The following is a 60,948-nucleotide window of genomic DNA, read 5'->3' as shown; positions in this document are numbered from 1 at the left end:
GATTTCAAAAAAGCCTTTGCGACGTTCTTCCACTAAAGCTTTCACATCTTAACCTTAGTCACACCCCCTAGTTTTTCTTAAGGCACCCCATTAATTCATGATGAATATGTATTGTTTTTACACACTGCAGGGAATTTCGCTCATAGTGCTGGAAGACGGGCAAGTATACACGAATGGGATACATCGCCCATAGCTGGCTTTCGGTGGAAAGTGCAAAGCTTGCTCAAATTAAGCCAATTCTTGTGTGTAGCAGCCATAAATTCATATCTAGACGTGTCAGTGTCATGCAACTTGTTGTGGCTGATATCAGAATTCAGAACTCCGATATACACCTTTCGCCCCTTTTTACAGTGTTGAACATGGATCAGAATCCCTGGTGTGTGTTCAATTATTGTGCTCTACAACATTTTCCATGTCCACGTCATGTGGACATGGAAAATGGAACAGCATGTTTATTTAGAAGGCTTATTGCTAGTAGCCTAAACTGCCGCATGGTTTCTCGACACATTTTAAGTGGTCATTGTTGTTTAGTTTTGTTTTTTTTCTGTTCATAAATATGGCCTTTACCCTTGTGTAAAGTGAAATAATTGTTTGCAACCTTTCTGATGAATGTTAGAGTCATAAATGTTGCTAGGCCTATGTGACACATCAACAACAGAAATAAAAATTTAAAAATGACTGCTGCTGCTTCAATTCATCCATGCCCCCCACCACTCCCTCCTCCAGAAATTAGACACTGCCCCTAATTTCAATTCCTAGGGAAACCCTTGACCTTACTCCCCCATAACAAATGGCTCTCCAACTTTTTGACTAAATCAGAGCAATTTGTCTATCCTGTCAAGTGTTCTATACCCTTAATTGTACCTTGGTTATCTCAGTGCTCCTTAAGCAACAGTACTTTATTTCACCATTGTTGTTTGTCATTCACAATAACGACGTTTCCACCAATACCTCCCCTACCATGAGATTATTTGCTGATGATTGTGCAATTTACCTGTCAATATCAAACAGCAGTGACGCCTGCATTCTTCAAGACCTTACTCTCTGACCTTACCCATACTGAAACTTACTGCGAACAATGGTTAATCTTCGTTGATATTACTGCTGTGCCCAAGGATGCTAGATCAAATCCCCGTCACGATGGCAGCTTTTCGATGGAGGTAAAAAGCTAGGCGCCCATGTGCTGTGCAATGTCAGTGCATGTTAAAGGACCCTAGGTAATAAAAATTTCCGGACATTCCACTATGGTGTCTCTCATAGCCTGAGTCACTTTGGGACATTAAACCCCATAAACTAAACCAAATTACTGATGCTACTGAAACATACGGTGGATTTCCTTCCACCGCAGGCAGTTGCAAATTGCTTCTAAATATTTTCTTTTTGATTCTGAAGTGTCGTTTGTTAAGTACTTGAATATATACTGTTTTAGCCCACAATATAACATTGTCGGCTAGAGCAGTATATTGCTGATGCAAATATGCATCAGCAATATGGGATCCTCATCAGTTTTACCTTTCTTCAGCCTTAGAAAGAATACAAAGTCATACCATCTACTTTATTTTTTTTATTACTCATGATACCAGTGTGTCTGCTTTAAAATGCAGAGGTAATTTCAGTTCAGTTCAACTGTTCAGTCGTGTTCGACTCTTCGTGACCCTATGGACCATATCATGCCATGCTTTCCGGTCTCTCACTATCGTCCTAACATCACATAATTTCATCTGTACTGCCTCGAGGATGCCATCTAACCATCGCGTTCACTGCCTACCCCTTCTCCGGTAACCCTCAACCTTTCTCAACATCAAAGCTATCTCCAGCGACTCCTTTCTTCTCATCAGACAACCAAAGTAGCTGAGCTTTAACTTTAGAATTTGACCCTCCAATGAGCAGTCAGGGTTTATGATCGACAATATCGACTGATTTGATCTTCTGACAGTCCAAGGAACTCTCAAGAGTCTCCGCCAGCACCACAATTCAAACGCGTCAATTCTTCGGCGGTCAGCCTTCTTCACTGTCCAACTCTCGCATCCATACATCACAACTGGAAATACCATAGCACGAGTTATACGGATCTTGGTTGCCAGTCTGATGTCTCTGCTCTTTACTAGGCGGTCAAGGCTAGCCATGGATCTCTTTTCCAGAAGCAGGTGTCTCCTAATTTCATGGCTGCAGTCACTTTCCGGGGTAATCTTGGAGCCCAAGAAGAGAAAATCTGTCACGGCTTCCACTTCTTGTCCCTTGATGCTCCAAGACTTGATAGGGCAAGACGCCATAATCTTTGTCTTTTTAATGTTCAGTTTAAGCCCAAACTTCTCACTCTCTTCTTGTATGCACATCAGAAGTCTCTTGAGTTTCACTTCACTTTCTGCCATTGAAGTGGTATCATCCGCATATCTAAGGTTGCTGATACGTTTTCCAGCAATCTTCACTCCAGTTGAAGACTCGTCCAGCCCGGCCTTCATGATGCACTCAGCATATAAGTTAAATAGGCAGGGCGACAGAATGCAGCCTTGTCTCACTCTTTTCTCAATCGGGAACCAATCAGTAAGACCATGCTCAGTTCCAACTGTCTCTTCTTGTCCTTCATACAGGTTCCTGAGGAGAGAAATGAGGTGAATTGGAACTCCCATCTCTTGGAGAGCTTGCCACAATCTGTTGTGATTTACGCAGTCAAATGCTTTCACATAATCAATAAAGCAGAAGTAGATGGATTTCTGGAACTCTTGCTTTTTCCATGATCCAGCTAAGGTTGCCAATCTGGTCTCTAGTTCCTCTTCTCTTGCAAAACCCAGCTTGCACGTCTGGAAGCTCCTGATCCACATACTGCTGCAGCCTACCTAGGAGGATTTTCAACATTACCTTGCTAGCGTGCAAAATAAGCGCGATCGTGCAGTAGTTAGAACAATCTTTGGCACTGTCTTTCTTTGGAATGGGGATGTAAACTGACCTCCTCTAATCCTGTGGCCACTGCAGGGTTGTCCAAATTTGCTGAAATAAGGTATACAGAACGTTAACAGCATCATCGTTAAGGTTTTGAAGAAACTCAGCTTTAATGCCATCAATTCCACTAGCTTTGTTCTTAGCAAGGCTGGCTAAGGCCCATTAAACTTCACTCTTCAGGATGCTTGGCTCGAGATCAGTGATTACAACTGTCTTATGTTGGGTTTGCACATCCGGGTCCTCCTTGTACAGTTCTTATGTGTATTCTTGCCACCTCTTTATCTCTGAGGCTTCAGTGAGGTCCCTGCCTTGTTTGTCCTTACCATGCCCAGCTTAGCATAGAAGCTTCCTTTGATATCTTTGATTGTCTTATACAGAGCTCTTGCGTTCCTCAATTGGCTGTTGTCCTCAACTGCTTGGCACTGTATGTTCAGGAAGGCATTCTTATCTCCTTGCTATTCTCTGAAAATCTGCATTGAGAACCTTGTATCTTTCTCTTTCATCCATAACTTTTGCCATCCTCCTTTCCTCAGCTATTTGCAAAGCCTCTTCAGACAACCAGTTTGCTTTCTTGCATTTCTTTTCCTTTGGAACTACCTTAGTAGCAACTTCTTGTATTATATCACGAACATCAGTCCATATCTCTTCAAGCTCTCTCTTTTCTAGATCTAATTCTTAAAATCGATTCCTCATTTCCACAGCATATTCTGATGGAATTTGATCCAGATCATACCTGAAAGACCTTCTAGTTTTCTGCGTTTTCCTCAATTGGAGCTTAAATTTGGCAACAAGAAGCTGATGATCGGTGCCACAATCAGCCCCAGGCTTTGTTTTTACTGCTTGTATAGCGCTTCTCCATCTCTGCCGGCAAAGAATATAATCAATCTGATTCCTGTACAGACCGTCCGGTGAAGTCCATGTGTACAGGCACCTCTTGTGCTGTTGAAAACGAGTATTCGCTATGGCCAGGTTGTTTTCTTGACGAAACTCTACTAGCCTCTGCCCAGCATCATTTGACTCACCAAGACCGAACTTGCCTGTAATTCCGGATACTTCTTCACTGCCCATTGCAATTTACCTAACCTTAAAACGCAACAGGAAATTTCTTGATTGTGCATCTTTCATATGTATGACTTATCTTTAGGAGCTCATCGCCTTCTCAGCTGAATCAGCCATAACAAGATCGTCTACCTTCCTGCCATGGAGGTAAAAAAACTAAGGAGAGAGGCTGTTTTTAGAGAACGCTTATGTTCTCTGAAAAACGGTCAGAATTTACATCTACCTGTCCATTGCCAATCGTGTGATCTCAAGACAAATTGTGAACCAAGTTCACAGAAATTAAGATTTTAGGCAGGAGCAGTGTTGCCCGTGAGCTACTTGAAGCCTCTTATATACGACTAGGTTCGAAATGTATCAGTGAATCATCTGTGCGTTATTTAGTAGTGAAAGTAGACTTTTGAATTTTGGTAAGGTAGGGTAGGCCTAAATTGCTATGCATATGTTGCAGTACGCTGTAGGAGCATTTGGTTGTTGAAGAAGTTTGTATGTGGTGTTGTTTCGAAAAAGAAGTTGGAGTGTCAGCGCCTGTCCTGTGTGCGTATTTGTGAGTGTCTATTTGTTAATTCTGTTAATCTTTCCTTTTAAGATAAATGCACCAACTAGCCCAGCAATTAGTTTTACTTCACTCATAAGAGAGGTAAGGCTTTCCAACTTACTAACCAATTCCCATTTAGAGTGCACCAAAGCACACACAAAAAAAAATGAAAACATCAAAATTACATCATTTAAATGCATAACATCTTTCCTGGGGTGTGTTCCCTTTAGGTTGCATTATTAATGTCGCTGCAACATTAATAATGCAACCTAGATGTAATTTAATTTAAAAGGGCGAATGGTAGGGCGGCGCCGCCGCCATTTTTCGACGGTCTTGAGGAATGAGCCGGATTCTAGAAAACAAAGAAAAAGCTTTTTGAATAACTATAAAAGAATAATGCAATACAATTGTGTAATAGCTAACCTTCTTACGATGCAGATGTCATAACCACTTTTTGCCCTTCACATACAAATATGGATGAGAGATGGAGCAGCAAAAAGATACTAATAATATAAAACTTTAACATCAAGAAAACACTCAAGTTCCTGAAAAATGCACTTCCTTTGCACCACTGTTGATAAGTGCAAAACCAATGCAATTACAAGTAACGTTTTCAGGCAACAAATAACTTTTGCAAATGAGACACCAATGCAACATATTACAAGAAGGTGAACCTTTTAAAAATGAGCTCCTGGATCTATTTACCAATAACCTGTTTGACAGTAAAATGGATGTCAAAGTGATAATTATACAAAGCACAATGGCTGCATAATCTGGAAATAGCTGATAGGATGCTTTGCCAAGACATCCAGGGAGGTACACTCAGATTTCAAAGCAGCCCTTTTTGCTCTGAAGCAAGTGAAGAGTTCAAGAGGCAATGCATAAACTATAGTCACTTGAATAGTGACAGGTTCAATATGGAACATTACCTTGGAACAGCTTACATTTAAGGTGAAAGCCTTTGTTGGCTCATGGGTGGTGTTGACAGAAATATTTGCAGGAAATGTTTGCGTGAACTGACAGTTAGGGGAAAAAAAAATGTCTCCACCGGGAATTGAACCGCTATCCCTCCGATCCCTAGTGAAGCATGCAAACTACTACTCCATGCCAGGCTCATGAGAAAGAGATTGTAATTCTCCTCGTCTATAGTGAAGATGACTATAGCGATGATAATGACTCTGCAGTGAGTGATAATGATAATTATGGTAGCAGCAATGACATTGATGAAGAGCAAAAAGTCCTGTAAAATGGCCTGCACCACTTCAACCCTTAAGTATACTTAAGCGCAGTCATGTAATTTTTACGGAATTCATCTCGAAGCTGGGCATTGTAGCATGATATGAAGGTAGAAGAAACAGGCATGTTCACATACAAATGGATTTGTACACTTCAACGTTTACGCACTTTAGCTTTGAAAAGGCCATCAAAAAGTTCACAGACTTGAATTGTGTGACTATTACATTCTCCAGGTTCATAGTATACCAAAATTATAATTTGCCCCTTCACAGCAACACATAAAAGAAAAGTGCTCTTGGAGGTGTTAACAGAGCTATATCACTGATTACAAGATGGCAGTTCAAGTACACCAACATTGAAAATCGGTTTGATGGTGACTGTTAAATCAGCATGAAGTACTAGATCAGGTACATGTAGGTATATGTGTCACATTACTGCAAAACCCTCTCTGAATGCTGGCATAACATGGCAAGACTTCATGGAGCAGACTTCCGGTGAAGTTTTAGTTTATGGCAGTTCAGGAACTCCCCACGTGTAACAGCGATTGGTATGTCACAACCATAGCATGCTGATTCCTGATAATACTTGTGACCTTGTACATGCTGATTCATGTGTGTATAGAAATCATGGGACACAGGTGGCATCTGTATAGTCTCTCACTAGTGCGAATGCGAAGGTGTGCTGCTAAATGACTGTTTGTTTAAAGCTCTTGCTGCAACATGTGCACTCGTGTGGTCTCCAGCCTGTGTGGGTGCAAAGGTGCAGCACCCGTTGCACCAAAAGAGGTGCTCTTCAGTGTGTGTCCTTTGGTGGTGTGCATAGCTGCCTCAGGGCACTGGAACCACTTGTTCCCTCCTGGCAAATTTTCTGAAGGATTAGTGGCTGCATCTGCAAATTAGGTATAAACACGAGTTAAATTACCATACAATGAAGAAATTCTTTACAACACTTATGTAACTAACATACGTGGTGTGAAACTTTGACACCTTGACAGATAACAGAATTGAAATAACGGATCATCCTATTAAAAGCTTACATCTTCCTTTCATCAGCATAGCTGAAGAAGAGCCTAAACGACAAAAAGAAAAAAATAAAGTTGACATTGGAAAGGACCATAAAGGACAAAAAACAAAAACTATAGCTGATATTGTAGCCCAGTAAAAGCCTAGACATCTTGACGCAATGTGCAACTTCTGATCTATTCAATTCGCAAAAGAAAGTGCATTAGCATGTGACAGAAACCAGAAAATCTTGAAGGATATCAAACAATCATTTATAGGCCAGGGTGCCAAATGCAGACCTCCAGTTAAATTCTCCAAAGCCAATCAATACCTGTAGTATTCTAGGTGGAGATATATAAACCCTATTGTGACCAATAAAAAACTACACATTTTTCAAAAATAGCAACTCTCCTGGCAACAAGTACAAAATTCTATTCCTTCCTTCATGTTATGGAACCAGGGTATGAAAATATGAATGGTTCTTTGTGTAGTTAGTAGTTTAACAAACGAGACTCCCAATTAACACAGCAAGCTAGCTGCTGGGACTAACAGGCAGCATTCAATATAGGTGCATTGAGAGGACACCGAGAACAGAGTTGCTTTCCCGAGCAAACCAAGCATCACAAATCATCTAATAATTCTTTGGATGCACAAAAACGCTAATTTCTTTTTACGTGGCACCGATAATTTCACTAGGTTTAAATGCCAAAGACACCCTAAGTCCCTCTAAAGAGTGACATAGCCCCCTAGGTATTTCGAACAAACTGCTGCCGTGAATCCCATGCGTTAATAACATTACAGGTTCTGTTAGTAGCCTCCCCGCTCCTCCCCCAGAATGAATAATATGGACCCGAGAAACATGGCTTTAATGTTGAGACACTCGGTCACATCATTCATGAATAAAATTAGCTAAATGTTGTGTGTTTCGCAATCATGCACAAAAAAATAACTGGTCACATGAGACCTGTGAGTTGACCTGCCTTTTCTGTTTAAGCATGGCTAAGTATGGTGCTGTAGGCCACAAAAACAAGAAGTCATAGTTAGAATGCCTTTAATGAGGTGAAGAATAAACCGGAAGTACAGCAATTACTTAGGCAAAGATAAGACAGAAATATAATTTAAAAAAAAAAATTAGAAGGGTTCAACGCTGCTGAACAGAATGTGGAGCGAAAGCATTAGCTGCGGGTGACCGAGCGTTCTTCTTCTTCGTTTTCCACGGTAACACAGTGTCATGCCAGCGGGTTGAAAACCTGGCGCCGTGTAGCTTTCGCTACAATAGAGAAACAGGAATAATAAAAGAGGTTGGTAACATAACATCATGTGCAACTGAGAGGAATGCCTTCCAGTGCATAAACTGCTGGCGCATCTGCCAAGAAAGTTAATGTGCAGCAATGATGCTTTCATTCAGGGTTTGCATATATCGCAGGCATTTGAGCTGGCTAATGCAGTAAGAGATACTCAACCCTGAAACCAAAAATTTCAGCAATAAAAATCGGGTGAAGTCATCTGGGCAAGTCACAAGCCGATTACAATAAAAAAGGCACCGAACGAGCCAGAAAACAATGTAGAGACATTTTTAGTCACTGCACGGCTTCACATTCGCTTTTCTCGGGAAACAAATTGCAAACTGTAGCATGCCATACATTGTTGTAACAGCTTCGTCTTTCCACAAGCCTCATTTCATACAAAAGTAACAACATCAAAAAGCGTATCTAGCAGAAGTATAGCTGCTACTGGCCGCTGCAATTCAGCAGCCAAGGCATTCATGAACAAGGAGCATTGCAGTGAGGAGAGCAGGCAAGCGACAATGCCTTGACTATGAGTAATCCACAGAATGGTGCAGAGGAGACTTGACATTTATTGAAAATGTAGACCTGAGAAAAAAAAAATCTCAGTCTTCATGAACAAGTTCCCTTCATGGCAACTTTTTTACAAGACACTTCCATTACATATACAGAAAAAGTTGTAATAAGTTATGAAAAGCCCAAAGGTAGTCTGAATGTTCGCCAAGGACTTTAGACAACAGTGGTGAGCTCCAGCCGAGAGAAAAACGTGGCTGATGGCAGTGCTTGCTCAATCGATTGGATAACAGTACCATGCCTTCAAGCTTCTGTGGTCTGTTCATTTGAAATCTGCCTGTTTTCTTGAAATGACTATTTTAGAAAGGATCCGCAATGGGAGCTGCTAACACTGTTATGTCGTACCCTTAAAGGCAGAGCTTAAGTTTCCCCCCAGATTTTTACCTCAACTGCCCTACTACATTCACCTCAAGCCATCAGGTCTCTGTTTCGTCCTTGGGATGTACAGGTGCTGACATAAGTAAACGAAGCATGCTTTTTCATTCAAAATAAAATCACGCCTTCTGCACTGGAGATATGAAAACAATATTTGTCCAAGTGAAAGTCCACTGGCATCTACTACTTGTTTGCACATACCACAACTGCCAGTTTCAATAATGCAACGCGTGAAAGATTTTAAAACCAAACAGCGTGCTCCGTTTACTTTTGTCCGCACCGGTACCTAATGGGTCAAGTTCCAGTTATCCTGAAAAAGAGTTACCGATAGCAATGCGACAAATATGGTACTTAGAAGTGGGAGTGCCTCCTGCTGGGAGGACTTCATCACAGAGCCCACCATTTTTGAATACTAAAACCACTAATTAAGTGACTTGGAATAGCACTACTACAAGCGACCACACCACCTGGCTACAGCAGGATAAAGAGAACATAGTTTCTGCATACAGTTCCTGCTAATTTTCAAACATGGTTCTATGCACATTTTTCTAGCCGTTTTCAGATAAATAAACAGAACATTAAAAACTGCACATTACCCTAGCTGTCTTCAGACAACCAAGCACAAGATTAAAAATTGGCTTCCTAAAGATCTCCCAAAGTACAATTGAATGAAAGTGCATGGGCAGAGAATTTGTCGAGCATTTGCCGTGGCAAGAGGAACCATGCTACTTAATGTTCTACAAAATGGTGCTCAAGGAGGAGATGTGCGCTCCACACAAAGGGCATTCCAAACTTCCACATGAACACCATCTTCTTCAATTCTACGACTTGATCAAAGAAAGCTATGCAAATTTTATTACTAGCACTTTTAAAGCACGATAAGGGCACAAATAATCGTGTGTGAATGTTTTGCCGCCTAAAGTTAGGCACGTGGCAGGTGATTGCTCTGCGATGATGTTATGCTTATTGTGTACATACTGAAGCCTAGTGCTTGAATTTTTCCTCAGTTTTTACAATTTTTCCAATTAGCTGCCTTGTTGCAACCCTTTGTGGCAGCATTTTGTTCTGTCTTTCTATGTATGAGTGAAAGCTTTGCATATTATGGGACACTGCAGAAAGCATTAACAAGATTACCTTCTGCCCCGCGGGCAGCAGCATGGAATGTTTACGGTCTGCCCCGCATGCACACCTATACGAAAGACAGGTGCATAAGCTACAGTAGCAACATGATACCTACTGTTACTGCACGGCATAGAAAGCTCATATCTTTTGTGCTGGCAACCTGTGCTCATTGCTAGCAGGAAGGAAAGAAGACTAGATAATTTATTTGTGGTTACCCAGTGTATAGAAACAGCAGCAACAAGTCAGAGACCATTATGGATGGCGTTTTTAGATATTAAAGGGGCATATGACAGTGTAGATCAGAAAAAACTGTGGGACCAGTTGAAGGAATATGGCCTGAATAAAAACCTGGCTCAGTTCATACAAGAAGTGTACGCAGATAATGAGGCAGTGATAGTATGGGAGACGGAAACAACAAAACCAGCAAAAATAGAAAGGGGGCTTAGGCAAGGGTGCCCGCTGTCACCGCTGCTTTTCATGATATACATGAGCCAAATGGAAAGGCGCCTGGAGGAAAGTAATATGGGATTCGATGCAAGCTATATGCAGGGAGGACAGAAGGTAACACAAGTTCTACCAGGATTGATGTATGCGGATGACATTGTACTGCTGGCAGATAAGAGGGATGGGTTGCAGAAGCTGCTTAAGATCTGTGGAGAAGAGGGCGAAAAGCTGGGACTGCAATTTAGCAGCGAAAAATCAAGAATAATGGTATTTAATGATGAAAGGGGGGATGTGCTGGAAATACGAGGCACCAAGGTTGAACTTGTGGAGAGCTATAAATACCTGGGCATATGGATCAATGAAGGAAAAAATTACCTAGAAAAGCATGAAAGAATTACGATAGACAAAGGTAAAAGGAGTTCGGATATTATGAAACACAGGGCCCTCTGGAATTATAACAGGTATGAGGTTGTTAGAGGTGTATGGAAGGGTGTTATATGGTACCAGGACTCACTTTTGGAAATGCAGTCCTGTGCATGAAATCAGAAGTACAGTCAGGCCTTGAAATCAGACAGAGAAAGGTAGGTAGATTGGCATTGGGAGCACATGGCAACACACCTAATGAAGGAGTCCAGGGAGATATGGGCTGGGCATCATTTGAGGTTAGAGAGACAATTAGCAAACTAAAATATGATCAGAGACTAACCGAAATGGAGGAATCAAGGTGGGCACGAAAAATGTACAAGCACCTCTTCATGAAAAGCCTGAATACGAAATGGACTAACAGAACCCGAAAGCTCAGATTTAAGTGCCTAGAGTTTGGAGATACACCGCAGCAAAACAGCAGCATTGAAAAGCAGGTAAAGGAGGCAGAAAGGAAAATGTGGGAGGAAAGAATGCACGGAAAATTAGCATTAAAGAAAGAAAGTTTATTCGACAACTCACGAGGGAGCTCATTGCTGTTTGAGGCTAGGACAGGGGCCCTCAGAACAAAAACGTACACGAAAAAATTTCAGGAAGTAGATATATTATGCGCGGCGTGCGGAACTGAGGCGGAAACAACGGAACATGTTGTTCTAAGGTGCCAAAAACTTCGTCCTGCCCTTCCCGCGGGAAAAGCGGCAGATCTGGAGAGATCGCTGGGATTTGCTGGGGAAGATAGATGGACGAATGGATGAGGAACGCGTTTTGATAACAAAAGAGAGGTTAGAGGATTGGTGGAAAAAGTCAAGAGAATAAAGAGAAGAAAAAAAAGGAGAGGGGCAAATACGGTCGAATTAGAAGCTAAAAATAGGGAAGAGATAAATATATTTCTTTTAATTTTTTGGCTAGGCGGCGCAAGCTGCCGTCCGATACAAAGGACAAAGCCACTATCATCCATCCATCCATCCGGAAACATAGCAATGGTGACTACTCTCAAACCAGCCCACTGAAAACAATGCATGCAACTTCAAATTGCTGCCACAGTTCAATGCCAAAAATGATGCAGTCCTTGTATATTGTTTGCACGAAATCCTACTTTTAAGGGAACAGTACTGAAGCTGATGCAAAGACAGCCCCTGTCATTTGTCCATTAGGCTCAAGAGAGACCGTGTTAAATGCCCACTGCAGATCACAGACCTCGCTTACGTCAAGGTTGTGCAGCTTTTCTTGGGAAACCTCACCACGGCCGCTCGATGGAAGCGCACTAGGCCAACCTGCTGCGTCGCCCGAAACTGGCAGGAGGCGCCTACTTCCCGGTGTCACCACCGCGGCGCCACTGTTCGGGGAGAGCCGCGCCAGAGTGAGGCATCGGCATGGTCAGAGCCTGCTGTTTTAAGGATTAAAGAGTTCCGTTTCACACAGTTTGGCAACACGAATTCGCGTATCTAGTGTGAGCATGTCAACACTTCTCGTTTGTTCGGCAAGGATGTATACGGGCGTATGCACCAGAAAACAATGCGATGGTAGTTCACGGCCACTAGACTGAAGTGCGTGTGCATTACCATGATGATGTGCATTCGGATCAAGTTGGTTGTCAGATGAAAATGTCACTCGGCTGTGAACAATTATAAGCTGTTCGGGAGCCATGGTAGCCTAATGCATAACCCTTTAAATAGAAATGTCACGAATTCCGTATGAATCACTTTCATACCATTTGCTAATTCCTGCATACAGACTGTATACACAAAATTGATGTCAACCTCTTTTAATCTGCCAGTGCTATCCAAGGAAAAAATGTGGCCCTATTGTGAGCAACCACTGTGAAAGTGAGACTTATAGCCGACCTTTTCTAGTCTCTCATTCTCTGACAAATTTACGGTGGAAATACGAAGGCGTTCTTACGTAAAATCTAGCTAGTAACCTGGGATCTTCAACTTAGTTTGAGACCTAAGACTTTGTACACCAGAACACAATTCGTGATGGCTGTCCGCGTTGTGTACGACCGGTGAATGCAAGTCGCTTCCATCATGCCAGTCTGCCTCAAAGTGATCTTTATTTGCTTCTCACAAACCTTCTCATTTCACTGGTTTGCAATAAACAACGGAAGAATGTGCATCAAGTGTTCCAGCTGTGAAACCTTCGCCAATATTCAGCACATTTCTGTGGAAAATCAATGATGTAAACTGTCATAAGTAAGAAAAAATACATTTAGTACAGCGAAGTTATGAAATGTTTCTAAAGGCAACCGCAGCCGTGAAAACCACAGCAAGCCGCTAGATGCATTTATTGCATGGTCACATAAAAAAATTACAAGGGTTCAACGCTGCTGAACCAAATATTGAGCGAAAGCATTAGCTGCGAGTGACCGAGAGTTCTTCTTCTTCTCTTTTTCTTCTTCCTCAGCCCACATATAAAGCCCCGCTTTAACCAACCCATATGAGCATGCCTTGGTAGCCTATAGGGGTAACGTGAATGCCAGGGTCCTAGCAGGCTAATTCTGACATAACCGTCCCATGTGAAACGAGAGACCCAAGTTGGCACCTCCTGCCAGCCCGTGTGTCACGTGGGTAAGATGTACGTGGCTACCGCCGCGCTACACTGAAGGCTCGAAACCTAGAGTAGTATTGCTTTCGCAGTAAAAGGAAGAAAACATTCACAGACAGAGAACTTTGCTTGAGAGAGGGTTATGCCATAGCTTTAAAAGTTAATAGCCATCTCATCGATGATGAGAGAGCAGTACACTTCCTGCTCCACACTTAATCCTTTGCGTTCAACAGGAAGCTGTTATTTTATTAATGCAGTCACTCCAACTTCCCCGGCTGACTGCCCTACATATTTCTGAAGCGTAGCACGACATGGAAAGGTCACTGCTTTGAATGTGGTCACATTTTTTGTTTGAGCAGACCTTCTACAAAACGCATTCTCGCAGGATGCCTTCACTGATAAAAAGCGCCGCTTTATTACCCTTTTCCGCTGATTTGAGTACCTGTACAAATGCCTGGAAATCTTTGTTGTTTTTGTGGCTATGCACTCTTTCATTTCATTACAATTGAGTTGCAATTTTCGGAGCTGAGGGGTGGCCCTCTGTGCGTGAATGCCTCTAGGGCCAAACAGGGCGTTGAAGTCTGGGGTACCGTCAGCATTTCGGAGGAGATGGCAGCAGGTGAAGGTAGTCAGTGCGTGGTTGGTGTGGTTTGGCCAGTCGTTACTGCGATTTCTTGCATGTGCTGCTTGAATACCCTTGTGTGGTGGCAGAAATGCTGTTGACGTCAAAGCAAAAAAATTAAGAGATGGTGTTTTGTTCCTGGGTACAATTCGGGCTACCACGTCGTGTTCGAAAAAAATGTCTCTGTTCCGTGCGCCATGTTGCCCAGATCTGTTCTAGAAGTGGTCAACAGTAGCGTAATTTAAGCTTTATATTGTTAAACTTCAAACATATTTCGTAAAGCGTGTTTCCACTACAGCTTTGTCCCTGCTCACGCAAGCAGACGTGCCACGCGTGCTGACGGCGCTCCTGACAGCAGCGCCGTCACATGGCATTCACGCAAAAAGAGCCAATTTTTCCTGGCCAGTTTTCACACCTCCCCTTCTAGCAACCCTAGTGCACATGCTGAATGACAGTGAGGGCGATGGCATGGGCACGGCTGTGTGCTGGCTCTACAGAAAGGGGGCCGGTTGCCTTGTTGGTCATTGAATATGCACAATATCTTTAGGTTAGTGCGCTGTTGCCGCAAAACAATTCGGACAAGCGAAAGCTATGAATGAACGCCGGCACTCCGGGTTATCTTGATGCTTTCACTTTGTGTTAAAATCTGGCTAACAGAAATTCTCTTGTGTGCCGCTTCTACTGTCACCATTTAAAATCTTGACCAGCAGATATACCAGACTTCAAAGAAACATGACTTTTCTGCAGAGCTGCTGTAAACACCGTGCGCATCAGAGGATTTTCAATTTCATTGCGTGGAAATAAAATGGAACAGAAAACAAAAACTTAAGGAATAGTTCCTCTGTTACCCTTTGGATGGCTCTAGCTGCCTAGGAAAGCTTGAAAGACAGGAAAATATGACTCTTCAGACACAATCTCTCTATGTCTGAAACCATCAACAGCAACCTATCATTGGGATAGCTGTAGGCACCAAATGTTCATTAAAATACGAGTGTCTGGTACATTATTTTTTTATAACCCTTTCCACAGATTGTGCAACTACATCATCACTGGGGAGCGCTTCATCGACTTGGGCAGGGTGAACAGCTTCACTGACCGGGCGGCATCTTGAGAGATGTACTGAGTCGATGGATCATATCCCAGAGGGTGTACAGGAACTCATCAGCTACCAGGATTGGACTGCAGAGGATGAAATAAAAATTTTTCCACAGAAATGTGCTGAATATTAGCGAAACATTAAGCAATTCTTGTGATTGCTGATAAAATGTGAAATTTGAGCACAGCTCATCAGATGTTTCAGCTTTTCGATAGATTGAGGTAAAGAATTCGAGCAAGACATGCATGTAGTTACATTTACAGACTTTATATTTTTCACACATTTTCCTGTCTCAAGAAACACGCCACTAACAGTTCTTAATTGTCATGAAGGAAGCTTTGTGGTTGGAGAACTAGATGGATATATGCTCGACTTACTGCACCAATGCCTGGTTCTGAAAGACGAGGTCTATGCAAGTATTTCGCGAGGTTGTCACAGCCGTGGGAGGCGTTATGAGCGAAAGGAACAGGATGTTCTCCTACATAAGTGGTAAGAAATAAGTAAGAAATGTTCTCGTAAGTGGCGAACGGTGGCGGCTATGCATTCTGGCTTGGGCGCGCGGGAGAAGCCGATGGCGACGACGCGGAACGCAGGAACGGGCGCTAAAGAGGTGTGCTTTAAAAAAAAAAAAAACACATGTTACTCTATGATGCGTGCACAGATGCATGTAAGTTTAGGTCTACCAGACATCCATGCCCCATGCAACTCCGACTCTGGACAACCTGCATACTAATTATGTTTCACTACATTACCTGATAAGCCATATTAAGAAGTGGTACACATTCAAAATTCACCACTGGGTCATATAGGAAGGGCGAGGACTGCAGCACGAGAGAATTTGCCACCAACACTGGTTTTGCCAACATGTCCTTGCTAGCACCATAACTTTATGGACCATCATATCACAGGTCGATGGAATCACTTATGAGTCGACTTGCTCACACTCACATTACTGTCACGATATTAGTCTTGAGTGAGTACGGATTCACAATCAGTTCATCACCTGAGTCATGATTGGTCCACACACATTCAGACCATCATCTGAGTCGCGAGACCGGCCTCAGGTTCAGATCATGATCTTTGTTTTCGTGACAACGGTGTGTGCCTTTCTTACTCATTTACTGGCACTAAAGGGGAGAAAAGATATATAGCCACAACAAAGAATATGCTTGCAAGCGCGGGGGCTTGGCAACGTCTCTTGGTGAAGAGAAGAATCTGTGGAATATCTTTCTGCATGCGCTTCCTGATGTACTTTGTGCATTTTGCACATGAATGAATATTGCCACTGACTTCAGTAGGATGTGTTGTCGAACTAGTTGGTGCAATACTTCAGATATGATATAGTTGCGCGAAAAAAGAAAAAAAGTTGCCACTGACATACTACATAATGTAGATAAGGCCAAGTCAAGCCCTTTCATACTTTTCCTTCATGCCTGCAGAGTGGTGACAACCTAAAACCTACAACATTGTTAGCTGATGAACACAGGAAAAAAGAAAAGACAGAAGGTGACCTATGACAATGAGATGATTTTAATGAATGCCGTCAGGCCTAGCGGGAGCGCACCTACCTGCGCCTCTTCCCGCTTCTTCCTCGTCCCCAACAATTGGTGGCCCCAATTGTGGCCATCGAGAGAGCGTCCCGATCTTGGACAAGGAAGAACATTCTGAGTGCCGCTGCCCCCTAAGCCCTCAGTTATTTTGCATGTATATAAATGCGCTATACCTAAACATAATAAAAAACGAGTCTGTTAAAGGCTTTAAGCTTACAGGCAACGGAAGTAAAGTTGCTCGCATATGCAGATGATTTGGCCATTTTCACAAAAAACTGCGAAAGTATAGTCAAAGCTGTGCATTGCGTCAGGGTCAGACAGCGAAGCCACCTGCAGTAAAGTGAACTGGACAAAGTGCATTGGTCTATGGTATGGAAGATGGCCTTCTACTCCTGAACATTTCGATAACTTTACCAGGGTGACGACACAGGGGAAGTATCTAGGGTTGCCGTTAGATATCGTCATCGTAATAGTGACCCATATTGGAAAAGGCAAGCACAAGAAATACGCGAAAAGGACGAAAGATGGAAAGCGGCATATTTGTCTGTATTCGCTAGAGCAGCAGTTTGCAACCTTGCTCATGATAAGCAAGCTATGGTATGTGATGCAAGTGCTGCAGTGTTTAAGAATAAATGTGCAAAAGTTTCACTGCATCTTTGTTGTGTTTGTATGGTCTTCAAATTGGGAGCAGTGTAGCCACACAAATTTGTTCAGGTATGTCACGGATGGTGGCCTTGGTTTAGGGCACTTGTTTCTACGTCAGCTAGGCAGCAGGTTTTTCTTTTTTCACGAGACCAGAGATATTTTTTTTCGTACACCGTATGCCAGTTAAGGTTGAGTCGCATGTTGCCCGAGTTCGCTGTGGGAATGGAAAGTATATCCCGAAGATTGTGCGATTTTGGAAAGATGTTGCCGACAGTATTAAATTTTTATTTGCGCGGTTCTTAAGGGAGCATTTGTATGAAGTGAAGAAGTGATTTGCAACAGTGCCTTTGTACAGGTCCTTGTACGATGGAAGCCCTGGAGATAATGTACTAAAAAGGGTTAAAAGAATGAAAGTATACAGCCTGCAGCAAAGACCATCTTTTTTAAGCTGCACACAGGAACTTTGTCGGTTAAAACATTTTTAGAGAAAGAGGGATTTCTAGTCCCATGGGGTTCATACTACCTCAATTGTAAGCTGCCTGAAACCACAGATCACATATTTATTCAATGTTGGGGGGCAGTTTATTTTTGGGAAGTCCTACAAAGGACTATTGAAAAAGATTCATTATTGCGCTGTTTTTATTTACTCCTATCATGCACTAACTAGCCCGCCAAAATGCCCTCTTGGAAGATTTACCTACTGACCCATACGGCATAAGGTATCTTTTCACAGAAAACGAGGATGGAGCACCTTTTGACTACATCAAGCTGATTGGCCTCTATTGTATATGGCGGTCGAGAATGGCTGGTTATTGCTGCGACCTCGATGCACGGCCTGCGTGCATGTATTTTCGGGAGCGTGCACAGAGGTTATTGGAGGAAATAGAAAATGCAGACATGCACATCAGAATGGGTTCAACGGCAGAAACCGTTGACAATGCTTTCCTTTGAATTTGTCGAGAACTGGAAATAAAGAAAATAAAAGAAGGATGGCAAAGACGAAGAGATGCATGGCGTTATGATGGGTGTGACTAGATGAGTAAAAACAGATAAGAATGAAGATAACAGCTTGTCACCACGATGATGACCGGATGAAACCTGGCAACCAGAAGATACCAGAAGATTTGTTTGTTAGCACTACTTTGTCTAGATTGTACTTGCAAAAAAAGAAAAATATTAGTAAATAAAAAGATAAATATTAATAAATATTAAAAAATATTGTTCTTTCATTGATTATTATTTCTATCACCTCAAAATTTTTCCAGGTTATTTTAGCAATGTTAATTCCAAATTAATAAGTTACATATCATACAGTCTAAGTAAACAAGACGGATTCAGTTCTTACACATGCACTGAACTCTGGCCAATCCCCCTACTGTCGGTATAGTGCCTCTGTCGGTATGTGTCATATGCATAGAGGTGAGAAGAAGAAATGTGATCCAGGAGGCTATCGGGCCACAGGTCACCGACATCAAATGGCTGAGGTTCAGAGGCAAGCACCGCATGGCATGGACAGAAGTGATGTCTGATGTGTGACGGCGTCTTGAGTCTGTGGGATGTTTTGGTCTTCATCTCAGTCAGTGAGGTCATCTGTCGAGACTCTTGCCATGTCTTGTGGTCGTGTCGGTGACAAGCTGGGTCAATAGGGTCATTTGGCTGTGTCCCTTCGTTGCGTTTTGTGGCCGGGGCGGGGAACGAGGTAGTGGAATGGCGAGGTCGCGTCCAGTCTGACAGGCTGGGGAACAGCCAGGTGATGAACCTGCTGCCGATGGTGCAAGAAGACGCAGGGCGCTGAAGTTCTGGGCCAGGATGAGGAGAGATGGTGAACATACTTCGCACCTCCAACCAAAATTTTATGGGGCGGCAAGCTAATAAACACAAGAAAAGAGAACAGACAGAAGATGACCGATGACGATGAGATGATTTTAATGAATGCCGGCGGGCCTAGCGCGAGCGTTCCTACCTGCGCCACTTCCTGCTTCTTCCTCGTTTGTAACAATATAAACTACTTTGATTAAGTTTGATAAAGTAAGAATCACAAGTGGTGCTTCACATAAAAAACAACCAACAAAATCAAAGTAGAAAAAATGAAGCCTCCTACATAGAGATAATTGTCTTCGTCAGAACCCCTTGGTCTTACGAAATTTCTTATATCAGTGAGTGAGTGAGTATAAATGACTAGAGTTGAAATCGCCGAGCACAAATGAGTGAGTTATGAGTCGAGGAGAGCGAGCCCAAACGAATCATGAGTCGAAGTGAGAAAGACCAGATGAGATGTGATTCGAGACAAGCGAGTGAGGCCAGATGAGTTAGGAATCGAGGCGAGTCATGAGTTGCAATGTTAGTCGAGTTTGTGAGCCGCGAGTCAGAGCGAGTTGCAAGTCTAAAACGAGTTTGAGTTCACGAGTTCGGTGAGTCCAAATGTGTGTGAGTGAGCCCACAGGTTGACCAAATTTTGTGCCTGAGCCTGAGTGAGTATTCGTGATTTTGCCGAGATATGCACTCTAGAATTATAAATGCGTAGTGCAACAGCAAGCAACATCTGCAATATGGGAGCAGAAGTTCATGGCTTGTTACTGCTGGGCATCTGCACCCAGCATTAGAGCTGATGGTCAAGCATAAAATGGTCTTGCCTGTCAATTGACAGCAGACCGAGCCAGAACATGGTGCAAAGGTGCACTGTGACCAAAGCTTACATGGTGTTAATCACTTCTGCTCCCAGCTTTGCACACAAAGCTTGTGCCAGTGCTACCCCACTCCTCCAACCCCCTGAGCACCTCCTGTCAATGCAAGCGCTATTCGATCGTTGCTCCAAGAACAACATATGCCATTCTCATATCATTAACTGAAACGCCAGAACAGTGCTAGCAGGTGGAAAAGGAAAGAGATATGTCTGTCTTTCTCTTCTGTCCCATCTCACAGCGTTATTCAATCGTTTCCATTAATACAAAACAGGCAGCCTGACTCGCCCCTTTCTCACATTATCTCTCAATTTTGTAGCCCTAGTTTAGCACTTTGATGTAATAGTTAAATATATGATTCAAGAAAGTCACTTGTATGCACTGCTGTTTAAAATGCACTTCAATTGATGCTCACGAAACGCTGAGGAATTTTGGCACCTTCTCTATAGTCCATCACTGCCTACATCCTCGTCTCAGCCCTGGAGCATTGACATCTCCTGTTACACGGTGGAAAGCCATGCCACGGGCCATGCCACTGGGTGTAACAAGCTTTCTTCTCCCTAGACATATAGTATGGTGAGGCTTCGTAAAAGAAAGAATACTGTGCCTCTCCCTGGGCCACTAAGTATAAGGGCCATTTTACAGAAGTGAAGAAATAGATCAGTATATGCAGTTTTCACAGTGAAAAGAAGACGCACTTCACTTTCAAGAACACTCCTGGTACAATGCGAGGTTACATCTACCTAATTCATGCTTCATGTGTGCTTGCATGGTTTGGGACCAAATGTCAACAAAAAAGAACCTACTTCAATTCTAAAAGCAAGAAAAGATGGGGAACAGTGAAACTTGAATGTACCTCACGTGAGACAACATTCTCATGTGAGGTACAACCACAGTGTCTAGATGCACCATAGGAAAAAAGGAGAGAGCCAATTGAAGTCTTATACCAAGAAAAATTCACAGGCAATCCATAGTTTGACCAGGTGTTTATGCATGAGCACGGTTCGCTGCCACTGCATAGGCTGCCATGCACACTTTCTTACATTGTCTGATATCTCTGCTCTTTGCTGCTGTTTGCTTTCGTTAAAATGTATGGAACAAGGCATAGGACATGTGGCGCATAGACTCTGAATGTGCAACAAGTGAGGCACAGCTGCACTCACATTACTGTTCTCTCTGGTGCCATACACCGATTCCTATGGCATTTGGCACAAGCTAACAGACTACACGTATGTTCAATGAACTTCTGCTTGATTATTTACAGGTTAGTCGGCCTTTACCATCTTGTTCCTGACTGATTTGCTGCCACTGCTGCCAAGACACATTCATTGCACTTCAGACCTGGTATATTGGCCTAAGATGTCCTGACGTAATGGCGGGAAAGTGTTTCCGGACAGCACACTGTCGTTGACGTGCGCTGATTGTGAGTTTTTCTTCCAAGTCAGTTGATATTTTGAAATAACTAACTGCAAGGATGCTTAAATATAACAAGACCCCCAAAAAGAAAGACTGACATGCACTTCATGGCAGTCAAGTATGGAAAATGAGAAAGAGATCAGTCCACTCCCCTTGAGTTAGAATGAACAGGTATTCCTAATGTCCTTCTCAGTGTCACTAAAGGACTGAATTCCTTTCTTATCTTGCCCGCAAAGGTAGATGAGATGGAAAAACATATTGGAATGCTTTTGTAGTGAATATGATAAGTTTTTTTTACATGCCTTGATGCAGTTTAGAGAGAGTCTGCAATTTTAGAAAGTAATTCAGATTCGACAAAAAAAAAAAAATAGCCTCCTTGAAAGCTGAAACTGATAGCCCAGAATGGCAAAGCAGGTGCCTAAAACTAAAGCTTCATAGGATTACAATGTCGGAGGATAAAAGCCTTGAAGAGGAAATTTATCTGGTAGATGGTGAGTTGAACATTGGGCCCCTTACCGAGAAAAATGTCACAGCTCTTCAGACTGCCTTCAAAGCCGAATAGGACACCTGGCATTATTGTTCGTTTTGCCAATAAAGAGCTATGCAGCAAATGGCTTGGAAAAAAAAAAAGTGCTTTTAGGCTGAGTGATAATGGCCAATACATTTTACAAAACATGACTAGTATTTCCATTGTCAGTGTTGGCGTATTGCTTGGGTTGGGATTAATGTATTTCCAAAATTGATGGGGATTGGTATGTAGCATATTGGATAATGTGCTTGAGAAAAATAAATGCTTGGATTTGAAAATTTGTGAGTTGTAAAATTTTCAGCGTCACATTTCTCCTATGTTGTGGGAATTTTTGGTTTTTGTGGCTGATTGAAAAAGCCTTTTCTTCTTGTTGTTCAGGCGCTTTAATGTGCTATTGAACCATGGCGATATCTGGCGCTCGGTTATAGTGATTGTGGGAATGTATTTCTCGATGAGATCATGTTTCTGAAAAGTAGCCAATTAGTCTTGGATGTGCGTTGATCTACATTGATTAGAAATCAAGTACAGAATGAGTTAAGTCCTTCGTTAATGCTCTTGTAATCACCTTTATCATAAAGTGTGATTGTTTTCATTACTCTTTTTGGTTTGGGGAGGTCGCTGAGAAACGCAGCATGGATTACTGAATGATCACTTAGTCCTGCCAGATATGAAAGTGACGATGCATTTTCTGGGTGTTACGTTAGTATCAAATCAAGTACTATATTAGATGATTGAGTAGTAAGGGAGATCATTTGCGTTAAGGCGAAGGTTTGGCATGTGTCAATAGAATCATATTCGGAAGAATTGGGCGATATCTTAGACGGGTTAGACAAGCCTATTGCGGGGAAGTTAAAATCACCACGAATAAAGATAGAAGCATACGGAAGTCTCGTGATTATTGTGTGAAGTGCGCAGCGAAATAAAGAATTGAATGATGCGTCACTACCAGGGGGATGATAGCAAACAACGATTATCGACGGTGGAAATGAGGCGTTGGAGCATACGAATAATATTTCGAGAGGCGAATCAGTGTTTAAGCTGTAACAATTAAGGCTATGGTGGGCGGCTACTAACATGGCGCCGCCTCGTCTGCCAACACAATCACAGCACAAAACATCACAGTAAGGAAATATATCCTGCATTTCGTTATAGTGTGTGGATTTGTTTAATTAAGTTTCTGGTAATGCGATTACATTACATTGTCATTTCGATAAGGCTACGAGTGCATTCTGTTTTGGTAGAAGACTCCTAACGTTAGTGTAAAGAAATGAAATAGAATTTGAAACCAGGTTATGGGGGGATCAGCCGGTAGATACGGTACTACTTGTTTTGTTGCGTGATCGAATGTATATGTGTTGTTCCCTATTGTCATCTTATTGTGATGAGGAGTGAACTTTTCATTTCGGTTTTTTGCAAATTCGTTGAGGTTCTTGCGGGTGAGACGAGTGTTGTGCGAATACTCTTCAGAAATGCTGTAGTTTGTTCCTTTTAACTTCTTTGTGTTAGCGATTACTTGCTCTTTCATTTTAAAATTCGCAAATTTGACTATTATTGGTCTGTTTGTACTAGTATTGTAACGGCCGAGGCGGTGGGCCTGTTCGATACCCATTGGTTCAATGTTAACACTGAGGTTAGTGCTGCAGAGTTCGATATTTAGCTTTTCTGATTCCGCCGTTTTCTGGTTAGCGTCGTTTAGACCAAAGTAAATGAGATTGCTCCAGCGAGCGCAGTTTTTAGAGTCATTCAGTCTGAGTATAATATCAGAAATCTTAGAAGCATAGTTTTCTGCAATGTACTGGACATTTTCAAATTGAGTTTTGAGGGAGCTTAATGAGGTGCAGTCATCTTCTATTTTTGCGAGCCTTGTTTTAATTTCTTCGAACATTTTTTCCTGGTCAGCTAATTTGGTTATGGATCGTTTTAATTTCTTTTAGTAGAGAAGCCTGCCCTACATTGAGATCCTTCAGGGCTTGCAGCAAGTCATTATTATCGGCCCCACAAAAGCGGGTGAGGATAGGCCCAGGGTTTTGTTCGATGTCACCGCACAGCGGATGAAGATTAATCAGCACATGTGTACGATCAACCGTAAAAGCAAATAAGCTTCGTGGACTAGGCAGCACAGCAAGACCAGCATATCTGGTTCGCATTGTGAAAAGTGCCTAATTATTTACCTGCACATGGAAAAGGTGAGGCATATCAAATCTGGCCGATGCTATGCCGCCGAGCCCACTGAAGTGGGTGTTCATTTTGGGACGTTTTATATAGAGTGGCATTGCTGACGGTGACAGGCGCACAGGTACCACACAGCTGGGCGGGTCCAGAGGTGGCGCTGTAGAGCAGAATTGTGGATCAGGTGTCGGCGGTTCCTGGGACGGTGACGGGCGGTGCAGTGGGTGCCGCACTTCCGTGATGATGGCGGGTAACAGGGTCTGCAGGTTTGGAGTGGCAGGGGTCACGGCGCAACCGATGATGAGACCGTATGGCCAGCAGCACGCCAGGATGAGCATCTGTCCATCGAAAAGGTGAGGATCAAATCTGGTCGATGCCATGCCGCCAAGTCCACGCATCTGCTTTCGACCTTGCTAAAAAAGCATTTTTCTGTGCCGCCACATTCACATATTCCACATAAGATCAACACTGGTGATGCGACCCTGGTCAAACAGAAGCCCTACTAAGTGTCATCTGCCAAGCATCAGGCAATCAACGAACAGGTCTAGGACATGTTGAAGAAAGGTGTTATATGGGTATTCTCCAGTGCTTGGGCTGCCCCCGTCACCTTAGTGAAGGAAAAGGACAGCTCACGGAGATTTTGTGTTGATTACCGTTGGTTAAACACTGTAAAGGTAAGGACGTTTACCTGCTCTTCCGCGTATCAACAATGCTGTAGACTCTTCAATCTGCTTCTTATTTCTCATCTGTAGACCTGCAGTCTGGCTATTGGCAGATTCCAATCCATCCGTTCGACCAAGAAAAAACATTTGTGACATCTGATGAACTTTACGAATTTAATGTGCTGGCCTTTGAGTTGTGCAATGCACCAGTGACGTCTGAACAATTCATGGACATGACCCTGCATGGCTTAAAGTGGGAGATATGCATGCGCCACCTGGATGATGTAAACATTTATGGGAAGACATTTCGGGAGCATGATGAGCGGCTTAGTCCTGTGCTGGACTGTATTCAAAAGGCCAGTCTAATTTTAAGCTCTAAAATGTGTCATTTCGGCGAGCGGCAGACCATGGTGCTGGGATTCTTAGTGGATGGGGGACGGTGTTTGGAAGTCCAGGAAGTCACCCAAATTGCTCATATGTTCATTTCCCTCCTTAAAAAGACGATCGTTTGTTTGGTTTTCGGCATGAGAGTCATCCTTTCGACAATTCAAGTTTCTGCTAACCTCTGGTCCTGTCTTACGCCATTTCAATCTCGCTGCTACTGCTGATGTTCACACCAATGCAAGCGACGTGGGCATCAGCGCGTTGTTCGTCCAGTTTCAGATCAGTGGCCAACATGCTGTTGCATACATTAACTGCACTTTAATGATAGCCAAACAGGACTACACAGTGACAAAAGTAGAATGTCTTGCCATCATCTTCGCTGTTAACAAGCTCCAACCCAATTTCTTTGGCCGCCACTTCAACGTAGCTACCGACTATCACTCTCTTTGTTGAGTTGTTGGTCTTTGCAAACCCTCAGGTCGAATAGCAGGCATTAAGTATCCAAGAATACGACTTTTCTATGTCCTATAAGAATGGTCACCACCAAGCTGACGCTGACTGTTTTCCCCAATTTCCTCTTTCTTGCACGGCAGTAGCTGAAGACGATCTAGATAACTGCCTCGTGCCTGTGACTGAAACATTGCCAGACCATGCAGAGTTCCAGCAAGAGCAATGCCAAGGCCCCACTCTGACTCTGTTGTTTGATAAGGGGCACAAGTCTGCACTTAACATGCTGTGCATAAGACATCCATCAGCCGTTACCACGCGCACACTGAAACACCGCAGCGCGCATTCAACCTCCACCGGGAGGAGAGCACTTCGCTGCAAGGACACATACCTCCAAGTTCACAAAGGAGACGTTTATTGAAACGCCATCCTCCAGCGGCACACACACACACACACGCACACACATACACATATTTACAAACGCACATACACACACATACGCACACACATACACATATATACAAAACGCACATACACACAATACGCAGTCACCGTGTCAAGGGAGCGCGCGAGGAGCTAGGCTCCCCTGCGCGCACGAAGTGACACGGAGTGCGCGCCGCAAGCACGCAAGGGCATGCTGTGATCTCTCTCTCGCAGTGACCAGAGGGTTCCTTTGAGAGAGGGTGGGCAACCACCGCAAGGTACGCCTGTCGCGGATCGTTGGATCACGATCGACAGGCTCGAGTTGCGCTCTCAGGTACGACCCGGAGCAGACGAACTCGAGTACACACTGGTCTGCGCGGACAAAGGCCGGCATACAAGAACAGTAGCGTACGCACCTTACGATGTCTCGGAGGAGTCTCTCTCTGAGCTCCGCTCGGACAGTCGCGCGAGCGCGGCTGTCGAAGCGGTGCCGTCTTCCCGCCAAAAGGCGCCAATGAGAACAGCCACTGGGACGCCAGGGCGGAGCTGTGGCCCGAACGACAGTGACAAGTCGTCCGAGCCTCTCTCCGCCGCCTCAGGCGGGAGAAAGGGAACGGGGAGAACAACTGGGAAGCGGGCGGCGGCCGCGCGAAGGGCAGCCGCAGCAAGCCCGAATCCCACAAGGTCAAAGGTTGTACACGACAACAGAGGACCAGCCACCGGCTGGTTTTCTTCAACAGGTCAAGCCCCCACATCGCCTTTTGAGAAAATTGGAATAAATTGTCAGACTGCAGCTGCTGGATTATCGTGGCTGTTTATTACTTGACCCTATATGTGGAGACGGCTGTGCTTGTTTCTGTTAGCAGCTGACGTGTCTAACCTTTTGTTACACCAAATTGTTGTTCGTCATGGTGTGCCTCCGAGTGGCTATCAGTGACCGCGGTCGGCACTTCACTGCAGATATTGTGGAACAATTGCTCCATCTCTGAGCTTCAAATACCTTCAATCTACTCCCTACCATCCACAGACAGATGGCCTTACAGAGCGCTCCGACTGGACATTCATCAACATGATGTCGATGCATGTGGCGACAGATCACAAGACCTGGGACGCCATCTTGCCATTTATGACTTACGCCTACAACATAGCTAAGCTCGAAGTGACTGAATACTATGTTTTTTTTGTTATCTATATATGTTTACCACCAATTTTCCTGGACACAACTCTTCCATTCTCCGTGCACGATGACCCATCCGTGTCAAGACCTCTCGGTCTCACTGAAGAAGCATGTCACCTTGCTCGTTTGTAAACTGTCACCTCCCAAGACTGTGCAAAGGTCCGATATAACACAGCGTATGCCGCAGACACTTCAGAACTAGGAGATTTCGTTTCACTTTGAATGTCATTATGACACCACAGACTGAATCAAAAGTTCTTGTGGCAATATGCCAGACCCTTTGCTGTTCTAAGCCGAATGAGTGACGTAATTCCTATGTATTGCTAAAGCAACATCAACGAATCGCTGCTCTTTGACGACGCAGCTGGCTCATGCGGCAAGAGTGAGGCACTCCTATCCTAAACCTTGTTGACTCACTCAAGGACGAGCTTCATCTAAACCGAGGACAACTGTTTAGCCAATTACTCTGCACAAGAGAAAGAGAATAACGAGGTGGAAGCGCGAGGACTAGGAACAGTGACAAGCCTGACTCTGACTGTTCCTGGTATTCGGTGTATGCCCTGTTTATTCTGAAAATATTAAGCCCACCCTCGTGACAATATTATGGGATCTTCAAGCCATCTGTTTATATTGAGATAATCATGTGTAATGGATTCTTGAATATTAATATAACAATGTCTACTTATATTGAGATACTCATGTGTAGTGGATTCTTGAACATAATATAACAATGTCTACTCAAGTTACCTCAAACACGATTGAGCTCTTTATTGTCAGTATCCCTTCCTCTGTACAGCACAATGAAATGATTCCTGTAATGTATTTTTTGAGCTTCAATTACAATACTGTATTCAGTTTTCTAATCTGCAGTGTCTACTTTTCTTTTGTAGGTCGCCAAACTGAACCCAAGATTAAGGCATGTTTAGCCTGATCAATCGATTAATAGACGTTGCCCTGCACCCACATTAAGTATGGAGAGTCTCCACATAAGGATTCTTTGCATTCGTATTTACCTACTTGTCTTTTATTTTTTGCCACAATTCTGTGCAAAGTTTTTGTTTTTTCTGAAAGCATTATTCAGTGCTTTGCGCGAGACTTTCCTGTTTCCACCTTGGTTTTCTTTAATGTCCTTTTTGTCTTGCCTGCTATCAACGTCTTGAGCATAAATGTTTTTCTGACTGACAGAGTCAGCACTGTCCCTGGATGAAGGTATGCCTTTTCTACTCCCACGACATGTGCTGCAGTGGCATAAGGGAATGTATGCCCAGTTCCCATCCCAAAGGCTGCAGGTTCAAGTTTTGTTCTCTGCATGTTTATTTCTCTTTTTTTTTCCATCCCTCCACAATGGCCTCAAATGGGCAAGGTCTGTACCGACATGGCGCCGTTCGTTTTATTCTCTGCATGTTTTTATTTGATTTTTTTTTCTTTCATCCCTTCTCAGTGGCCTCAGATGGACTATGTACAGGCTTTTGCAGATATGGGGCCTCAAGTGTTCAAGCATTAGAACTTTGTCATAGTGTGCAAATAATGTGCCAAGTGAAAATATTTTTGCTTGGATAATAGCCAGGAGTCATTCTGTGTACGGTGTTGTAAATACAAAGTACCTCTTTACCACGTCGGTGGCTTTTGTGTACTGTCTCGAATCCATGTGCACAGTAACTGAATGTTCTGAATGAATTATTTAGTTAATTTAATTGCAAATGTGCAAGGAGGTAGCATTCTTTATTTCTTGTAGAAATTCAATAGGTAGAGGGAACATTTTCTTCATTCCAACTGGAAGCAGCGCTTAAAAAATATTATTAGGACATCATCGAGATTTATTTTGTCTGAATACAACATCATCTGCAAAATAATTCTTCAGATTACCTTGTGATAAGGGCATTTATTCATGTATAAAATGATACACCATGCATTTAGGGGTGAATTGTGTTACTTTATGGTGTGTTTCATAATTTCATTAGCAGGAAATAAAGTCACTGCACATGAATTATTTTACATATTCTTGCAAGTTCAGATTACTTCCCCTTCCTTGTTAATTACAGGTTCTACTGAATGTATTGGTATTACATTGTATGGCAGACCTGCAAGTTGGCTCCTGCACTCATTCTACATCCTGTCGTAGCCACAGTGAAAGTGTACTAGAGATCATTATACAGTGCACTGACTGCCAAGGAAAACGACATTCTCTAGTTAGTAGGAGGAAGAAAAAACTGTGAAGGTCTTGCGTTGAGAAAGCGTTGTAGGAAATACCACAGTTGTAGATGAGTGCCAAGTGTACAGTCATCATTTCTTGAGATTCGGTCTGTCTGGACCTCTAAAAAAATGTTTTTGCCATGAAACTGTCATTTGATAATCCATATGTAATTCTTAGTCAGTTCTGGCCCACACGAGTCTCTCTGAGCAGCGCAGCCTGTTCACCAGGGCCCGGGAGGCAGCCCAAGCCAATGGTATCCTGAACTGAGGAACCCACCCACGCTATTTTGTTAACCAAATGAAGTTTACTCTCTCTCCCTCCATTAACTACTACGTATGATCGTGTGTATGTGCCTGACTTGTGGATCAATTGCCAGCAGAACCCGCAAGGCTAACCCCACCTGTAGCCACGGCAACAATCACAACCTCTACCAGCAGGAGTGTGACAATCATGCATTAAGAATAGGATTGGCACCCACCTCGCCGCTTTCGTCATTCACTTGAAACACCGGAGACATCAAATTACAAAGAACAGGACACCGCCTTTACCAGACGTTCAGCATCTAGAGTGTTCATTCGGCAATTTTCGGTCGGTGGCACATTCAGAACATAACGGCGGGAAACGCGAGAAGCAAATCACGGTCCTTTTTCATGCGCGATGGACAATGCAGGGTACGATAAGCTAAAGTGACGTGACGCCTGTGACGCCGAAGTCGCCCGGCAGTGGCGACATAACTTCAACAACTTTATATGCACGGTTCATGTTTATGAGACCCACAATCTTTCGCCAAGACCAATCTCTCTATGGACTGGATGGATGGATGGATGGATGGATGGATGGATGGATGGATGGATGGATGGATGGATGGATGGATGGATGGATGGATGGATGACTAAACTTTAATGTCCAACAGATAAGGTGATCCACCCACCCCCCGACACGCAGGTCAAGGGGCGGGTGCCGCCGCCTCAGAGGCAGGCCGGGAGGTCTTGGGTCCCAGCAGCCTCTTCAGCCAGTTGGACGAGTAGGAGCTGGAGGTCAGGGTCCGAGCTGCGCAGCAGGGTCTCCCAGGTGTCTCTACAGCCTATATTGTTCGTCCTCCTGGGAAAATACGGGCATTCCCATATTATGTAGTCGAGGGTCCCTCTCGCCCCACAAAGATTGCACTTGTCACTCCTAGCTTCAGGGAACATGTGGTTCGCCATAACCGGGTGCGGATATGTATAAGTTTGCAGTCGCCTCCACGCCACTGCTTGTCTGCTGTTTAATTTCGGGTCTGGTGGGGGTACCAGTCTACGATCCAATCTGTAGTGCTGCGTGATCTCCCCATATTTTAGCAAACGCTCTCCGCTTCCTCGGTCATCAAGTGGCCCTATAGCGGCTCGGCGGTAGAGATATCGAGCCAGCTTGTGGGCCGCCTCGTTGCCGGGGAAGGCTTCGTGCGCAGGAGTCCAAATTATTTGAATTTTCCTATCCAACTTTTTCTGGCCTAGGATTCTGGCTGCTAAGGGCGAGATCCTGCCCTTGCTAAAATTTTGCATGGCAGTTTTGCTGTCACTGATGACAAACTTCGCTTCCGTTCCGACGCAAGCTAATGTGATCGCAGTTTCCTCGGCTATTTCTATGCTCCGCGCGCGCAAAGTGGCAGCTGTCACGGGATTGCTCCGGCCGCTAACGAATTGCTACCGTGAAACTGCCACCACCTCCCGCCGCGTCTACATAGGCCACTTCATGTTCCGAAATTTCGCCGAATCTAATTTCTAATGCTTCGGCTCGTTTTTTCCTCCTGTCTTTGTTATATTCCGGGTGCATGTTTTTTGGCAGCGGGGGAATCACCAAATTTTGTCTGACTTCTCTAGCTACCTCCACCTTGACCGGGGGACCCCTATCCGGATTTATTCCAACTTTCGTCAAAATGACTCTTCCTGTCTTCGTGGTGCTAAGTCTCTCAATTTGAGAGGTTCGCACCGCTTCCGCAAGTTCTGCCCATGTGTTGTGTACCCCTAGAGCCATCACTCTCTCTGTGGATGTGCATATGGGCAGTCCCAGCGCTCTTTTTATGCATTTTCTCATTAGTGACTCAATTTTTTCTTTTTCCACCGTTTTCAAATCTAGATACGGCGTTGCGTAGCTCACTCGGCTGAAGATGTAGGCCTGTATCAGTTTCATCAAATTTTTTTCCTTTAACCCTCGGCCTCTGTTCGCCACCCGCCTAATTAGGCTCAGGGTCTGATTCTCCAGCCTCTGATTCTCCAGCCTCTTGATGGTCTCGCCATTATGTCCGTGTGACTGGAGAATCAAGCCCAAGTTTCTGATTTGCTCGACTATTGGTACCTCGTTACCCGCCACTTTAATTTTGATCTCCGACGGTGCCTTGCACCTTAAGTGCTTCGGATTGTATATAAACAATTCTGATTTCTGCGGCGAGCATGCTAGGCCTCTCTCTGCCGCGTAATCGACTATAATGTCGGTGGCGGCTTGGAGCAGGTTTTCGACGCACGAATCACTTCCCCGGTTGACCCAAAGGGTGATATCATCCGCATATATACTAAATTTTAATCCTTCGAGCTTTGCCAATTGCTCGGGGAGTTCCCTCATAGCCACGTTGAAGAGTAGGGGGGACAGCACTGATCCCTGGGGCGTACCCTTACTCCCTAGCTCTATTGCGGGGGATTCCAGCGTCTGGAACTTCATGCAGGCCGTTCTACCCGTCAGAAAGTCCCTGATGTACCGATATGTCCTGGTACCTACATTAATCTTGTTCAGCCCTTCCAGGACCGCCTCATGTTTTACGTTGTCGAAAGCCTTCGTGAGGTCGAGCCCCAAAATTGCTTTCGCATCTTTAGACTTTGAGTCTATTATGTCATGTTTGATTTGGAGCATGACGTCCTGCGTACACAAGTGAGGACGGAACCCGACCATCTCATGTGGCCACAGATCACCCTGCTCCATGAAACTCATCAGTCTGGTCTGGACGACGTGCTCCATCAATTTCCCCACGCATGAGGTTAAGGAAATTGGTCGTAAATTTGCTAGTTGAGGAGGCTTCCCTGGTTTCGGTATTAAAATAATGCTTGCCGTCTTCCACTGTTGTGGGAGCTCGCCTTTTTCCCAACATTCCTGCATATACTCCGTTAGATAACTAATGGAGTCATCATCTAGGTTCCTGAGCATTTTGTTCGTTACTCCGTCAGGGCCTGGAGCCGACTTCGTTTTAAGTCTTACAATCTCCGCCCTCACTTCCGCTTCTGTGATGGGGGCGTCCAGCACCTCATTAGGCGCTCCACCATAGTCAGGAAGTGGGGTTCGTGAAGTTTCCCCCACATACGTCTCCCTTCGAAAGCGTGCCTCACTTTTGCCAATCTTATACCAGATTGCGTCTTCGAGTTGTCTGGGTCCAACAAGTGCCGGAGGAAGCTCCACGTCTTGGAGAGGTTCATGCTCCCCTCCATTTCGTCACACTTGTTGTCCCAATTTTGCTCGCATAATTTGAAAGTATAGTCTTCGATTTCCTTATTATGTCGCGCAATCCTTCTTCTGAGGTTGCGGTTCCATTTCCGCTTTTTGAGACGACGCTGCATGCTCTGCTTAGCTTCCCACATATGCAGAAGACGGCTGTCCGCAATCTCCGGGGCGTTATCACCTTCGAGCAATTTTGTTGCCTCTCTAACGTCCGATTTGAGCGCCGTCGCCCATTCCTCGATGCTTCTGATAGGCTCTAGTTCCTGAGCCCTCCTGATATCTCTAAATTCATCCCACTCAACGACGGCCGGCGCGCGAGCCCGGCGTGTTTTAACGCCTTTCCTCAGTGTGGAGACAATTATGTAGTGGTCGCTGCCAAAATTTTGATCCGAATTATACCATTCTAGACCTTTTACGTTTTTCGAGAATGTTAGGTCTGGGGATGTATCCTTACTGACGCTATTGCCCACACTCGTTGGGCTCTCGGGGTCCATGTGCAAAGTGAGCCATAGGTCATGCGTATCCTCCCACAGCTGTCTACCTTTTGGGCACTGGTGTGGGTACCCCCATTCCTGGTGATGTGCATTAAAGTCCCCCACTATCAACAGTGGCTGGTTGTTTGAAATTTTGAGGGCCTTGCGAAGCAGAGCTCTGAACCTCACCTTCCTTTGCCTGGGTGAGCTGTATAAATTTAGAATGAATAGACTAGGGTCTTTCTGTTTTCCGGCTAAAACTTCTACAAACACGTTCTCGATCTCTCTCGACTCTAGATCGTGTTCAATGGCTGCAATGTTTCTTTTCACGAGTTTTGTGACTGAGGATTTCTCTCCCCTGCCACTATGAAATGCCTGATATCCCGACAATTTTGCGGGCCCCCCGGTTTCTTGGAGAGCAATTGCCAATGGAGTCTCATCAAACAGCAAAAGGTACTGTTGCAGAATCGGCCGCTTGCGCCGGAAGCCGCGACAGTTCCACTGCCAGATTTGATTTTCATTTGCGCGCCTGGACATTTTGCAGTTGCGAGACGACCTGTTCTATATTTTGTTGACACCCGTTTATGGCGGCCATCTCATTCCTTAACCTTTGGCATTCCTCGGCCTGTTTCTGAACTGCCCCGAGGACAGCTTGAATTTGGGTGTTGATATGATTCATAAATTCACTCATCTTGGCATCTAACCTTTCCAAATTTTCCATCCTTTTATCCATAGCCTGAATAGGGTCGGTGTCTTGAATTTTGCGTTTCACCGGTGGTGGGAGGGACGGCTCTGTGACCATCTTATCCTGTCCCTGCGGCTGTTGACGTACCGCTTGAGAGGTCGTTTGTCTAATGGGTTGTTGCGGAGGAGGTGTTGCCTGCCTCTGTGATTTCTTTAAGTTTTGGATCTCGGACCGCTGCGATTCGACTATCCCCGTTAAGTTTTCGATCATTTGCTTTAATTTCTCAATTTCCTCGTCACGTTTACCCCTGTGATTATTTTCCTGGGAGACCTTGCCCGCAAAACTCACACCCTTACGTTCCTTGCTCCTACCTCGTCTCCATGCGTTGGCAGTATCCCTTGAGCTTGAGCGTCCCCTGGACTGGCTCCTGGCACAAGAATCGGAGCGGTCTCTGGGCGGCGGCGGTGGTCTGCCTTGTTTCGTTTCCAGAATCGGGAAAGAGTCCTCGCGGAATTCGAAGTCTTCTTTTACTTTCGGTTCGCTTTTCCGACTCTGATGTCCCCACCAGTCGTCGCTGCATGTTCCATCGTCTCCCAATGTCGCTTCTTCACTTCGTAGGGAGTGCGGAAAAGTTCTCGACACTTGGGGTCTCCTAGTGCATGGCCTTTGCCGCAGAGCTGGCATGTTGGTTCACATTTGTGTTCTCTTGACGGGGTCTCTTGACGCAGCCACGGCACTTGACGTTCGTCGGATCCGGGCACACGTCCTCGCGATGACCGAGTCGGCCACAGGCGACGTATACTTCGTATTTTTTGCGGTACAGCTGGCACCTGTGCGGCGTCCCGTTGAGATAAATCTATCTTGGCACTTCTTTCTCCTCGAAGAGAATGAAGATCGACTTGGAATCTTTGCCCCTGCGGACGCCTCGAATCTCGGGGTTGTCCTTGCGATCTAGGCGGTATAGAATTTCTTCGACAGAATATCCGAGCGGAACCCCGTGGATGACTCCCTTGCCGCAGTGCTCGGGGGTGGCCACGTAGGTAGAAGTGTCCACTTTTTCACCGTCGAACATGAGGTGTTTCACGCTCACGTACTTCGGCTTCCTCTCCGCACTTGTAGTGATGACCAGAACGGAGTGCTGCTTCATATTTGGAATTATTATATCTTAAAGGGCCACTGTCTAGGGAAGGCCCTTTTAAGCAAAGGCGCCCAGTGTTTCGATCAGGTACCGGAGATAGTCTGTGCAAAATGCTACAGTCACACGCGCGCCGCAAAGCATCAAAAATACAATTCAAAGCTCTCTCATGCTTTCCTTTGGGAAGCCAGTTTCCCCGTTTCCTGCGCTGGCCCGACGCGCCCCAGTAATGACGTACGTACCGCGAACGACGTCCATTGGTCCGTCTCGCTGACTGATGGGAGAAGGATGGGTGTCTACCACTCGCTGAGCGCTTTTCCCTCGCCACGCGCTCCCTCGGCCGTTTTTTTTTTTTTTTTCGCGCTCGCGGAGTGCCACGCCCCACCTCCCGCCAAACGCGGAGGAGGAAGGGGAATTTGTCTTACGGAGGCTAGACCGCTAGACGACCTCGGGCAGGAGAGTGAAAAACCTTTGCGAGGGAACGGAAGGAGAGAAGCATGACAGAATCGGGTGATTGCGGTGGCTCTAACTAAAAACATTTTGCGGCCTTGCGTTCTAGGGGCGAAGTCTCACAGTCACCGGGGAAGAAAATATTTTCGACTGGAGGGTAGCCACCATACGGAGGGTGGACAGTGGGCCTTTAAAGATATTTTTGCAGATCCTGAACGCGCAATCACGTGACACAGAAGTGACGTAGACCTACGTCACTTCTGCGTGTACTGTTGACGTTTCTTTTTTATTATTATTATTATTATTATAATTATTACTGTGGTAGCGAGAAAAGCGCTTAGCCGTCGGAGCGCGGCTGCGAGCTTCCCTTCACCGCCTCCTGGCTGTTCCTGGCCCTACGGGCGGGGCTGGGACGGTAGGTCAACGCCGCTTGCGGCGGGGGCTAGCCAGCCACCGAATTTTTATCTGTTGTAGGCCCTCATTGCACCCGCCACAGCTTAGGTGGTGGACGACGGCTGTTGTTGCGGCGCGCGTCTTTCTCTCCCTCTTCTTTTACTTTTCTATTTTCTCTTCTGTGCGCACGAAGCAGCGGAGGTGGCTCAGCTACAGAGCCAGTAGCAGGCCCGTGCATTTTCTTTTCCTTCCCCAGGAGGTCGAAATTACTCCGCAGCCCTCCACTACGGCTCCTCTTTCTCTGTTTCCACTCTCACTCCCATCTTCCTCCCTTCCATTACGGCGCGGTTCAGGTGTCCACAGAAACAAGTGCGACAGTGTTTTACTTAAGTGTTTACTTAAATTGTTTTACTTAATACAAGAAAAAAAACAACAACAAAGACATATTTAAAAATAAAAGATAATAGCGTTTCACAGGAAGCCAGCATGGATGCGCCATTACAATGGCGCATGCATGCTGGCTTCCTGGAGCGGTGCTGGAGCAGTGGGTGCATGCTAGAGCAGTGGGTACTCGTTCAATTTGCTAGTTCAAACGGCCTTACTCATTTGGTTACGTAATTTCAGCGAGTATTCCCGTATTCGTTGGCAACTCAGTATTGCCAAGTATTGCCATCGCAAAGTAGGGCGCTGAAAATTTGACACGCGCGCAGTGAAATGGTGATTCACAAATTCCATTTGTTATAAAATTGTATGGTTGACTGAAATAGTTTTATTTCTCTACCGCTAACTGTTCGTCTGTGCTAACTCTCATTATAATTGTGGCCCCAATTAAGTGTCTTGAGCGTATTTCTCTGCACACCTCTGGCGTCAACGTACAACACTGCACACAAGAACCAGTCAAAATTGGATACTGAATGGCCCACGTTTTCGCCATTTGAACTCCCATTCAATATCTAAACTCTATGTTACGCCAGCTGGATCAGCACGAGTGTCAGCAACAGGGGCGGAAAACGTAGCTCACTGCTTCTCCGCTTCAGGATACCAAAAGTGTGACCAGAACTCCTTTGTGAGGTGGCGTGCATCGTCCGCTATTGTTGCCACCTGATCCATATGCCATCCAATGCGCCCTGTTTAATGGTAAGTCCGACCAAGAAACTGTTACTAACATAGAGGCCATCGGATACAACTTATGTAATTCAGTTCTTTTCGTTTCAGCCCTCTGAGAGTATATCATGTCAGCGGATTTAGGTCATCCTGCAGCGTTCGGCTCTCTGGTACATGCAGTTGTCAGTTCGAGGTGGCACTTAATACCTAATACTTAATACCAGTTAACTGTGTATTCAGGTTAGAAAGTGAACCAGCTAAAATTATAAGCTAAGACCATAAGACGCAAAAGGTAGCACGGGCTACAAAACCTTAGTCCGATTTCACTTACGCATACTCGAAGAAGATCAGTCAGTCAGTTCAGGCGTTCAGTCGTGTCCGACTCTTCGTGACCCTATGGACCATGTCACGCCACGCTTTCCGGTCTCTCACTATCTTCTTAACATCACATAGCTTCATCTGCAATGCCTCGAGAATGCCATCTAACCATCGCGTTCGCTGCCTACCCCTTCTCCGGCGACCCTCAACCTTTCCCAACATCAAATCTTTCTCCAGCGACTCCTCTCTTCTCATCAGATGACCAAAGTAGCTGAGCTTTAACTTTAGAATTTGACCCTCCAATGAGCAGTCAGGGTTTATGGTCGACAATATCGACTGATTTGATCTTCTGGCAGTCCAAGGAACTCTTAAGAGTCTTCGCCAGCACCACAATTCAAACGCGTCAATTCTTCGGCGGTCAGCCTTTTTCACAGTCCAACTCTCGCATCCATACATCACAACTGGAAAGACCATAGCACGGGTTATACGGATCTTGGTTGGCAGACTAATGTCTCTGCTCTTTACTAGGCGGTCAAGGCTAACCATTGCTCTCTTTCCCAGAAGCAGGCGTCTCCTAATTTCATGGCTGCAGTCTCCTTCCGAGGTAATCTTGGCGCCCAAGAACAGAAAATCTGTCACAGCTTCCACTTCTTGTCCATTGATGCTCCAGGACTTGATAGGGCAAGACGCCATGATCTTCGTCTTTTTAATGTTCAGTTTAAGCCCAAACTTCTCACTCTCTTCTTGTACGCGCATCAGAAGTCTCTTGAGTTCCACTTCACTTTCTGCCATTAAAGTGGTATCATCCGCATATCTAAGGTTGTTGATACGTTTTCCAGCAATCTTCACTCCAGCTGAAGACTCGTCCAGACCGGCCTTCCTCATGATGCACTCCGCATATAGGTTAAATAGGCAGGGCGACAGTATGCAGCCTTGCCTCACCCCTTTCTCAATCGGAAACCAATCAGTAAGACCATGCCCAGTTCTGACTGTGGCCTCTTGCCCTTCATACAGGTTCCTGAGGAGACAGATGAGGTGAATTGGAACTCCCATCTCTCGGAGAGCTTGCCACAATCTGCTGTGATCTACGCAGTCAAACGCTTTCGCATAATCAATAAAGCAGAAGTAAATGGGTTTCTGGAACTCTCTTGCTTTTTCCATGATCCAGCGAAGGTTGGCAATTTGGTCTCTAGTTCCTCTGCCCTTGCGAAACCCAGCTTGCACGTCCGGAAGCTCCCGATCCACATACTGCTGCAGCCTACCTTGCAGGATTTTTAACATCACCTTGCTAGCATGCGAAATAAGCGCGGTGTTTATTTTATTATTATTATTATTATTATTATTATTTTTGCTCTTTATCAGGTCCGCATAGCGTGCTTACAACGAACAATTTCTCGAGGCGCATATCCCCTATTGCTTCCAATTTCTGGCCCTTTAATTGTGGCGGGCACGCAGTGAACGAGAAAACAAACTTTATGTCTGCCCCCACATTGGAAACGATTGAAACGGTCGGCATCGTAAACGAATTCAAGGCATCTCCACACGCAGGCGACACGACAAATCTTGTATTTGAGAACCTCATGGTGCCTATCACTAGAGCCAAATGAAGGTGGTACTTTGTGTACACTCCTTTTTCTTTTTTTGCTTTTGCTGAGCACTGAAACAATAAATTTGGCAGCAGAGCTATTTAGGCTTGAAGCTTCTCATTGGGTATGACCTCATACGAGCTCTGAGGTTTCACTTATTTTATTTACCTACAGGGTAGCGCCAAAGTCTACGCGAGCTTTTTAAAGGGCACTCCATCCATACAAACATATGGGAAAGAAGGAACTCTAATTGTGGATAACGAACGCTCCAAAGAAATTCAATCGATTTATGGATATTAATTTAGATTGCGGTGCATATGTGATGACCCTCATTTATTCTACTTCGTTAAAATTAATAACTTCGGTTGAGAAAAAAAAAAGGCATCTTTTCTGGCGCCCTCTGTTGACTAGAATGGTTAATTCCTCTTTGAGGGTGGTTCTATATTCACTCGCTAAACGCCGCTGCTATACCGACTAAAGTGGAGTAACTGTGCAAGCTCACTACGGGAGCCAGAGTTCACCGTTTGTTTTCCCCGAGCCACCCGCGACCACATATGCAAAGCATCAACTCTAAGGCATCCATGCAGTGCGGAGAAGCCAACTTCCTTGCACCCTTTGGCACTCGACTGCAGCCTTAAACGCCCTAGTTTGCATACCGTTCCCAACTTTGACAAGCTTCCTTTGATGCCCGCTTGCGCGTAAGCTTTAGAAAAAATATTTTATGTCTAGGACCTGCAAATGTATGATGATGATTATTTTTTTCTATTCATTCATTCATTCATTCATTCATTCATTCATTCATTCATTCATTCATTCATTCATAAATCTTTTTTCATAAGGGTGACTTGAAGCCTAGAAGGTAAGGGGGTGGGTTGGGTGACGTTGAGGGCGCCAGACTCCGACATGATAAGGAAGTAATAATGTCAAAAGTACAAAAGTAGGTTATAGTTAATTTCATAATCATTTAGTCACTGAGCTCAGTCATGTACATATGTCTGCCTTGCTGTGCACAGACCACAACGACGTTTCTCTAGTAGGATTTAAGATAACGATCTGTGAACAGTTAAAAATTACAGCCGGTATATACAAGACAGTGTTGCTATCAAAATGAATTTCAAACCTGTTGTACATGCACATAGAAAAATTGACAAACTTGCCTATATCACTTCTCAATATGTTGGCATTCACATGCAGTAAACAATAATTCTTTTATCATTTTTGTAGAATTGCAGAAGCAAAATCTGAGATCTGCCCTAAAGTTTCTTCCCTCAATCGCAGTACTCATTGGCATCCACCCAAGCGCAGTCAAACTATTTCACTATAGCCAAACCACTGTAGCCAAACAGCTACAAAGGCAACTCCGACATGAAGTCTAGCAGGACACTAATTCATTCATTCATAAACCTTTATTCATGAGGATGACCTGAGGCCTAGAGGGGAAGGGGGTGGGTTAGGTGAGGTTGAGGGCGCCAGACTCCGACATGAAGTCTAGCAGGGCACTAAGCTTGCGCTTGGCGTTGGTATTGGGGGCTGTCCAGTCTTCGTAGCTCTGAATGTGGTGAGCAGATGTGTAGCGTGCGCGGAGGCCAGCCGTGCCAGGACAGGTCCAGACCAAGTGCTGCAGGTCAACGGAGTCAGCAGGGCAGTTGGGGCAGCTGATCTTGGTTCGGCGCCATTGACTCAGGATGTCCGGTGTGTACGCTGCACCGGCTCGCGCCTTGTGAGTTAGAACTTGGGCTGGACGAGAGAGGCCGGAAGGGATCGGAGGATTAATACCGGGGACAAGGTCCCGCAACAAACCCCTCCGCTCATGTTTAAGCCGCGTGATGACAGAGTCCGGTATGATGAAGGAGACGGGAGAACAGTAAGGGTGGTCCGAGTTGGACGGGCCCACATCAAGGCTATGCCGGCGGTCTTCCTCTAGCTGCGCGCCAGCGGCCTCGTGGGCCATTCTGTTCCCAGTCCCTTGTGCGTGATGTCCAGGTGTCCAATGTATTCGTACCGAGACTTGTGAGGTCTCTCGCAGGTATCGGCAGCGCTCTTTGATGCTGTGTTGTACCGAGGTCTTGTAAGAACGGGCTTTCAGGGTTTTTATAGCCTCTTGACTGTCGGTGTAGATGTGGATGAAACGATCTGTTCCTTTGGTGCAGTGTTGAAGGGCCTCGTCGATGGCTGTTAATTCGAGTTCAGTTGCGGACCAGTACCTGCGACCACTGTGGCTAGTGGCGTGCAGCTGTGAACCCTCTTGGTAGTAAGCAGTGGTTGCAAACGTGATGCCGGTGTCATCGTCATGATATAGGGCGGCGTCGGTATAAATGCGGAGACCGATGTGCTGGTCTTGTGTATCAATTATGTGGCGTTGTCGGTGATCTCTTCCTGGTCCTTTGGTGTTGGTTGGAATGGGTTTTGGATCTGTTACCAATGTTTCTGTCCATGGTGCTGTAAGGTGGTCCAATATGGGCAAGTGTAGGTTAGCTTCGTCAAAGATTCGAGTGAGGAGGCGATGCCCGTTGGGTGTGTGACGCAGGCGAGTTTCATGATTGGCTCGGTGCGTAGCAATAAGTGCATCCACTGGTGGGAGCTGAGCGAATCTGTGGAGCTCCGTGATGCGCGTGTGTACGGGTAGACCAGTTATAACCCTCAAGGCAGAGTTATAAAGTAAGCCAAGTGTCTTGTAATTGGCTGCGGTCAAGTCAAAGTAAGGGGCACCGTAGCGGAGCTTAGCGAGCAGAATAGCGACGGTGAGGCGACGCGCTACCTCCGTCCCTGCGCCCCCACTCTTGCTGCTGAGCCGTTTGATTAAGTGGAGCGTTGGCCTCCATTGAGATTTTAGCTGAAGGATCCAATCCTTAGCAGTACCATGCTGATTAATGGGAACGCCAAGTATCCGGAGATAACCTTCGGGGGGTTGTGCGATGTTTTGACCGCCGAAGTGAAGGTTGACGTCCACGCCGCCAGGCGGTGGATGTATGACCAGAAATTTAGTTTTTTCTGGGGATGGACGCATGCCTGTGGAATGAAGTTCAATCTCGATTGTATCTAGTGCTAGTTGCAGCGTCTCCGTTTGTTCTCGAGCCGTATTACGGTACGTGGTCCAGAGCGTGATGTCGTCCGCATATATTGTGAACCATAGGCCATCGATTTTGTCTAGTTGCCATGCGATTTTCGCCATGACGATGTTAAATAAGGTGGGGGAAATGACTGAGCCCTGAGGCACACCCGTGCGGTTTGTAAAATGTTGTGCCGTGTGATTGGTATCGATTTGAATTTCATAGGTTCTATTACTCAGGAAGGATTTCACAAAGTTGATGACGCGGGCTCCAACTCCAGTGTGGATTAGCGCGTCGACAATGGCTTGATGGCTGATGGTATCGAACGCCTTGTGTAAATCGACAGCTACGAGTATGTCAGGACGGCCTTTGCACCATCGGCGTGCTCTGTTCAGGTTGGTGTTTAGAAGATAAAGGCTGTCCTGTGTTCCTAGCTGAGGGCGGAAGCCAGTCTGGAACGGGTGAAAGTAATTTGAGGTCTCAAGGTAATGTGTAAGTCGATTGGTGACCATGCGTTCCATTAGCTTACAGACGATAGCGCCCGTGATTTCTACCATTTACAACAGCTGGCGCCACCCATTCTCACATGCTTTGTGTGTGAACTTCCTGATTTCTGTGCCTTTCAAGTTTTTCTCTTTTTTTTTTTTTTTTCGGCTGGAGCACCAACCAGGGCCCGTATTCCGAGTTTGCGTCGTTGTCAGTGTCGCTATCTCACGTGACCTCGAGTCACCTGATTGATCGAAACGCCGGAGCCGGGTGTTACCACTAACTCTATGCCACTAGCCCACTACCGAACCGGAAGATTATCACGTTCCGGCGTTTCCACAAATCAGACGACTCGAGGTCACGTGAGATAGCGACACTTTCGATAACAACGCAAACTCGGAATACGGACCCAGGTGTCCACTCGATACAAAGGGACTAGCCAACATTATCATCATCATCAGTGGATATTCATCTGATAATTTGTTGCAATATGTGTTCATGCAGCCCTCTTATACTCTAATGACAAAGGATATCCCTGTCAGACGAGCAAATTAAGTGTCACTTTCAACGAATGACACTCGCCTTTAGTGTCATTCGCATCGTGCCACACGATGAACTTTAATGACGCTGCTCAACGCACTTAGCGCGACGCGAGTTTGGCGAACTCACTACACCTTCCCGGCGGACGAAGTGCGTAGCTTGGGTGGGAGCGTCTGTGCAGTAACGACTATGCAGTAACGGCAGCATCGGCAGCATCGGCACACACCCTTTGGGGATGTATGGGATGACCACCCCCTCGTACCTTACTGTCAGCTCCATCCAAGGAGAGCTGGGACCAGCTTTTTACCTGATCAGACAAGAAGCAGCTGGCGCTTGTCTCGTGGGCCCAGAGCGTCGCCCCCACCTGGGGGCCACGCCAGGCCGACATGCCTTATTGATCACTGTTTTGGCAATAAAAGTTGTTTTTCTCAGAATATATGTAGCCATGTCGAAGAACGGAACATACAGCTGAGTGAACAACATGAAACAATAAAATAGCAGAGAGGATAATAGAAAACTGGATCAGACACGTGACCGCTAATTGATATACGATATCACAGTAATCGTAAGGTGCATGCGCTGCAAAGTAGCATGCGTTGTCGTTTGCATGAATACCGTGCCAGTAGATAATTAACAGGCGTGTACACTGTCACCTTATAATGATCCACAAATTTCGAATAGGAAGTGCACAAAAACATGAATTGATACATCCTTTATGGAAGACATTGCGGCAATGACGTGCAAAATGGCAAGGCAATTCGTATCGCTTCAACCAGGGGGACACGTCGTAGTTATGTGTATCATACAAGATTTCAAAAACGAATAGTAAAAATAATAAAAATACTCTTATGCCACCGTGCGAAGGCAGCTAGTTGAGAAGAACAACGAATGAAATAATACCATCATGGCAGACGTTGAGGATCGGAATACTTATAAATGTATAGGAAGCTCTATTTTCCTGTGCTTTCGTTTAAACCCGAGGAAACACGCCGAATTTATATATGAGAAAAGACCCCGCAATTTCTCGCTCATGGTTAGTTCTGAAGCCGGATTCAAAAAAGGTGGCTGAAATCTGGTCAGACAAGTCATCGGAAAGCTGCCCATGCTTCACAAGGGGAGGTTTGGAAGGGACTTTACATGTACTTAATGGTAATTGAAGCGAAATCTAAATGAGGTTTCAGTCTGGCCTATGTTCTGCTGGTTACACGTGGCATACTGGAGTAGGCAGACGACTTTCACAATATCGCCGTTGAAATTGCGTGGACGCTTAACTTTAAGTTCGAACTAGCGAAGTAACGCTCTGAAATATATTCATTTTTGGGCATACTTGGCAGCGGCTTTCCTTACAGGGATGACAGAAAATAGGATTGGGAGAATTGGTTTATGACGATGTTAATATGTCTCCTAGGTTACGAGATCTTCTGTGATCTGCGGATGTGTTATTTGTTAATGAGGCGTTCGCTTCGCACAACATCTTGGTGCCTTTTAGGATTTCCAAGACTTTCGGAGCGGATGCAGAATGGGCGAGGTCAAGGTTAGTATACAAGGTTAGTATACAAGATGGGGTTTTTTGGTTTGTGTATGGCTAGTAGTAATATTCTATTTTGTTTATCAGCGTGCTTTATTGAGTCATCAATTAGTTGGGGAGGATATCTTGGTTTAGTAAGCGCACTGCGCAGTGTAGCAAGTTTCTTTCAAAACTGAATTGTTTAGTGCAATTTATTTTGAAACGGAGAGCTCGGCTGTAGGGTATGCTGGTTTTTACATGTTTTACATGGCTGCTGTAAAAGGTCAGATAGCGCTGGCGATCAGTCGGCTTTCTTACGCTGATGTTATTAAGGTATCTTCGTTAAGGAAAAGTGTGACGTCAAGAAGTTTTATTGTACGTTTAGAGTACGAGTAAGCAAACGATATAAAAGAATGCGCAATATAAAAATTGACTATAAATGACAAGAGCTCTGCTCCCCCGTGGGGCCAAATTAAGAATATGTCATCAATACACCGTTTACAGTAAAAAGACACTAAGGTTCGCCTTTTTAAATTTTTTTCCCATTATTTCTATGAATATGCTGGCGTAATTAGGACCTATATGACACCTATATGCAATGAAGCCGAAACTCTGTAAATTGTTAAGATGCGTGCATTATTGGAGCAGCATAGGACGATTAGTAAAGGCGTAGTAACTGTCTCACTTCCCGGTGGACGCCGGATCCACGCTAATAGGAGTGAAAGAAGAAATATAAGAAGAAGCGGCATAGAGCAGCGGCACAGGGTCTTGTGGAATAACGAGCCTACGTACTGCACTGGTTCGTTAACAGGAGAACTCTTTATACAATGGGCTAATGTCGGCTGATGATGATTTCGAGAATTATTGACCTTGAATTTGATGACATTTGTCTCGGTCATACCAACAAAGAAATTGGGAGCGTTCAAGGCAGCCTGAGTACGCCCCCCCCCCCCCCCCCCAAAAAAAAAAAAAAAAAAAAAAAAAACGCAGCGCTGGATTCCTACGTGCATATGCGCGGGCTGCACGTGCGTACAGCATGTACTCTACGTGCGTAGATGTGTCTGCAGGAATTAACATGTGAATGTTGTGCCGGTGGGGTTATCACACAGTATCCCACCGTCAACAGGGTTGTGCCAAGGAGTTGGTTGCGTAGCGCTCGTCACCCGTTTCGTGAACGAGGGCTGTCAGCTCCCTGGGCGGTAGCGATGAATCCGAGTCGGCGTTGGTGAGATGAAGAAAAGGCTTTATACACTATTTACATGCATTTACACAACAAGATCGGCTTTGGGGCCGAAAGCTAACATAGCCGTACGCGACCGTTCTCGCGCAGCGACGGCCGGGGAGATTCCGCCGCGTCCGCTCTCTCAGGGGGCGAACTACTCCCGATGGACGCGTAGTCTCGAGTGGAAGCACTAGAGTCTCCGTAAACCGAGAATCCGTTGACGCTCAAATGGTCTCCAATCCGACGGTAGTACTTTCGCAAGGACAATGGGAGAGCTTGCTGCTCTCTTGCTTCAAATATGCCGCGGGGCGAGAAGGGGTCCACCACCAGGGCCACCGCGCCGAGCTGTCTGGATGCTCAGCTCATGTTCAAACACGTCGCTTCTCTCCCCTTGGCACGGCTCGCCTCCAGTGCACCGGTTCCTTGCAAAGAAGTATCCGGATTTTGTGAAGGAGGCGTTCGCCGAAGAAGTTTGGCGCCGGGCTGAATTTCTGGGCGGCTTTGGCCGGGCACAACAACGTGCGTAGATGTCTGTTAAAATTAACATGTGGATGTGTATTTTGAATTTATTTGATGTAGTGATGTGCGTGTTTAGGAGCTTGTGTTTGCACAAGAAAGGGCAGACCTCCTCTCTCACAAGTGGATCCATGACTACTGTCGTCTGGTGCAGTGCGTGGCGCGTTTGAGTCTACATACGAAAGGGCAGATGTCTTCTCTGACAAGTGGAACTGTTGCTAGTGTGCAGTGCGTGATGCGTGTGCTGTAACAAAAGTGGAGAGCTCTTCTCTTCAAATATGCAGATTAGTATATACAGTGGCAAGTTGGGTGTATGGAAGTGCCGCCAACAATGTGTGGTCTCTTCCATAACTTCGATCACGACAACGAACTTCACTGCAGGATGACATCGTCACTTTCCACTTTTGCCCCTTCCCACGATCGAAGTAGCAGGCCAGGGACCCTGAGACCCTAGCAGGAACTCTGAGGATCCGGTTCGGCAGAAGATCGCCACAGACTGGGCTGCCGACGTCGTGAACCATATGAACATGAACCTTCGAGCGTAGTGGGACCGTGCGGGGGCCCAGGGGCATGCATGCCCCAAACTCTTCTGTTTTATTAAAGTTATTAATACCACCAGGCCAGGGTCTTCTTAGCACCAGCCAACCTCTCCACATTACCTTTCGTTAAATTAAACACACTCTCTCTCTCTCGCTCGCTTGCTGCCCTGTCATGGGCCCCTCTAACTGCTGCTGCGCGAGGACAATCAACGCTTACCAAGATACTTTGTTGGGCGAGTTGGTACTTATTCATTATTGATATAAACAGCGCGAACACGAAAACAAGGGACAAGAAACACGAAAGCCACAGTACATGCGCTGACTCACAACTAAGCCTAAGCCGTTTACTGCAAGGCCCAAAAAAACAAACATGAAGAAAAACGAAACAGTCACGTGAAAAACCCCTGGGTTCACCTGCTGCATAAAAATTACTTTAAAAAATCACTTAAAAAAGACACTTCTTTCCTTGAAAGAGCAAGAGACGTCTTGCTGATACACTTATTGTCCGTTGAAATAAAATACGCTTCCACTATCTCTCTCGTTATCTTCTCTTTGTGGCGATATAAAATCTTAACACTGTCAAACTTAGGAGTGCATTTCTTCTTCTCCTTCTTCATTATTTCACATGACTGGCAATGGGATACTAGAAACGTTTTGTCCTTTCCAATTTCCAAGTTGTTACAGTGTTCCTGTAGTCTCTTATTTATACACCGTCCGGTTTGTCCTATTGTTTGTCCGGTTTGTTTCTTGTCCCTTGTTTTCGTGTTCGCGCTGTTTATATCAACAATCAACGCGTCGCTTGCGCAGAGGAGAAGCTTATAATGGAAAGCGAGGCTTAGTTTTATGCGCTCGATGAAGCTGATTGATAGGCTCTTTTGATGCGCTAATACATGATTGCCTCAGTTCAGTTCAGTTCAGGCGTTCAGTCGTGTCCGACTCTTCGTGACCCTATGGACCATGTCACGCCACGCTTTCCGGTCTCTCACTATCTTCTTAACATCACATATCTTCATCTGCAATGCCTCGAGAATGCCATCTAACCATCGCGGTCGCTACCTACCCCTTCTCCGGCGACCTTCAACCTTTCCCAACATCAAATCTTTCTCCAGCGACTCCTCTCTTCTCATCAGATGACCAAAGTAGCTGAGCTTTAACTTTAGAATTTGACCCTCCAATGAGCAGTCAGGGTTTATGGTCGACAATATCGACTGATTTGATCTTCTGGCAGTCCAAGGAACTCTTAAGAGTCTTGCCTATACTGTAACAAAATTGAGACAAGACCTGTCCAAGCATGACCGGTGGTTACGCTGCCTTAAAAAAAAGGCAGCACATTCCCAGCGGCTTCGACATGAAGCACAGTGCATTTCATGTTCTGCAGTAAGAACAGAAACAGAAAAATAAAAATTATTACAGTCAAGCAGTTTTATACAACCTGGAAGCCCCTGCTGTTACAAAAAAATTTATTGTATTTTAATTGTATGTAAAAGTAAACAGCTTAGTGTTGATTGGATTAGAAAAAAGTAGCACTATGTTCGCCTTTTCTAAGGCTGCATGGAAATATTGGAAAACAGGTATATTTTTTTTTTTTAAGCAATGCCATACACCGGCAGCAGAGCCGGTGTAAGGCATTTACGAGTACGTTTGAACGATGTCGAAACAAAGCAGAAAGCTAGACTTCAGTAAAATTTCGGTTGCATTGCCGTACAAAAAAAAAAAAAAAGTAAAACGCTTTGCACTGCCTTCCGATTGTATACACGTTCCTCATCCAGTGGAGAGTTTGTTAACCGTAATGCAACTGCCACTCCACTGCAGTGCCACGACTCACCAGCGGTCGCGCACGACTTCACTCAGGTCCTTTTATCTGAGTCCTAACGCACCCAGGAAGCCTTTTGCAAGACTACCTTTTGTATGGCTGCACATTCATTTTGTCCCCCCCTCCCCCCCCCCCCCCCCCCCTTTTTTTTTTTTGGCTTTCATCACACATATTTTGGCGTCCTGCTTTCTTTGTCTAGATATAATACGCAAAACCTTTTTTTTTTTTTTTTAATGCGTGCTGTTCAGGGTATTCGATGTCCTCGCGTACAACTCGTGAGTCGCATAAAACTATATACCTGTAATCAGTAGGACGGGCAAGCATTCGGAGCTGGCTGTCCGTGCTAAGGGCGGGAGAGGGGAGCAAGCAGAAGAAACAGGCGCTGTTGACAGAAAGCGGGCCTTCTCCCAGCCGGACGACCTTGAACCCGGCGTCGCCGTGCCCGGGCGGATTCCCGGGACCTGGGTCGATCGAAGCGGCGGACGCGGAAGGCGCGCAACGCCGCCTCCTCTACCGGGGCTTCCCCGCGAGGCAACCTCCTCCCCTTCGGCCCGCTGTCGAGTGGTCCTCCCCTGGCCGCCGCCGCAACCCAGACCAAAAGTGTCGCGAATCTTGAAGAGTGCGACGCACTAATCATGCGAAAAAAAAAAAAAGAAAAAAGAAAAGCCGACGCTTACGTTATTTCCTAATGCGAAATTTGAGCGCACCTCATCAGCTGCTTCGCCTTTTCGATAGATTGAGGCAAAGATTTCGAGCAAGCCATGTATGTACACTTACAGACAACTTTTTTTTTTTCAATTTTTCACACATATTCCTTCAAGAAATACTCCACTAATCAGCAGCAATCGGAGAACACACGCGGTCGCCGCCACGAAGGAAGGGGGCGGGGGTGAGCTGGTGGGCTGAGAAGGGGGCGGAGCTGGTTACGAGGCCGACGTCGACGCGAGACGCAGGAATGGGCGCCAAGGAGCTGCGCTTTAAAAATACAGGCGCCGGTTTCCTCGTGTCTGCGCAGTGAGACAAATGATCCTGATTGATATTTGCGTAACTTCCGTTTCGCTACGAGCTCGTGAACGGAAGGGATTTTGCACCACCTGCATTTAGAATCAGGAGATAGAATAAAGTTTAATGAGACTAAAGACGGACAGGTAGCCGACGGTATCTTGGCCTATTATTTCATGTGGGGGAAAAAAGAGGAAGACATGGGAAATGTAGAAGGCATAGAAAAAGAGAAATACACCATCCTTCAGCACCATTTGTGGCAACATATTTGACTTGCGCGGCAGCTGACGTTTCTCCTGTGCCTGCTTTCTGCCGCCAGCTCGAACGACAGCTGTAACACAATGCTGCTTCGACGCTTGGAAGAGTTCGACGTGAGGCTTCCCGTTCAGGAAAATTACTTTTCTCACTTCCGCCTAGAGCCTCGCAACCGGCCCGAGCTTCTCATCCACTGTCAAGGAGCCTTCGCTCAGTCGTCATGTTATCTGCGTGGAAAGTATAAATTCTCTGTTGTAGAACATTTTCAGGCTTCTACGAAAACTTTAGCTATACCTAGTAAAATTTTCTCCTGATTGGAAGCACGTGAATACTTTGTTTCTAATTGCCTCTTAGAGTTTGTGCACGGTGATTGTCTTGCAAACTGTAAGAAGCTGCTCTGGTGCAATACTCACCTCACTCAGACATCGATTCACTCAGACACTCAATCTCTTTCTTACACACATTCAATATATCACTCACTAATTCGCTCACTTAGTCCCTCACGCACGCGTTCAGTCTCTCAATCATTGACACACACACACACACACACACACACACACACACACACACACACACACACACACACACACACACACACACACACACACACACACACACACACACACACACACACACACACACACACACACACACACACACACACACACACACACACACACACACACACACACACACACACACACACACACACACACACACACACACACACACACACACACACACACACACACACACACACACACACACACACACACACACACACACACACACACACACACACACACACACACACACACACACACACACACACACACACACACACACACACACACACACACACACACACACACACACACACACACACACACACACACACACACACACACACACACACACACACACACACACACACACACACACACACACACACACACACACACACACACACACACACACACACACACACACACACGCACGCACGCACGCACGCACGCACGCACGCACACACACACACACACACACACACACACACACACACGCGCGCAGTCTCTCTCTCACTCACTCACTCGCTCAGTGTCTCACACACTCAGTCACTTACTCAGTCTCTCCCTCACTCACAGTCACTGCCTCAGTCTCTCACTCATTAATTCCCTCTCACTCGCTCACTCGGTGTCTCTCACTAACTCACTCATACTTGCTCACTCATTTGTAATTTTTCGAAACCCTCATCGGGGCACTGCATTCAATACGAGCACTAAGTATCATCACTGGTTAGTAATAAAGTTCAAATTTATATTGAAGGTTAATCTCCTCATAAACAACCAACAAACAAACATATAAACAGACAAACAAACGAACAAACCTTTGTAACTGCGACCGCTGCCTATCGAATCCCTTAATGTTATCTCACATATACTCACCATAAAGTCAAAAGCTGTTACATTATGTGCGAAACCACCCGAGAAAGAGGTGCAGCCCCGTTTTAACTATGCCTGCCGAAAGTAGCGGCAGCGCGTGTCTGACTCAGAACCAAAGAGCCTCGGTGGGTCCGATGCCCATCTTACCCTCTGATCTCGAGAGACCTACCCGAGTTCGCAACTCCCACCAACGTCATATCATGCATGTGGTTTCGTTATCTCACACAAACCGCCGAACAATCAATTCCCCTCAACTTCAGAAACTGCCAACTAGCACCTTCCAGGAGGCATGCTCGTTTATTTTTTATTTATTTTTTTTTTTGCACACAATGCCAACAATGCCAGATGTTAATCAGAATTTGACCGTTAACGCTATAGTGCGCTAATAATGAAGTATGAAAAGCAAAAACTGCATAACAGTTCTCGTGAACATCAGTTCGCACTCTGTCTATAGCTGGCGTCGAAAACCATTTGCGCTACATATCGTGACAAAGGAGAGAGCTCTGGTCGGTCTAGCCTACAGCTGCAATGAAAACATCACGTTCACATGCGCGCTACGGATGGAATCAAATCGCACGCGTACATATGGCCCACTTATCTGTCGCTGGTCTTTCGGATGGAACCGAATGGCACGTTCTTTATTAGATTACAACAACACACGAGTATTAAGGCGAAAGCCTTGAATGCCTCATACTGTCGTTAGCAAATGTGTGCGCGTTTCGAGAGCGAGAGTTGAAAATAAATCAATAAACCTTGTCTCCACCGGGGATCGAACCTCTATCCCTCAGATAGCGCTTTACCTTCTCAACACCGCCTGGTAAGAAGGATCCCTGCCATTGTCCTGGACTTCCTCACTTATATCTCTCGTTCCTATACCTGGTAAGCCTCCAGCCATTTCCAATCTCCGGCCCATTTCTCTGATCTCCTGTGTCGGCAAGACGATGGAAAGAATGGCGCTCACTAGGTATTTGGAGGCTTCGACCTCGCTCCCTCATACCCTCATTGGTTTTCGTCCCGCCGTAGCTGCAGAGGACCTTTTCTTCATACTTCAACAAACCTTCTTCACCTGTGGTAGTTTTCAGCTTCACGCCCTGGTCACATTCGATGTCCGCAAGACATTCGATTGCGTCTCCCATGGCAATATTCTTACCTGCCTTTTTAGCAACAACTGCGGCTTCCGTATGTACTACATCCTAGCCTTTCTTTCTAATCACGAGGCCCGTTTCCAAGCATTTAACTTCACTTCTACACTCCATCGTCTCGCCCGCGGTACCCCGAAGGGTGCCGTTATTCTTTCACCCACCCTTTTTAATATCGCCATGGCTCCTCTCGCGGTTCACTTATCGTCTATTCTGACCTTCAGCACTTTTTTCTTTTACGCCGACGATATCACACTGTGGTGCTCGCGCGGATCTCCTGGTGACGTTCAAGGCACCATTCAGCAGGGATTGGATATAATTTCTTGCTTTCTTGGCCATGCAGGCCTGTCTCTCGGGCCCGAGAAGTCAGAACTCCTACTTGTGACTCACTCTGCTTATCAACGAGCTCACAACTCGCTGATCTCCCTTACCTTGGGCGGCTCCCCAATCCCCAAAGTTTCTCAATGTCGCCGTTCTTGGCATTCCTCTGCATGCCGCCACAAATGCCCAGGCTCTCCAGCGGCTGCTTCTACGTGTCATTCTGTCACCCACTTACTTCGCCTAGTTGTAAGACGGTCCTCTGGCCAGAGGGAAGCTCACGCCTGTTGACTGGCTCACACGCTGGTTCTTAACAAATTCCTTATATTTCGTATACCGTAACTTTCATTCATCCAGAGTCAGCTAGACACACTTTCTACAGCTCTTCACGGCCTTTATAAACCTGCTCTTCGTTTTCCCATAACCACTTCCACCGATAAGCTTTTGCCACCGGGCTTTTTCATCCTCTTCGCAGTTTCCTTTCCCTTCACCGCGACCAATAGGTAGCTCGCCTCTCCGGCACAGTTCATGGACGCTGGCTTCTCAACCAGGCTAACATTTCCCCCATCCAGTCAGTCAATCTGCCAACAGTCAATCTGCCAACTACTTCCCCGCCAGAGCCTACTAACCTCCGTATACTTCCTCTCCCAGCCAATATGTCGCCGGTCCTGCATGCTGGCGCCGACATGCTGCTGCCGCTCATCATAGTCCGCCCTTCAATACCCATGGAGTCCCTTAGACGGATGCCTTCTTATGTAGCCCCTCGAGGGTCCAGAAGCCAGGTCCTCTTTCATCCTCGTCTATCTACCCCTGTCATATTACCTCGCTTGAGGTCCTCTCCATCGTTTATGCATGCCATTCAATGTTTCCATTCACTTCTACCTGTGCCTCAGTATATCACATGTACACTGACTCCCAGGCTTCTATCCGTACCATTCAATCTAAAAGTCTCACGCATCATCTGTCCAAGGAGCTCGAGGCCGCACTTGGTGCGCTGCAGCCCTGCCCCATCTTCCTCCGATGAATCCCTGGACACTCGGGGATTTACGGCAATGAGCTGGCGAACCAGCTCGCCCGTGAAACTCGTAACCGATTACGTACCGTTCATCCCCCAGCCAAGATCCTTGGAGGGCGGGTCGAGACTGTCTCTTCGCGCTATCATCAGCGAATATTACAATGCTGCTCGCTTAGACCGCAAGCTCTACCCCAACCCTCATCCTAATCTCTCCGTTTGGGAGACTCATGTCCTTCGACATATACAGCTGAATACTCCCATAACCTCTGCATAGCTACATCTGTACAAATTCCGTCGTGATCCATCATGCCCAACTGCCTTTCCCCTTATGTCAACATTTCCCACTGCCTATTTTCATGTTCGGTTGTATTGCGATCAGATTTCTTTCCCACCGGCTCCCATACTATCTGGACCTGGGTGGACGGCTTGGTGCTGAGAGTGAAGAATTAAGAACAGCGCCTGCTCGTGCGGCAGGTCATCAATGTATTAGGCGCCTAAATGTTGTGCCTCAATAAAGTCTTCTGCTACTACTACTGCTACTACTACTACTACTACTACTACTACTACTACTACTACTACTACTACTACTACTACTACTACTACTACTACTACTACTACTACTATTACTACTACAACTACTAAACAACCGTTTGCCACCATGCCCACGTGTGTTGCACCCGAAAGCGCATCAACATGGCACTTGGAACGAAGCAAAAAAAGAAAGAACAGCGCGAAAGAGGCGTGAGCCGTAGCCCCGTAGCAAACACACGACGATATGCGCCGCGCGTGCGCGTTGTTTTGCACCGGGAAAAAGGAGGCAGTCAACATAAGCTAGAAAAAAGCGCGCGGAAACACGTGACGGCGCTCGGCCAGTGGGGGGGTCTAACGTTGAAGGGAAGCAAGCGCCGGAGAGGAGGCGGGCGGCAATCTTCACATGTTGGCGCTGCATTTAGTTTATTGAGAGGTTTTAAGTTACGATGGACAACGGCGACGCCACGAAATGCAGGAACGGGCGCCAAGGATCTGCGCTCTAAAATTCCGAGAGTACTATGGAATCTACACTGCAGAAATGCGAAAGCCCAAGCGTTACTGGTGCACACTTCGCATATAGTTTGCTCTCATGCATTATCAACTAATTTCACCGTCATTATCACTGCTAATGTCATCATGTCATTATTACTAGTTGCGGCGTCATTGGCATCGCTACTATCATCCTCACTGTAGACAGGAGGATTATGATGTGCGTTTCACGATCCGGGCGCGGCAAAAACTATAGAACATTGCTTTGTGTATTGCCGTGATGCAGTGTTTTTTTTTTTTTTTGTGTGTTTTTTTGTCATTCTTCAACGGACTCTCAAAAAGAAAATTGATATTACGCCCTGTACTAAAGATTTTTGCCTACAACGGAAGCTTCTGAGGTTCCATGTGATCTTTTTATGCTCATGGGACTGTTTAACCAGAGGAAAAGCCGCATGACCGATCGCCACGCAGAGCCACCACGTTCGTCGAAGTCTCTATTCAGGGCGCCGGGGTGGCGCAGTGGTTACGGCGCTCGACTACTGTTCCCAAGGACGCGGGATCGAATCCCGGCCTCGGCGGCCACTTTTCGATGGAGGCGAAAAGCAAAGTGCCCGTGTGCTGTGCGATGTCAGTGCACGTTAAAGAACCCCAGGTGGTCGAAATTTGCGGAGTCCTCCACTACGGCGTCTCTCATAGCCCGAGTCGCTTTGGGACGTTAAACCCCACAAACCAAACCAACCAATCAGGGCGTTCAGAGAACAGTAACTCTAAGTCATTCCATGCAGCGCCGAACCACTCCGACACCCGCACCCAACGACAGTGATGTCGCGCGCTTGCGTCAATCAGGAGGCGCACACCTGCGCCTAACGACAGTGACGCCACGACACGGAGGAGACCAATCAGGAGGCTAGAAAGCTGTGACAGTTTCTGCTAACGGTATATGACCTTAACAATGAGCCATTTAAAGCTTCCGCCTTAATACCCCTCGCCGATTGGTAATTCCAACTTTCTCGCCGCTTCATTTTTTTTTAAATGCGAAGGCATTAATTAATTATGTTCGCACTTTCGTGTCATCAAAAGTTGTCAGCACAGTTGTGTCGTTCAATAAAGAGCAGAAAAAGAATGGCTGTATGAGGTAGAGGATGAAAATCTTCCTATATAACAAAATTGGTCAGTGTGGAGTTATTAGGTAATTAATTAGAGGCAGAAAGGTCAATTAGGCGTCGAAATAACGCGGACGTGTATATAACGTGGGAACGTGAAAGCGGTAGTGACGCCACACCAAAGTAATAATATTTGGTGCACAGGAAGGAAAAGGCGCATTATCTGTCAAACTTGTTTCTGCGGACACCTCAACCGCGCCGCAAGGGAAGGAAGGAATGTGAAAGTAAAGGTGGAAAGGGAGAAATAGAAGCCGTAGTGAAGGGCTACGGAGTAATTTCGACCACCTGGGGATCTTTGACGTGAGCTGACATCGCACAGCACACGGATGTCTCATCGTTTCGCCCCCATAGAAACACAGCATTGGGCTCGGTCAGTACCTGGAGGCTGGGAGTGAGACACCAAAGCGGAAGTGATCGAAATTGTGACAATAAAAGCACAAACAAGACGAATAAAGGGTTGGAATTAATTAGAAAGTGATCAATTAGTATAAAGAAAAAAGATAACCATAGGACATAATTTGCCGAAAAAGTGTTAAAAAAAAGAAATGCGCTCGTGGTGAAGTTGCAACGACGCGGTTGCCACGTGGACTGCCACCGGTGACGTCATGGCGCATCCTAGCAACGCGGGACGTCATGGGAGAGGCCGGCGGTGTAATAATAATAATAAAAAAAAAAAAAAAAAAAAAAAAAAAAACCGTCGTCGCCGGTGATACCGTGGCGTGCCTGACGTGCGTACCTACATGGTACGTTGCAATATGTACGTAGTACCTGCATCGTCGACGGCGCGTCTTCTAATTCCTCCAGGAGGTCCGGCAAGAAGAAATGTATGCCGTCCAGAGTAATTAGCAAAAGGAGGCGACGAGTGTGCAGGAGCTTCAATGTTTTCGCATTACTCCAATGAGGATCGTTGTTTTTTTCTTGTCCACTGGCTCCCACTTTTTTTTTTTTTTTTTTTTTTTTTCAAATGCATCCGTCTCTCTCCGCTCGTGTCTCTCCACTTGGTTGTTTTATTTGGCAGACAATGAAACACGAGTATTTATTATATGTAGACAATCTGCACAGGCACCAATGCGAAGTCATCAAAATCAGACTCGAAGAAATAAAATGCCGGCACTTTAAATGCGGATTTTGTGATGACGAGGTACACTTTTGCGAGCGTTACGGTTGCGTCGCGACCGCAGTTACGACCTGCCGTTATACCCTAGTCGTGCAGTAAAAACAAAGCCATAACCCGAGTTCCTACCATGTTCTTGTTGGTTTGCTTATCCGCGGTTTCCGCCCTTAAATGTGCCTTTTCATGGGGCTCCAGGCAGTGGAAAAACAGTGAAATGGTACCTCTCGACCTTTTCAAGTCATTGACGTAATGCGCAAGAAGGCACGTAGGATCGCCGCCGAGCGTTATTTTTTCCACGACGCTTCGGGCACTACATCCGAAAGTGCTTTTCTGCACAGCTTCAGCAGCAGGCATCGCGAATCTTGCCGAGGAGACTTTCTGTCAACGGGATCGGGTTTGGGGATTCAGTGGGGTTACAATCTACAGTGTTTTCGTGAAAAATCTGTGGCAACAATATCTGAATACGTCGACGAAGCACGCGAACAAAGAAGCAAAGAAACGGCTCGACGCGCTTCCGATCTTGTTTAGAATAGTTCGCACCGCCACCACAGAGTGCAGTCAATTTCGTGAAAATTGCCAGTATTTACGACATTACGTGACATTTGTTATTCGGAGGCCTGAACTCGTGTAATGATGATGAGGATAATGACGATGTCTAACATGACTGAAGAAAGCTACAGTCGGAGTATAGCCCCGATCGAGTTAATAAACCTTATGCTAAGCCCGGATAATTAACGTACCTTGCGCTTCAAAAAGCTACTTTGAAGTTTGCGGAGTTGTCCGCTGCCGTAAGGTGCCAGAATAACGCCGCTTGAGTTTCCGCTAAGCACAGACCTGTAAACCCCTATTGCTGACACTCGTTATAAAGAGGCAGCGGGACTGTTAGCATTTTCCGACAACCTATACCTACTCTTTGTTACTGCCATGCGTTTGTTACTGCTTGCTTTTTCAAACTTTTTAGCGAGTTTGCGTCTGCAATCAATGGCTTCCTGCTGAAGTCACTACAGGAGAAAGGATGCGGTAACAGAGGAGAAGTGACAATATAAAGGAGGAGCCCGACTCCTTGTCGTGCTTTGTGTAGGGGAGTCCTCGCGTAGCCCGCAGTGTCACGTCTTTCCGGCAATCAGCCATCGGAAGAAACCGAGGTCAGTTCTGACGTCACTCGCACGCTTGCTTCCGGTACGGCTTTCCGGACGGTTGACCCGTTCCCCTTCAGGACCGCCAGAGCTCGGAGATCGATGGCGGCAGAGCTCTCCCCGCGGCGGCCCCGGCGCGCGCAAACAGCCCCGGGCTCGGTGGCGGTGCTCGCAGATCGCGTTGCCTCACAGAACGCCCTGGTTTAAGTTCATCGGCGCTGACTTTCAGCCCACAAATCCAATCGAGGCAAGCTCTGTGCCTGTGCGCCCACCTCGACATCTGTACTTCCGCGACACTCTCTATCGTCGTCAGGATTGGGCAGAGAAGATATTTACGTTTTTATTTTTTAGAAGTTCAAACGGCGGGGGCGGGGGTGGGGGTGGGGGGGGGGGGGGGGGGGTCCGTTTCTTTCTTTCTTTTTTTTTTTCACTTGCAGCCGGTAGCCAAATGAGTGACGAGCCGCTGGCTTCCACCCATGCGAGGTCTGCTACACGTAACTTGGTGCCATAAGCTCTCCAGGAGCACGGATACATTCCCCTGATTTATAAAGCGTTTAAAACTGTGGCGACACTGGTTTGAAAAAAAGAAAAGAAAAAGCTATAAAGGTGATGTGAACATCAATTTCGGGTCAGGTTTACTGCTCTTTGGTTGATCTGTCAACAGGTGGGGACTAAAAGACTCGCTTGGGTTTTATTTTCCTAATTGATCGATGCATATGCCGTGGATAGTAGATACAATACATTAATTATTTACTTAATTTATTTTTAGTTTCCTCGAAAAGTCATTTAGTGCGTTACACAGAGGAATTGTATAAAGAGATTGTATAAAGTGTAAAAAGTGTGTGCACGAAGAAAAATGTCCATAAAAAATAAAATGATGCACTATAATACGATATAACAGAGCGGCGTGCATCGAGAAGAGCAATTGAGGAAATAATTTTAGAGGTTCCGGTTATCACAAGAAACGGTTACAAAATATTACGCGGTTCGTGTAGGTTTACAGATTACGAGTTTGTGTGGAGCATCCTATCGGGGATGTAGCCGCACTTATGCCACGACCACATCACTGCTTGGCTTATTCTGAGCGACGCGTGCTTGCAGGACGTATATGTACGTACTGTTCCTGATTGAATGAGAGAGCGTACTGTAAGGGCAACCTCGCACAGGCAGCTGGCAAGCTTACTCACCCTATTTGCTAAAATGAGCTCACGCAAAGGGCGCGCAAGGAAATCTCGAGCCTCGAAGATACCTTCGCGGAGGCATGCGCCCACGGTCTACTAAACATAGCCGTCGTAGTGCGGTATAAAGCTTGCCAGTGAGATACGCGGAAGTCCTCCCCAGCAAAGGCCGTTTTGTCTTGCTTGCTGTGAGACATACATGTAGCTCCGACGTCAACGGAGGCATGCCAGTTTCAATTTTCACCTAACACAAGGTTGCTTCCATCGCTGCTTATTCTGTCGAGCTGAAAATGTCTCAGCTGCAATGCTCAACCAGAAGAGAATTATTTAAAATCTGCAAAAAAAAAAAAAAAAAAAAGTTGGGCGTTGCGCTCTTACTAGTGGAGTAGCCTTTGGTTGAATGAGGATACATTCACACTGATATTGACGCTACCCGTATAACAAATAGGTTTGAACATGGCAAACAGGTTAAATTATTAAAAAAAAGAAAAAAGAAAACTACTTTTCACATCTATTCGGCTCCTAGACGTTTGATGCATTTCAGTTTCCCCTTAATATTATGAAAACTTATCAAAGCGTCCTCTTCGTTTCGTTCGGTCCGTCTCTTATATATATATATATAGATGGAGGCGAAAAGCAAGGCGCCCGTATGCTGTGCGATGTCAGTGCACGTTAAAGAACCTCAGGTGGTCTCAATTTCCGGAGTCCTTCACTACGGCGTCTCTCAGAGCTTGAGTTGCTTTGGGACGTATATATATATATATATATATATATATATATATATATATATATATATATATATATATACTTTTTTTTTTATTCATACTGTTGACATTTACAGGAATGTTGTCTTGTGTTGATTATTGGAATAAATAGCATTAAATGCAAAGCGAAAGAAAAAACAACGCGCCGATATATATATATATATATATATATATATATATATATATATGGTGAGAAAGAACTACGGTGTTAACAGAGCCCGGAAATAAAAACAGTGGTCGGTAAGGGAGCGCAGTGTACCGACACAAAAAGGCAATAACAACAGCCCCAGACCAACAGTAGTGGCCCGATGCGACGTCGTTGAGCGCGCAGTTTCTATTTCGGGAAACGCTAAAAGCGTGCGGGTCAGAGACGACGACGGCGAGACGGAGAAGGGCGCCACTGGACGGCACAGTGCGCTGCGCAGTGGAGGAGGGTATGCGCCCATCACCGGGGCGTCGCTCCAGTCCCTTCTCCTTTGCTTTCGGCTTACTTTCTCTGCTGCTCTGTGCACTCGCTGAAGAGTCCACGCTGGAGAACACAAAGGCGTCGCCTTATCGTGGAGAGGACGTGCATTGTTTTCACGATGCGGTCG

At 45.6% G+C, this 60,948-nt stretch overlaps 1 protein-coding gene across 3 annotated transcripts; it reads right to left on the bottom strand.

Annotated features, from left to right (window-relative positions):
- Nucleotides 1-531: 531 nt before the first annotated feature.
- Nucleotides 532-30,315, bottom strand: LOC146198173 (uncharacterized). 3 transcript variants are annotated; one of them, XM_084593559.1, is made up of 3 exons: nucleotides 30,012-30,315; nucleotides 24,249-24,584; nucleotides 532-6,658 (listed from the first exon to the last, which is right to left on the bottom strand). In XM_084593559.1, exons 1-3 carry the CDS (start codon nucleotides 30,048-30,050, stop codon nucleotides 6,563-6,565), a joined length of 471 nt encoding a protein of 156 aa, XP_084449685.1. In that variant the 5' UTR covers nucleotides 30,051-30,315; the 3' UTR covers nucleotides 532-6,562. The 3 variants fall into 3 exon arrangements, 2 of the variants coding, with proteins under 2 accessions (XP_084449685.1, XP_084449684.1); XM_084593558.1 differs by lacking the exon at nucleotides 532-6,658 and adding an exon at nucleotides 7,827-8,041; XR_014704959.1 differs by lacking the exons at nucleotides 532-6,658; nucleotides 24,249-24,584; nucleotides 30,012-30,315 and adding exons at nucleotides 7,827-8,041; nucleotides 11,517-11,709.
- Between the last annotated feature and the right edge of the window lie 30,633 nt (nucleotides 30,316-60,948).

The sequence above is a fragment of the Amblyomma maculatum genome, chromosome 2 (assembly GCF_055883805.1).
Source record: "Amblyomma maculatum isolate TAMU_Amacu chromosome 2, ASM5588380v1, whole genome shotgun sequence".
NCBI classification, from domain to species: Eukaryota; Metazoa; Arthropoda; class Arachnida; order Ixodida; family Ixodidae; genus Amblyomma; species Amblyomma maculatum.
The sequence above is the reverse complement of the archived record's forward strand: the minus strand, read 5'-3'. Positions and strand labels throughout refer to the sequence as shown.

Bases quoted from the DNA above. Each gene is read 5' to 3' on its own strand.
- LOC146198173 (XM_084593558.1), bottom strand. From the start codon at position 30,050: ATGTCTCCGGTGTTTCAAGTGAATGACGAAAGCGGCGAG. The intron at 24,585-30,011 runs GTGGGTGCCAAT...TTCGATGGACAG, and splicing joins TGAATGACGAAAGCGGCGAG to ATGCTCATCCTGGCGTGCTG. The intron at 8,042-24,248 runs GTAAATAATTAG...TCTCTATTGTAG, and splicing joins CTCACCTTTTCCATGTGCAG to CGAAAGCTACACGGCGCCAG.